Consider the following 72,089-nt stretch of genomic DNA (forward strand, 5'->3'; position numbering starts at 1 on the left):
TCTCACTCCATGCCTTTACAGGATGAAAACAGTCAGCGTTATTACAGCTGAGGAATCGCTCTCACTCTGCTTCTTTCTTCCTTTTCTCTCCCTAACTTTAGCTAATTTCTCCTTCTTTCCTCCTAACCCACTTTTGCTCTCATTAAACTAAGTCTAGTTCACAGTTTGAACATGCTATGACTGTTGGCCAAAGCAGTGCAGAGGCCGCTCTGTGGGATCAAAGCCTATTGGCATCTTCGGCGGATTCCTGCCATCCATCGGTTCCATCTCCTTCAGACAACAAAAGGCGTTTTTGTTGTGCAAGAGCGAGCAAGCGTTTAAAATGTGCAGTCTCTGTGAGGCAAGTGAATCACTCATTGTTGGCTTCTTCAGCAGGACGGCAGGCTGGATCCCAAAGGTGCTGCTCTCACTTTTTCAGCAACTTGACCTTTGCTAACCAACTTTGAGTCAGTGTAGCATTTCTGATTAAACAACTTTGTCACAATCTGTGCAGCAGCTACAAGAAGCAAACTGTCTTTTTTGGAAAATCTTGTAAAATGTATTGTTAGATATTGTATCCCTCTACTTGCATCATTCACAACATGTTAAGAGTCTAAACACATTTGTGAAACTGTTAATGGAGCCATGAAAACTACAAAACTCAGAGGACCAGACTGTACAGAGCTGAGTTTTTTTTTTTTTAGCATGCTGCTTTTCATTATAGCCAAGATGATTGCTGAAACATTAGGAGAGCAGTTAACTAAGCCCGGCCCTTATTTTGCAAAGTCTCCATGGCAACTTAAATCTATGTAGGTGCTGGAAACTACCTCAATTTAGTCCTCTAAGTTTTTTTTCTTCTGTATGGGGAGAAAAAAGAGGAAGAAATGAGAGAAAAAGGATTCAGAGGGACTAATGTCTCTTTAGGTTATCATGAAGGTAGATCAGAGCGGTGTTTTTGTAAAATTGAGTAAAATATTTGATGTGTGTGCGTGCGTGTCAGTGATGGAAAGTAACTACTTACTCAGGTACAATTTTGAGGCAATTGTACTTTACTTAGTATAGTGTAAAGTATTTCCATTTTCTGCTACTATACTTCTACTCCACTACAATTCAGAGGGAAATAGTGTACTTTTTAATCCACTACATTTATTTAATAACTTTATTTACTAGTTACTTCTCAGATTCAGTGATTTACACATTAATGCATCAATAATTATAATCCAATGATATAATATACACAATTCTGATATAAGAAGAGATTTTTTTTACTTATACTTTACTTTAAGTATATTGATGCTAATACTTTTGTATGAAAATTTTGAATGCGTGCATTTTATTTTATTTTTACTTAAAGTAAAGTAATTGAGTAAAGGGTTTGAGTATGTATTCCACCACTGACATGCTCTCAGCTCCCTCACTCACTGTGTGGTTTGTACAGAATGATTAAGGACAAATCCTCCTGTGCATTGTTAGGCAGGATGTTGTCAAGGATTTTTTTATATATATATATATATATATATATATATATATATATATATATATATATATATATATATATATATATATATATTTTGCCCTATATTGACATTTCCAACAACCCTAATCAAGATTCAAGATTTACCCAAATTTATCACCAGATAACAACACTGATATTGGACAATTCTGCAAAACCCTGAAATAAGTTTGCTCCCTACAATATTTGAGCATGGAAAATGGTTGAGGTTAGGAAATAAAAAAACATGTTTCTAATGAGGAATAGCTCTCACTCTGCTTCTTTCTTCCTTTTCTCTCCCTAACTTTTGCTAATTTCTCCTTAATTCGCACCTACCCCTTCTGTTTCTACGTACGTACCTACGTCATCCACAAGCGACAGCAGTCGGCGGGGACGAGGCAGCCGGCAGCTGCCTTCAACCTCCTACCTAACAGTCGGCTCTATCGCCTAGTTTTTATTATACTAATAAAGTGTTTTTAAAAAAAAAACCAAAGATACATTTTTACGTGTAAGTAAGTATTAGCCTCACGCTAATTTATCAAGACTAGGCCTACCGGCTAAACTAACGCTAGCTTCATGGCAACCTCTACACCTGGCGAGTCCCCACTCCCCCTCAGGATTTCCTCGTTGTTTAATAATACAAACAAAGAAATTGCTGACCTCAGGGAAGATGTTCGTCGGCTTTCCGAGGACTTAAAAACCAAAGATGCTTTGTTAACCGCCTGCTTGGACGTGGCTCATAATCAGTCGCTCCGGATCTCATCTCTCTCGGCGGCCTTCCAGGATACCGCGCCATGGGACCCAGCTGCCTGCCCACGCCCATCGTCCTGCTCGACACCGGTTATCAAGCCACCCTGGACTGAGGTGGTTTGCGGCCGAAAGAGAGCCTCGGGTAGGGCTCCATCGCCTCCTGCCCTCAGCCTCTCCAACCGCTTCAATGCCTTGTCGGAGTCGGAGCCGGTGGCGGCCACTGCGGCTCACCGGGCTCGCCCATGGATGTATTAAGAGAACTGGATACAGTGTTCGGCGGGAAGCCCCGTACGTTCCAATGAGAGTGCTCAAAAGCGCATAAAGCAAACATGGAGCTTGGCTCTTCCGCATTGTTGGCCCATAACGCTGGTTGGCTCACGATGGGCATGCGCACTAGCAACAATTTGTTTGCGTTGTCGTAGCAACCGGTAGCAACATGCGCGTTCATGAGCTTCTCTGTCGTGTCTCTTACAAGTGGCGAACTCATGAACTCGCCGTTTTCATTGTCTAAAATATTCACTAACGTTAAACACTGTGTCTTCGTTGTTCCCTATCGTTTACATGCTTAGCTAAATAAACGATAGATGTATTTAGCTAGACAACCAAGGAGATTTAATAATTATGTTGTGCTACTAGCTAGCTACCTACTAACTAGCGCTAGCTAGCTGTTAGCCTGCAGTTTCGTGAACAAAGCTCATCCATGGCTTCAGCTCAAGTTACAAGCTTTACAGCAAACAGCCCTCGGATAATAAGAGAGAACCAAGGCGATGTAATCACTATGTCTGTAGTAACGTTATGTAGGCATATAGCTAGCTATGTATAGATCTTAATACAGCCATGCTAGCTACCCCTGATGTTAGCAACTAGCTAGCTAGCCGATAGCCCGCCAGTTTGGGAAACGCTAATTATGTTACATCCACGTAGCTAACAGGCTTTACAGCAGCTACATACATACATCCCTGGGATGTATCATGACTTCATAAGATAATACCATGGACGTTTAATAGAACACATGGTGAATTACAACCATTAGCTATATCCCGCAGTCCCGCGGCTCTGCTCGCGTCCACTATGCGCGTTCATCATGCCAAATTTAATAATTCTGGATTCGCCTTTAGTGAATGTTAAAAATGTTAAAAACGTAACGTTTTAAACAAGGACCCTTTCAGTGTTCGGGCTGGTAAGTTGATATACCCAGAAACAAATTATCCGCTGAAACACAGACGTTTCTTTCGCCATGCAAAGTCTATGTGAAAAGTCTTTCTGGGCCATGGGGTGCAGTACCACCGTTATCCGCTAAGCCCATGGTGGCTTTTAGACTCGGCGCTCTTCCTGGGGGCTTGGGCTCGCCCCGCTTCAAAGCAGACTGACCAGCCGTCGTCACGGAAGACGATTGCTACCGCGCGGCGAAAGCTTCTGAGGGATGCGGTAGTCAGACGGTCCGGTGGCCTACACTGCCTGGATCGGCCAAATGACAACGTTCCTCAAAAACAATCCCCACAACCGAACGGTAAGCAATCTTCCTCTTCTTTTCCCTGCCCATCTGAAACCGACACTGACTGTTTTGCTCCCGTCACCGGCTATCCACACCCCCCCACTCCTCGTCCGCTCTTCCCCCTAACCACAGTAATTATTGGGGACTCCATCACTAGAGACCTACGGTTTCATAATGCTGTCACACACTGTTTTCCCGGAGCCAAAGTTGCAGACATCCTGGCTAAAATTATGGACCTGATACCCTCATTTCCGACCTCTATCAAACGCATCGTGGTCCATTGTGGACATAACGACATGTCCACTCGGATTCAGGAGTGTGAGCGCACAAGGCGAGACTTTACCACTCTCATTGAGGCTTTAAAAAGCACTGGGAAGTCGGTTTTTATTTCGGGCCCACTTCCATCTCTAGGTCGTGGATCACGCCTCTTTAGTAGACTACTCTCCCTTAACACCTGGCTCCAGCTCACATGCAGCATTCACAAGATAGGTTTTATTGACAACTTCAATCTGTTTTGGGAACGTGGCTCCCTGTTCAGCAGGGATGGGATTCATCCCAATACACGCGGAAGCCAGATGCTACGTGGAAATTTGCACCACGCCGTGCATACCCAGACCTCTGATTGACTGTTTACATCCCGTAAACACTCCCACAAGCACACTGACCAGACACACTCTCCCAAAGTCAATAATCAGAGATACAGCGCTACACGCCCCTCTGTGCTCCCTTCAGAGCAATCACCCATTCATAATCCCATAACCACCGTGTCTGTCCCCCGACTGAGACCGTTTAAACAAAACACTAACAAAAGAGGTGCTATACTAAACAACCTAATTGGAATTAAAACAACCACTGCAACGATAGAACAGAATAGGAAAATCAAATGTGGACTATTAAATATTAGATCTCTGTCATCGAAAGCATTATTGGTAAACGAATTGATATCAGATAACCACATTGATTTATTCTGCCTCACCGAAACCTGGCTGGGCCATGACGAATATGTTAGTTTAAACGAAGCCACTCCTCCCAGTCATAATAATACCCAAATTCCACGAGGCTCAGGCCGAGGAGGGGGAGTTGCAGCCATATTTGACTTGAGCCTGTTAATTAATCCTAAACCTAAACTAAATTATAACTCGTTTGAAAGCCTTGTTCTTAATCTTCAACACCCAACATGGAAAACAGTACAGCCAATTATATTCGTTGTTGTTTACCGAGCACCAGGTCCATATTCTGAGTTTTTATCTGAATTCTCAGAGTTTTTATCATGTGTAGTCCTTCAATCAGACAAAGTACTTATTGTAGGTGATTTTAATATCCATGTGGACGTTGACAGCAATAGCCTTAGTACTGCTTTCAATTCACTGCTAGATTCTATTGGTTTCAGTCAGAGTGTGCATAAGGCCACGCACTGTTTTAACCACACCCTCGACCTTGTGCTAGAATATGGCATCAAAATTGACGATTTAATAGTATTTCCGCAGAATCCTGTATTATCAGACCATTTTTTAATAACTTTCGAATTCCTACTACCAGACTATACGAAATTAAATAAAAGTTTCTACACTAGATGCTTATCTGACAGCGCTATAGCTAAATTTAAGGAAGATATTCCAACAGCACTTAACTCAATGTCATGCCTTAATATAACAGAGGACCGTTATGTTAACTTTAGTCCCTCCCAACTTGATAACTTTGTAGACGCTGCTACGGCCTGCCTACGGACTACTTTAGACTTGGTTGCTCCTCTCAAAAAGAAGATGATGAAGGAAAGGAAACTAGCACCTTGGTATAACTCCCAAACTCGCAAATTAAAACAAATCTCACGAAAACTTGAAAGTAAATGGCGTTCCACCAAACTGGAAGAATCTCGTGTGGATTGGCAAGATAGTCTAAAAAATTATAGGAGGGCCCTCAGAAATGCCAGATCAGACTATTACTCAACACTAATAGAAGAAAATAAGAACAACCCAAGGTTTCTTTTCAGCACTGTAGCCAGGCTGACAGATAGTCACAGCTCTATTGAGCCATCTATTCCTATAGCTCTGAGCAGTGATGACTTCATGACCTTTTTTAATGATAAAATTATAACAATTAGAGAAAAAATTCATCACCTTCTGCCCACAGCTTCTAACGACTCACCATTGGGCGCAGGAGGGCTAGAGAGAACGATAAGACCTGATACTTATTTAGACGGCTTTTATCCTTTAGACCTCCAACAATTAATGTTAAGGGTCTCTTCAGCTAAGCCAACTACCTGTCTCTTAGACCCCATTCCAACAAGGCTACTTAAAGAAGCACTACCCGTGGTCAATACCACATTACTAGATACGATCAATATGTCCTTATTAACGGGTCACGTACCGCAGTCTTTTAAAGTAGCTGTGATAAAACCTATTCTGAAAAAACCCACCCTCGACCCTGAGGTCTTAGCCAACTATAGACCTATATCTAACCTCCCGTTTCTCTCCAAAATCCTTGAGAAGGTAGTCGTTAATCAATTGTGTGACTTTCTGCATAGAAATAGTCTATTTGAAGACTTTCAGTCAGGATTTAGAATGCATCATAGCACAGAGACGGCACTGGTGAAAATCACTAATGACCTTCTAACTGCTGCTGACAAAGGACTTGTCTCCGTACTTGTCTTATTAGATCTTAGTGCTGCATTCGACACTATTGACCATACCATCCTCTTACAGAGACTGGAACATTTAGTTGGCATTAAAGAAATCGCACTAAGCTGGTTTAAGTCCTATTTTTCTGAGCGATCCCAATTTGTTAATATTAACAATAAACCATCCAAATACGCTAAAGTTAGCCATGGCGTTCCTCAAGGCTCAGTGCTTGGACCAATTCTATTCTCTTTATATATGCTTCCTCTAGGCAATATTATTAGGGAACACTCAATTAACTTTCACTGTTACGCAGACGACGCCCAATTATATCTGTCAATTAAGCCAGACGAAAGCGGTCAGTTAGCTAAACTTCAAGCGTGCATTAAAGATATAAAATCCTGGATGAGCCACAATTTTCTGATGTTAAACTCAAACAAAGCGGAAGTTATTGTGCTGGGACCCAAGCACCACGAACTTCATTATCTAAAGATATAATTACTCTGGATGGCATTGCCCTGGCCTCCAGCACTACTGTCAGAAATCTAGGAATCATTTTTGACCAGGATCTATCCTTTAACGCCCACTTAAAACAAACCTCAACAACAGCCTTTTTCCATCTTCGTAACATTGCCAAAATCAGGAACATCCTCTCGCAAAACAATGCTGAAAAACTAGTCCATGCATTCGTTACTTCCCGGCTGGACTACTGTAATTCTTTACTATCAGGCTGCTCAAATAAGTCCCTCAAGACCCTCCAGCTGATCCAGAATGCTGCAGCACGTGTTCTGACAAGAACTAACAAAAGAGATCACATTTCTCCTGTATTAGCTTCTCTCCATTGGCTTCCTGTAAAATCCAGGATTGAATTTAAAATCCTTCTCCTGACCTACAAAGCACTAAATGGTCAAGCACCATCATACATAGAAGAGCTCTTAGTACCTTATTGTCCCACTAGAGCACTGCGCTCCCAGAACTCAGAGCTACTTGTGGTTCCTAGAGTCTCTAAAAGTAGAATGGGAGCCAGAGCCTTCAGCTACCAGGCTCCTCTCCTGTGGAACCAGCTCCCAACTTGGGTTCGGGGGGCTGACACCGTCGCCACATTTAAGAATAAACTGAAAACCATCATCTTTGATAAAGCTTATAGTTAGGGAGTGAGGAGTTGCAGAATAGTAGAGTAGAGTAGAGGGAGGCAGGAAGTACAAGCCCGTTCCGGCAGGGGAGAGTACTAGCCCGGTCCAGGGCCCCTCTCTTTAGCCTGCCTCTCTTAGTTATGCTATTATAACTCTAGACTGCTGTGGGAAGCTCCTTCCAAGGACACAATGAGCCGCTCCCTCTTCTCTCTTTTCACTTGTCTCCTTTTGTGTGCATCTTAGTCCCAGAAATGCCTGTTACTAACCTAGCTCTGGGGAGTTTTCTCCCCGGAGTCCCTTTGCTTCTTCTTCACCCAGAACATCGCCTTGGAATTGGGTGGCACCTACACCGGGGTCCTGGGTGCAGCTGACGCTATGGACTTACTACACCCTGCTACGCTCTGCGATTCCCCGCAGTGTCCGACTGCGTCCTGCCGCGTCCACCCAGGCTGCTGTGCCACACTACACCCCGTAACGCCCTGCTGTACCCTACTATGACATGAACTACTACGACTACCATTATGATCACTGTTTCACTATCTTTATTATGACTATTATTGCCACCATTCACCACTCCCCCAACTGGTGCCGTCAGACACCGCCTACCAAGAGTCTGGGTTCTGTCCGAGGTTTCTTCCTAACAAAAAAGGGAGTTTTTCCTTGCCACTGTCGCAATAGCTACTGCTAATGCTTGCTCTTGAGGCAACCACTGTAATAGTTGGGGCTTCGTAAACTACAGAGTTTGGTCTAGACCTACTCTATCTGTAAAGTGTCTCGAGATAACTCTTGTTATGATTTGATACTATAAATAAAATTGAATTGAATTGAAATTGAATTAATAATAACAATATAACAAATATTTAATTTTATGATCTGGCTAGACCACAAAATATTTTCCCTTACACTTTTAAAGTCTTAAACATGCTGTTTGACAAACTGAACTGCTATGATGAGGACAGCCATTTAGTTCCTTCTCTAATGACAAAATCAGGCCAGGTCAGCTCTACAATGAATTCTCACAAGTCACAACAATGAAGCAGAATGTGCTGTGGGGGTTTTATATTCTTGTCTGGATAGAACTGTACTGTAACAAAATCACCTCTTAAAGCATAACTCTCGCCAAAATGCAACCTAGGGTCTTTTTGTGAATGTACCTGAGTCAAACTTTCGTTTAAAAGCATATTTAGGACGGAAGCGGAACATTTTCTTTTTTTTTATAGAGAGAGAGGGAATGACATGCAGCAAAGGGCCGCAGGTCAGAGTCGAACCCAGGCCCACTGCATCGAGGAGTAAACCTCTACATATGGGCGCCCGCTCTACCAACTGAGCTATCCGGGCGCCCGGAAGCGTCACTTTTAAGATTTACCGTATTCTCGTTTTTCGGTCAAATGGCCTTTTGAATGGGAGTGCTAAGGGCACTTTTATGCTAGCCTCAAAATAGCTATTTTTAAAACACTAAGAAGGCTCGACACAACATGAAACTTTGCTTGAAGTATCGCCAGGGGCTCTACACATGAACACAAGCATTGAGAACATTGTTTGTGTACCCAGAGTTTACTAAAAAGAAAGGTTTTGAGCAACTCACTGTAGCTGTTGTTCTTCCGGTCGCCGTCTATCGAGCCAGTCAAAAATAGTCGAGGGAGGAGAGTAAAGATGGAAAGCTCGTAAACCTTAGTTTCATATAAATGCACGGATAATTCGTTGTTTTGTCGTTAGTGAAACACAATATTGACGTTGTAGTTGAAAAGGAGCCTCATATAGGAATGACATTTCCTCCTATGGAGTCTGTTCAATCGCATTCGGAGATCGCCTATTTTGGACTGGGGAAATGGCGGATAGCGTAAACAACAACTGCTAACGTGAGTTGCTCAAAACCTTTCTTTTTAGTAAACTCTGTGTACACAAATGTTCTCAATGCTTGTGTTCACGTGTAGAGCCCCCGCTTTAACACTGTGTTTCAACTATAAAAACACTTTTTTTCATTTTTAAGGAAAGTACAAATATGAACCTCTCAAAAACCTTTTTCTGGCATCCATGTTTGTGATCAAGTCCATTAGATGGGTCTGTGCATTACAGAGAGAAAACAGGACATCCCACTCCAAAAGTCACATTAAAACCAACATTGTGGCAGAGGTTTCCGAGGCATGTATCGTAAAATTTGAGCAAATAAATCAAAACTATCTTAGTCAAAAGAAAATGTCTTTTCGTGATTTGGGTGAACTGACCCTTTAAGGCAGTGTGCAGTCAGTGTCACATATAAGGATATGCAAAGCAGACATAATTTGAAAGCATAACTGTAATAAGACATAATTAAACCACACACTGCTGAAATCACATGTGCGGCTGTGGTCTGAGTGTACAGTATATTACAGTATCTCATCTCCGGTTGAAGACCATCAATCCTTCACTTTGAAAAAAGATTGGTATGAGGACACGACACCGCCAATAAATTAATGCGGATCAAGTCTTCGTTGTTAACCCCACATTGATCCTTTATATTTAACCACAGCCTCTCCTCCTCCAGAGGAAGGACTCCTTGTCTGACCTGAACCAAGATTTAGATATGACGAGACAGGCGCCAGTGAAATGAGCTAAAGCTGTTTGTGTTGACTTTGAAGCCCCAGCTGCAAGGCCTGCCCTATCATGTAAGGTTCTAGTAAACATAAATCACCAAGCATCACTTCAGGTGGAACATCAAACTCATTTAATCTCCTGAAACAGTCAGCTGTTCTACCACAAGATGACTGGGAGCTAATACCTGTCACCATTAACTATGAGACCTTGGACCCCATTTACATTTGCTTCTGTGAAGATACACGTAAAATGTGAACCTACGCATCAAAGGGTATTATGGGTAACCGTAGATCGCAGAGGTTAACGCACACACACCTCCCAAATTTCTAGCGCATCAAACAAGCTGATTTGTTGATCCACATAAGAAAAATAATACAAGTACAAAAACAAACACATGTCAATAACCCCCGCACGTTTGTGAATGTGTAGCCCAGAAAAGCATGTTTCAGCTGTTGGTTGGCTTTAAAGTAAATGCAACCAAGAAGCATTCAAGACAGAATGAAGTCTGACGGGTCATTGCATTCTAGCCAGATGTTGAAAAGGTGTAAATGGATCCGTCTATTCATTTGTAATCTTTACTCCTCACAAAGTAGCCACTTACAGGTTCTGTCCCTTGTGATAATGGCAGCTGAAGTGACACTTCACACTCAAACTGAAATGAGCCATTTACAGTGTAAATGAGGCAGATCCATGGTTTATGAGTTAAAACAGCGACCATCTCACTTCCTCATTTCCTTTCATCTCTCTCTCCTATCGCTATCTAATAAACAGTGTTATAAACAATAAAAAATAAAAAAATACTATCAATAAATTTCAATTCATACAGAGAATATTTATCTGGGGACAACATGCATAGAGGCATCGACATGGAATAGTTGTTAGATGGTTGAGGCATTGACCTCATGGTGAACATTACACACACTAGTATGTTAGCATTTTCATTGTGACCATGTTAGCATGTTGACATTAGCATTCAGAGTTCTAAGCAACACTGGGACTAAGTACAGAACTGTTGGCATGGGTGTAGACTCTTTTTTTAATCATACCAAACATAACAGCATTTCCACAACCCACTGGATTGGAGTGGGGCTAACACTGCTATGCATGTAGTCTGGGAAAACCATGCAATCAGATTTGTACTCTAGCCAATTTCTGATGTATGTAAGCAGAGGTGTATTCAGTTGTACCTGAATTTTAACTTGTATTACTTTACCAAAAGGGCCATACCGATGAAGTCTCCGCTCCCTACAACGGTATATATAGTGTCTTTTCAAATGCTTTTTTCCATTTGTGGTCATAATTATCTGTTGTATTCGTTTTCACTGCTGGCTTTTCAGTCTCTATGTTACCTTTTCTTCTATCCTTTGTGTTGTTCATTTGTTCATTCCACAGCTAAACTTACATAGCATTTACATTGACGTTATTTACTTAACACATCAATAGGACATATGAGTCTTAGCAGGTACAGTATAGGACAGTCTCTGTAACTTAACATGAACACTGTTCAACATACTTCCATTTGTCAGAATAACACATTATCATGAAAGGACAACACCCTAAAAGCATCACACGTCAAACAATTCCTATTCCCAAAATGGAAAAATCTGTCTCCCACTCCCTTTAATGGAGTAACTTCAAGGCAAGGGGAGTTGCTAACCGAACCTATAGGTATAGGACCTAAAGCACACAATAATTTGTCACCCATAAGGATCCTCTCAAAGACCTCAGCAGACTGTTTGGCCTAAAATTGTGTTTGTGAAAGAGTTGTTCTACATCAGCTTATAAATCCATAGAGACCTTTGAAGATTACAATTTACACATCTCAGTTTAAGTAACTGCATACTTTTGAGGGTCGGGAAGTGTGAAGCAGATGGAGAGAAATGTAGTGTAGATATTAATATCAGTAACCTTTCTGTTCTGTTTGTCCAGGGGTTAAATTGGGCCCTTGGACCCTCCATTATTTTTCTAGGGGATTAATATGAGTGTATCAATATAGAATACCACACAGAACCTATTTAATTGTTAAAATCAATAATGAAACAAGGCAACAAATAATAAAGATGAATCACATTTTATTTTACTGTAGTTGTTGTCGGGTACTAAGGAGCTAACTTATTGCTTAAATTCAACAGAGTATTTCCACCACAAAGAGCCTCTGTTAAACCAGTGGTGATCTTGATGTATTCCCTGACCTTGGCTTAGCAAATGAACTTCACAGCCAGTCGTTTACAGCCCTCCACATGCATTTAATTCTGCAACGGTGGTCATTTTGACTTTGCGGTTCAGTCAATGTAAAGAAAGGCCAACTTAAAGCCTCAGTGGTTCCCATGGACTGGGAAACATTAACCCTTCATGCTCATTAGCCACATGAGCAGTGTCTGAATAGGTGGACAGGTCTCTGGTTGGAGAAGAGGGGGGGGAAAGTACATCAAAATTCACTCAGCTCTTGGCAGAGGCCGTGTCAACTGCTGTGTTGTTGTGTAAAGCAGATAATGTGATTTCCGGGCAAGAGTTCTCTTCACACCTCTCCGCAGCAGCCGCCCACTGCGAGGTAAAACTCCTTAAGATGAACTCCAAGAGGGTGATTTCCTAAAAACACTGGATAAAAGCTCACATTCAATAGAGCACTGATCCATTTAGGATGCGACAGGCACAGTCCAGGCCCATTAAAGTGGCTAAAGACTCAAAAAGTGATAAACACAGGAAGACACTGCAGGTCTATGCTTCTTTCATTTTTTAAAGATGGTGTAAGGAGATGAAATGGGTGGAGAAACTGTGTAGGCCAGTGGAACCGAATTGTAATGACTGACTCAAGCGAGTTGATCTAATTTCCAGACACATTTAAATCAAACATTTATATTGATGTAGTGTCATACAAGAAGTCATGTCTAAGTAGAACCTATTCCACCCTGCCACACCCATTATTATAAACACATTACTTTGCCAAGCTTTGTCAAAACTCTTGGAACTTTCTTTAAAGTTTAGTTGAGATTGCAGAGTTTGCAGAAAAATCAGTGTGTGGCTATGCAATGTTGTTGGAACAGTCATATGAGTTGTTTGGGATGACAGTCTGACAAGCAATGTATTCTGTTAAGGCATTAAGAGAGACTACGCACCCATCCGAGTCCTTTCCAGCTTGGGTCACTGATCTCCATCCACCCCTCCCTGCTGGGTCAACCAGTCCATGCAGTGAGCCATAATGTAACTTCATCTCACTCACTAACATCCTCCAGAGATGCTCGAACTAATCATTTAACCAATCCCATGAGGTCTGTTCTTTTACTGGACAACCAGGAGTAATATGATGTGACTTTATTGCACACATTCATGCTCATATTTACCAACCCAGCCTGTCTGCACTGCTTTAGAGCAGAAGACACCAAAGGGACACCAAAAGAAAAAGATCAAACATTGATGAGTCACTGCTTTTAGGAGTGTTTGAATTTACAAAAGAAGCAGACACACTGACACCACCATTTCATTAATGCAAATGCACAACATGTCATCTAGCAGAGAGTGGTTTCTCTTTTCTTTTACTTTTGTGATTCAGGCTGAAAAGTCTGTTTTGGATAATTATCCCAGTCCAACTTCAAAAGAAAGTCTTAGATGACTAGGAAATGGTGTTTGTGTTTTTAGCAAACTGCCCTCACAGGCTGCACTGACAGATATACTAAACTTTCTCTATCAGATATTATCTATAAAAGCAAAACACATCTGGTCTACTGGCTCAATGGTTTAAGCTTTTTCAGGTGAGATCTCGTGGAATTCAGAGCATGTGGCTATTTGGTTTAGTTGAACATTTACAGGGCTGGACACTAGGCTGAACATGAAGAGTCCAAGGCCTCAGTCTCACAATCCTCAGTGTCCACTTCAATCTTCTACAAACTCACATGATAATCAATTACTCACCAATTGTGTCCCTTTTTCGTGAAGAAAACGTTTTTATAGCATGCCTCCACGGTAAATGGAGAATCCAAAAATGGAGAAAAGTCTTGATGAATTGAAGTTATAAGTGACCCCGTTTAACAACAACATCAAAACATCAGTTTACAAGCTCTCACACAATTAATGCAGTATAATCCAAGTCTGGTTTATCCAGCCGAATGCTCAGTACTTCCAAAACTATAGAATTTTGGCAAAAATCTTACTATTTTAAAACACTTCCGGAAACAGCACACAACAGTGTCATGTTTGCGCAGGCGCGCTACTTGTTCACTTGTCATCTGAGAAGCTTGCACAGGCGTGCTACTCATTTGTGTGTGAGACTGTTTATGTGGAAATGTTCTTTTAGCGAAAATGTGTAAAATGTGTTTGGGAAGTACTGAGCATACGACTTGATAAATGAGACTTGGATTATGCTGCATGAGTTGTGTGAGAGTTTATAAATGAACGTTTTGATATAGTTTTGCTGTTGTTAAACTTTACTTCAATGCATCTCCGCTTTTGGATTTCTGTGTTCACCGTGGAGGCATGCAAGAAAAACTTTGTTTTCTGCAAGAATTCACGGAGTGACTAATTGACATAGAAATTATCAATATGGGGGTGAAGTATTCCTTTAAGGCAAGATAGAGCATCATCATGGAAGCATAAGGCTGGTGATATTTTTTTGTTAGTAAGTTTTTGGTGGAACGTGTACGTTCAAAAGTTGTTTTAGTCCTGCGAGAGAAAACTCAGATTGGACAGATAGTCTAGCTAGCTGTCTGGATTTACCCTGCAGAGATCTGAGGAGCAGTTGATAGTCCTCATAAATCCACCAGAGTTTAAAATTCCAACACAAAGAAAGCGGAAGGTACCGAACATCCGGCTGAAAATAGTGACATCTGGCAGAATTTCCCAGAAGTGGAACGTCGTGGATATAGACTAGTGTGTGTTGTACTAAAAGGATGGAGTTTCACTGCCATTCTGAAGTGCAGCAAAGAGAGGTTGTCAAGAAAGAGACTCAAATCCTGGTTCAGGTCAAAGAAAGTCTGTCAGTTATTTCAAAATTAAAATTATATTTGGCCCGCTGACTATTTTAAAATGCAGTTCCAATTGTGAGCAGTTACAGCTAGTTTTACACACCCTTTTTTAACAACAAGAATCTATGTGATTATATGTACAGTGCAAACCATCTAAATCTTTCATCCTTAAATCTTCGGGATGATGGTGCCCAAGTTGGAGAGACGTCTGTCCAACAATGCATTAAGCTTACTGGGCAGGCTCTGGCCAAGCTGGGTGTGTTATTACAGAACAGCCAGAACAACAGAGCTTGAATCAGCAGAATACCAAAGAGGATGAATGAACATGTTTTCATCTGCGGTCATGCTTCAGTTGGAGAAGAGCTGAGGTATCAAGACTGTCTCATCTCATGTGATGGAAGACTGCATGGCACAGCAGAAATCTGCTGTAACAGATACTGCTGTAGCAAAGGGAGACGTTCAAGAGACAACAGATATCCATCCAGCCTGTCATCCAACTATGTGGGATGGACTTACAGTAGGTTGTCACAGGTGTCGTTGTCTTAACGTAAAATATCTGAATAATACTTTAAAACCTAAACCAGACAGATCATCAATCATGATTCAGCAGTGGCTTATAATCTATATATATATATACATTCTTTATTTTATACAGCTAGATAAATGTATACATAGTATACAATACAAAAGACAACTGATTAAAACAAATAACATTACCATGATGTGAAAGAAAGAAAAACTAACTGTACAATGCCATCTTTTGAATGGTAGGTCCTCTGAACCAAATCTGACTGGAAATTAAAGCAACGCTATGTAACTTTTAGCTGCAGCTGTAGTTCCAATGAGACAACCTGTAGGGGGACCGAAGTGGGAAAAGTTGCATAGTGTTGCTTTAAGAGTGTAATACATTTTTTTGTTGAAGGACATGTTGTCATTTGGTCTATCAGTTTAAAGGACCACCTTCAAATACAAATCTGCGATATTTGATGCATTCCACGTGTTGTTTAATGAAGAGTGTTGAAATTGGAAGTGTTGAAAGTTATAATAGCATAGATGATGGAATTATTTTCTTTTAGTACATTTCTGTCTTTTTTATTAATGAACATTGTAAACATGTCAAATGGTCCAGACAGACGCCCTTGCACTTCAAATCTTAGGGCGTGACAGCAAAACTGGACTTTTACCAAGTATTTTTAAGACTGCTGTGAGCATGCATATTTTCATCACAGATGTGTTGAAAATGCAGCAACATTTATCCAATAGAATAAAATCAGTCCCTTCAAAACAACAAACTGGAATGCCATGATATACAACAATAGGTGTTTGATTGTGTTTTAGGGAGGATTGTTCCTTTAATTTCACCATGGATGTGTTTCATAGAGAAGAACATCCTTTTTTCTGAAACAGTTCACTAAAGAGAATAAGAGAATAAGAAACACCTGAGCGAATGATCAAACCATATACATTTTGGTGGTTGGGGCAGCATAATGATAGGCTGGCATGTTGCAATATGTCATTAAGGGCAAGAGGTGATGAAGCAGCTATGCAGCAGCAGGACAAAAGACTGTGAAAGTTGAGGCGATGCCACAAGCCAACATGCATTGTATTCATGGAGCTTTGAGGAGGGCAACCGCATTACCTGAAAACAGCGTATTCATTTAACAATATTAATGCCTAGATTATTGTTATGTCTTGTTTCTTTGTCTTAAACCACTAATACGTTTTCTTTCTTCATGCCTTTTGCATAGCCAATGTCTGCAATTGGGAACGTTTTATTTAATTGATTGTATGTTTTAGTCTTTTTGTATTTCTTACTACTGCTATGTATTATGTTGTTTGCTGATTTTTAACTGTGTAAATGCTGCTTAGGTCCTGCCATTGTCTTATATCTTTCTAACTGGAAAGCACTTTGTGTTTTACTAGAAAAGGATTCTATGAATAAACCACTATTATTATTATTATTATTATTGCTAATCTAATCAATTACTGTAAGGAATATAACCTAGTGAACATAGATACTCAGTAGAGAAGTGGCATATGCTACATCTACAGTTTGAGAAATCTAGATCAATACCTTCTTCAAAACTGACAACAACCTCCTTTTTTCATGAAGGCGCAAACTTCAAACCTCAATCGTTTGATCTCTTAGTCTTAGGAAATAGTAAAAAAGAAATGTCCATCACAATTTCCTAGAACCCAAGATGACATCCTCAGATTGCTTTGGCAAGCTGCCAGAGTGCTGGTGTTACACCGTAAACCGCAGCGCTGTGAAGGAAGGTCTGGCAAAGCCAGACTACACCATAAGTAACGAGAGACAAAGTAAACAAACTTGTAGTGCTGTAGTCTTCATGTAACGGGCAGACAGTGTGTTGTTACTGGTATTAAACCGTAATGAGCACAGCAGCATTTAACTGGACCCGGGTGGCATTTGCGTTCACATGCTGTTTAATGTGCTGAGCAGCTAATTAGCTATCTAGTCTGCACACACTGACGTTAGCAGTGCTCTTTCCCCCGAAAATTTTTTGTTTTGTGGCTTGTTCAATAAGCTAAGGTGCAGGACAAGACATGTGTTCATGGTTGTAAGTTAGATAAGAAGAAGACTTTTGCAGGACAGCTAATGTAGTTGTTGATCAGAGTCTGAAGATCTTGTGTTGTGTAACAGGTTGCTGTCTGGCTCAGTGTGACCGTCTGCCATGCCCATGATTGAACACTGACATTAAAGTGCCGATATTATGAAAAAATCACTTTTTCTGGGATTTGGGGTGTTATGTTGTGTCTCTGGTGCTTCCACACACATACAAACTTTGAAAAAAATCCATCCATGCTGTTTAGAGTGAGATACAGTTTCTGAATGTGTCCTGCCTTCAGTCTCTGGGTGAGCTGTTCAAAATCGGCACGGCTTGTGACGTCACAAGCCGAAACAAGCAGGCTAACTGCAACTATTAGCTCGTAGCGTTAGCATGCTAACGCTAATGCTAACGCTAGCATGCTACCTCGTTCTCAATAGCAAAGCACTGCTACAACACACACAAGTTCACCATAATCTACAAAAGAACTACTTACATGTGTGCCCTCATTTAGAAGTCTCCCAGCTAATCCTGCCTTGTAACTGACCGAAGTTGTAGAAACAGCCTCTCTTTTACTGTCTGTGGAGCTAGCTAGCTGACATGATCTACATCTGAGCTACTGGGCATGTGCAGTGCAATCAAAGATAGTACAGAAGAAGAAGAAGAAAAGAGGTCTCACTCTGTAGCTAAAACAGAGACCAGCTGAAAAGAGGATCTGCAGCAGTGAGAGAGAGCGGTGCAGTACAACAAAAATATGGTGTTTTTTGAAAATTAAACCATGTAAACCTATTCTGGTACAACCTTAAAATACTATTATGAACCTGAAAATGAGCATAATATGTCTGCTTTAATGCTTTATGCAAGATTTAATTGGCTCTATCGAAATGTCTCCATCTTGGATTCCAAACAGGATTCCATTGAATTAATGCAAAACTAGGAGGGCGCCATCATAAAACTAAAAATAATTAATAGGCTATTCATTTGTCCCTTTTGGTTTTAGTTTTTTCTCATAGGAAAACACAGGACTAGTGATGTATTTAGCAGATCTGCTACATATACATATATATATATATATATATATGTTGTAGCAGACAAAAGAAGTTCCATCAGAGACGTGTCTCAAAGTACTAAGGCTTTTTGAAAGGTTATAATTCTTTGGCAACAGAACAAACAGGAGCATTACTCGGTTTAGTTTACACAAAACAGACACAGACACATTATGATTGCACCATATAAACAGCCTACATTCACTGGATATAATATGCTAACATCTTAGCTTTAAACTTATTTTCCTCTTATAAAAATTTTTACTTTTTTTGGTCACGAGTAAAATTCAGGAGTTCTTTGATATTGATCAAATTCATAAAGATTGTATCAGGTGCGTAATATATTGACTGTTTTTTCATTTTGTAAGGATATGAAGCTTGTAAAGCTATGATCTAACTCTGACTGGTAGTGTGATTGGCTGCTGGCTTTGATTATTCTACATCAGACAACAGCCAAAGCACTGATTCAAGACAAATTACAAAAAAAGATGCAGAAACTGCATGGACCAATCAGGTCTTGAATGGTGCATGAATGTTACAGTACTGTCTTTCACATTTTGATTAGTTCTTCAGTGAAAAGAGAACAATGTCAATTCACAGGTGAGATATCTGCTTGTGATAACGCACAGTGTGAGTGGTGAGGTTATATCTCACCATGCTTTGTCTGTCTGTCTGGACTTCTCTCTGCTTTTGCAATTTCATCCCACGCAGGTAACTTTACCAAGAAATTATGTTTGTGTGCAGATGTGTGTGTCTCTGCATCTTTCTCCTCTGTTACTCTCTGTATATGCTCAGGCATTGTGTCATCTTTCCTGGTAGAGGTAGACTAACCACAAGTCAAAACTGAGGCAGATGGTTTGACAGTTTACAAGAAGACAGCTTTCATTCTTTTCTCTTATCTAAACTGATATCTGTCTTTTCATACAATAGAGGGAGACCCTCTCTGTCTCCATTGGCTTTCTTCAGTGTAGCAGACGCCCCTTCAGACACAGTCAGGCTGCATTTGAGAGTATTTCCACCCAACACAGCCGTGGGATCATTATCATGCTGATTTGGGCAAATCGTCACTTTGGCTGACAAAAATAAGTCCTTTGGTTGTGTCTCTTCTGCTTTAACATGGCTTCAGATTGCAGAGGTCCAGTTCCTGAGGCTTCCTCCTTCCAGAGCAGTGGTCTCTAGGTAGATTTAGACCATTCTCGGCCATGCAGCGCACTGGCCGCCTTTTAAAGCCCCTTCCACAGGACTTGGAGCAGTGAGACCAGGCCCCTACATCCCACATGGGACATGGATCACCACATGCTCTCACTGCTACAGGCCTGTCAGCACTGTCACAGTCCACTGCAGGACGCCCCTCCATGCTCTGGCACTGCACCAGCCTCTTCTGCAGACCATTCCCACAAGTCACTGTGCACGAATCCCAACTTCCTGTCACCCAATGACTGACCGGCCTCTTACCCATAATCTGCGTCTTAGCTTCTACCCTATTACTGTCCGCCAAGACACTATTATGCGCGGTGTGGCTTTTCTCCTCTTTCCGCAGAGTCTTCTGCTCCTTGCTCTCCTTGGCGATGTAGAAGGAGTAGCGCACCCTGGGAGGAGTCATCTTCCCTACCGAGAGCACCTCTACAGTCAGAGGTTCCTGCAGGGGTCTGGTGGCCTGAAGAATCTCCACGGATGTGGAGGTGCCGCTGTAGCGCAGTAAGCTGCCCTTCACTAGCAAGTCGCGCTCCACGGCTGACACCACGTAGTTGCCGTTCAGCAGGTACTTGCCGTGCCGATTCTTCACTGCTAAGTAGTTTTCATCGCTGACCATTCCTCGGTAGCCACGCTGACGGACGTCAATGTTGGAAGCTCCAACAGGCAGCATCACCACAAAGTTGTAGCCATGACTGAAAAGAAAGTGTGGCGATGTAGAGCATTAATAATGCTGAATGGCCAATGGTTATTCTTTCAAGATGATGGATGTAATGTAACTTGTAAACTTAAAAGCACTTCATGTATTCATAAACATCATCAATGTAAAGGATTCCAGAGAGTGAGTAGATCACAGTGTGTCACTATACTGGTATATTGGTTGCCTCTATTTGCAGATGCTCTTTTGTGCAAGTTCTGACCAGTTCTCACCAATTTCTCACGAAATGGTAAATCTTATTGTTTATCACTTCGTCTTTAAACAGTATCACGTTGTCTAATAAAGTAAACATAGACGATTTCCCACCAAATCAAAGAAGGTTTGGTGGCAAACAATCACGTGTCAAGGCTGAAAGATATTCTACATGAATGTCTCCACTTAAAGGAACACTGTGATATTTTGGGAAACAGTTGTTTGCCTTCTTACCCTGAGTCAAATGAGAACATCAATTCGATTTCTATGCTTGTAGTAGAGAGATTGGGCCAGGACATGGTTAGCCTAACTTAGTACAAAGACTGTTAAAAAAATACACATCTTATTTTCTTGTTAACTTGTTGACTCCAGCCACCAATACATTTAAAAGAGATGCTCCTTTCAACCACAATGTTTTGAATTCGTAAATGTGTTAAATACACAAGTTACATTGTGGAAATTTTGAAAGAGCTTAAAGGCCTCATTAACTTTGTGAGGCTAGCTGTTTCCCTCTGTTTACAGTTTTTAAACTACGCTAGGCTATGTCTTGGATTGTTATATCATCCAGTTTCCAGACCCAGATACAGTCTGCCTAAAATTTCCTTAAACCATTTCTCTTTAGTGTTTAGAATAACTCCACAAGATCCAGATTACTTATTTCCATGAATATATTGGGAACCACTGCACACTTCATGTCAAATGCCTACCTCTAGGCTATTCCTAAAGCTTCATTGATAGTTCTGCATTAAGAGGCTACGGTGGTTATGTGCTTAGGCTCTTTGGGTGCAGCGGCTACAAAAATACCACGTTGGGAAAACTGTGATTTGTGAGCATGGGCTGCTTGTATTTTCTCTTAGATGTTTCTGATGCCATTAGAGATTGAAAAAGCTCAGTTATCTTCTCCTTCCTTACACTAACACACTTCACCAAAGACATTTACACTACAAACCTCTTGACATCAACGTTGACATTCTGATGTGTCCCGGCAGTTTAGATGTAATACTATGTAGTGATGCAGTATGTGCTGATACTTACATAGGTTTGGTGAACATTCCTGAGACCTTCTTGCAGCCCTGGTTGTCGCCACCACACACACCACACTTGTCAAACTTCCTGTTAGAGTCCAGCTTGCCATCGCAGCCTGCCTTGATGCATTTTCCTTGAACACATACAGCTGAGGTGTCAGGAGAGCAGGGCGTCCCATCCACAACCTGCAGGGTTTGAGACATTACATCAAGCTGATCTTAAGGTGGATAATATGAGCAGGAACAACAGAGGGAAAGAAAGAGCAAGACAGAAAGTGTTGCCACATATACGATCTTCCATAATTACATACTTTATTCTTCTTTCTAAACAAACATAATGAACCAAAGAGCTACATAAATAGAAAGTCGCAAAGAAGCACCAGAGGGAGTGTAGTGTATCCTTTAGTGTAAACGAGATGTTGGCCTGTATTGCTGTTACAAGCTTTTTTTCTTTTCTGGTTGCATACATAGTTGCTGACAAGCCACAGCTGTGAAGTGATACTGTCCCTGCATGTTTCCCTTCCTCGACGCTCCATCCATCCTGCTGCAGCAGCAGCAGCAGCAGCCACTCTCTCTACTGCCACCAACATATCACCTTTCAATGCTTTGTTGTGGATAGAACTAGCCGTTACTTCTTGCATTTTGAATAAGGGCCGAATCATACCGAGCAGTTACACGGCAAACCTTTGTGAACAGAGAGCTGCTAAATATTATATCTAAATGTTTCAACTACACCTCCCATGAGGTTTTGACGCATGATGAGGTGTTCAATGACACAGAGTTCAGATTATATTAGCAATTACAGGAGTTGATACCCATTTATCTCAGAATATTGACAGAATTCCCCAAAGTCACGTCTTAGCGTTTTAGACAGATCTGAGTGCAGCAGGACTTTGGTTTTTATTCATAGCATGTACCATCTACAGGCTAAAACAACAGCTAGCAATTATTAGGCTCAAATCATCCTCCAGCGAAAGCAATCAATATGTAATTTGGCTAGTTGTAGTTTCTCTACTTTATTAACACAGGTTGTCTAGTAAATATATTGTATTGTCTTGTAGTAATTCCATTTTTTCGTGATTAGAAAAAGAGTTAATTATAGAAGATACAATTGGATGGTGTGGTTACAATCAGGAGGAGTGGTTAAGTGAATATACCAAATCCTAAAAGCTACATACCTTTGGAGCGAGGACATAGAAGTACCCAGTTCCATTGGCGCGGCAGATAAGCTTGCATTTGTCTTTGGGAGAGATGCCCGAATATTTAGGAACCCAAACCACAGAGGAACCTAGTCTGTTGGTGTTCAGGTTTAAGCCATTAAATGCCTCACACTGCTCCTCACGGAAACTCTTACCTGGAGATGTAAAAAGAACCTCAGATTAGTTGACAACTACTGCAATACTCTTGACCTTATAGAATGTGATTGCAGTTTTGCAATTGACTGTTCACTAAGCCCCTAATGGATTTCACTTCTGTGCATTTTATGATGATAATCGTGGCAGATTTGCTACTTGAAATTCTCAGTCAACAATGGGTCCTTGAACTTAGACAGAGGTAGACAACAGCAACTTCTAATTTCTAGCCAGATTTTATCAGCTGTAGCTAGTGAGCTAATTAAGCTAATGGTAACTCCATGGCCTGGTTACAAAACGTGTCTTCCTGTGTAAAAATACTCAAACAGAGACTAGTGTACCTGTTTCAGGACAAGAGTTGAAGTTACAGGAGCGATATTTGATGCGAAGGCCATAGCAGTATTTGCCTCCATTCTCAGGAACAGGGTTGTCACACTCCCTCTTTGCCAGCTGAACTCCTCCATCACAACTTCGGGAACAGTCTCCAAATGCTCCCCACTTCCCCCACCGGCCATCCACCTGGGACAAAAGAAACACAAACACAATGGTACATCAACATGTAATAAAAAAGATCAAGCAGGACAGGGTTTCTTTCCGCACTCTCTCACCTTGATGTGCATGGTGTTGTTCTTATCAGTGCAGGCTCCTCGGTAGCAGACCTTGCCGTTGCCACAGCTGGTGCCGTCCGCCCAGGGGAAGTGTCGGGTTTGGCATACCAACTGGCCGCGGGCCTTCCCGGTGCACCACAGCTTGGAGCAGGGCTGCATGTACGGGCAGGGCTTGGATCCGGGGCCGAAAGCAAGCTCACACTGGCGGTGCAGGCTGTAGCTGGAACCAGGCAGGTTGTCTGAGAGAGACAGCTGCCTTTGAGGTTGGTCCAACAGACAGTCTCCTACAGAAACAAACAAACAACATTGCAAACAATCAGACCGCAGCTGCATTCACTCACAAAAATTCACTTTAAACACAGAAAACTTAAAGCTCCACTAATTGATATTTTTGTATTTACAATGGGGAAAATTACTACGTGTAATATCTAAGATGTTGCTTGACAAACCCACAGAGATTCCTCATCAACTCTGCAGTTTCCCTCAGCTCGACGGAGTTCATCTTTCAGCTCATTGTTTTGGTTTTAAAGTGCTCATATTATGCTCATTTACAGGTTCATACTTGTATTTAGAGGTTATATCAGAATAGGTTTACATGGTTTAATTTTCAAAAAACACCATATTTTTGTTGAACTACACATTGCTGCAGCTCCTCTTTTCACCCTGTGTGTTGATCTGTTTTAGCTACAGAGTGAGGCATCTCACTTCTATTCCATCTTTGTTGGGAGTCGCACATGCATAGTACCTAGGTAAGGACTACTACCCAGTCAGAAGCAGAGTATGAGGGCGTTATAACGTGTTACAAAGTGACGCACGTTCGTCACGGAAGGCTGGACTACAATACCTATAACGTGCACAAAAAAAGATATATAACACAATAAAGGAAAGGAAAAAAGCCAAAAAGCATAATATGAGCACTTTAAGGCTTGCAACTTTACTGTTGTCATCATAGACAGTTAAAGAAATGGACAATGTGATGCCGTAGATTTCCATGGAGACCAGTGAAGTCTATATGAAGCACTTTTCCAGCGTTACTGCGCAGCCTCCAACTGAGCTTGACGACGTAAATGTGACATGAGCAACCTGTCTGAAAGTTGTAAGTCTTCTGGTAGCTGTGCCAAGAGAAATCTCAATCATTCCCAATCTTGCAGAGACGGAGAGCGTAGGTATATGTAAGGAGATAACATAGGCACAGGCTAATTATTGCTAACTAAAATGCTAGTTAACATTAGTAATTAAACTTAAACAGCTAATGTAAGTCGAAACTGCCTGCGAGCTTCTCCTGTACTGTACGGTAATTCCTCTACTATGCGACAGTAAGTCGCGTGGTTATGACACAATCGTTAGCCTAATATTAAAAAAAACGTCTGCTACGGAGCCATAATGTGAGATACAAGGTAATGGAGCCTTTTATACATTGTCGTGTTTCTTTAGAAATAAACAATGGACAAATAGAGTCTTTAAACGCTTCAGATGTAAAGTTATTCGCTGTCAAAGTGGCGCCAAAATGAATGGCAGTCAATGGAATGCTAACGGCGGGTGATGGCTTGTTAGCAACAAAATGGCGCCATAGGAGGTACGCTTTGTGGACGCTCGCTTACCCCCTTGGTTGTCATTCAGTCTCAGCGCTCTCATCAACCTTGTTTCAAGTGGCAGCAGGCAGCTGTTTTCAGTGCAAAGCTAATGAAGCCATTTAACACTACCCGCCAGCACCAAACAGCAGGCAGACAAAGTTAGCGACAAGAAGTTGATGGAGACCAAAACATAGAGCAGCTAAAGGAAAAATCAATATCAGACGTATGTTTATAGTGGACAGGAACATGAATGCTGCTGTTACTCTGTCTAGGCAACTGTTTGCTAACACATTCGCCATATCAACCTATTGAGGTGTTAATATGTCAATGTTTTTTTTTTATAGCTTGTTGCACTGCAACCATATGGCCAATAAATCAACCAATGAAGCTTTAGGGACAAAAATCTAATTAAAACAATGAAATCAATACCATGGCATTTTGTGATAATTTGACTGATGTGATGAAAATAGTACTTTTTATTTGCTAAATTTGTGGTTAACCAAATATTTCTACACTAGACCCACGTAGACTCCTTGTTAGTGAAGTCAGAATTAATAGAAACTGTGATTCATCAGTCCATGAAACTGAAAACAATATATCAATCAACTATAAGAGTAAAACAAACTTTGGTCATCTTTAAGTAAGAGGAACATATGTACTGTATCTATCATCTTTCTCGTATCAAATGTCCCTGAGAAAGAATGATACTGTTTAAAACTGTTATGCATTGCAAGAGTGCTCTGGTAAGTTCATGTAAGGCAATGACTAAATGTTGTACAAAGCGTCATAAAACTATGGATTAAAGCATTCCAATAATGTTTATGAAAGAGCTTAAAACTGTTAGTACGGTTATGTTCAATAACTGTGTCTTCAGTCTGTACAAAAGCAGACTGCAAGCTGTCTATATGAGACAGTGCAGGTACCAGATAATGTTAAGATTGGCTCATGAAGAAAAGACAGTAGTGTTAGCTTTGGAGTGTTGAACTTGGTAAAGACTAATTTGCTTATTACAGTAAGTGGGCTGGTTGCGAGGAGGTAATACATTGGTGTGCTAATTCTGTCTATTACACAGAATCCACTCACAGGCACTTACAGGAGTTTACACACAGACAGAAAAAGACTTAGCATAAGGGAGCTACTGAGAAGAAACAGCCAAACGATATTATTTAACTTATGAATGGTATATTGAATGTGGATACTAAAAGTGGCTAATGTATGTCATCATCGGCATATGAAATAAAATCTCAAGGAAAGATACTTCCTCGTATACACAGTTTCTTCACTGGGTAATGTTTATTGCACTCTTATTTCAAGTGTAATTTTGCCATGAAGTGTTTCACATTTCTGCATTTCTTGTAGATACATTGTAGTCTATTGAGGCTAGTGAGGATCTAGTATGTGCTAGTTCTACAAAATAATCATCTTTCTGGCTTAAAAATCTGACATTTAACCTACTTTTATATGCTCTCATCCACCACTGTAGTATATACTTTATATCTGGATGTGACAACATCAAAATATAACAAAATGTCCTCAGATATTACATAAAGAACATTTTCTACCATTTTTTAGCTCTGATTAGCATATAACAAGGAACTCTGTTAGTCTGGCATCCTCAAGCACTTAACTTCCCAAAGCCTTGCTTAAAGCTATGAGGACTCAGCTGGGTGCTGCATCCCTTCCAGCTTGTTGTTAAAACAGGATTTCTAGCCAAAGATCCAGAATTCTGATCCCATGTAAGGTAATTTAGCATTGGTTTTAATGTGCTATGGGGTGGATTATTCAATCATTTCACCATTAACTTGTCTTTTATGACATGACATGACAACTACAGGTGTCCACCAACCAAACGTTTTCTTAAAGCTGCATTCATTTTTTCTAGTTCCATCAACCTTCTGTTTTGCACCTAATCAACTCCCAGGAAGGAAATCTGCTAAATTTTCTACGTTTGCCAGCTAATCACTAAATTTGTCGTTTCATGTTTGGTACAGTAAGTGTATCAGAGCTTTTTTTATTTATTTATTTTTTTAGCAAAAACAGCTGTCTACTGTGGCTGGAAACAAAGTTGTTGAGAGTGCTGTGACTGAACCAAAACATTGAAGTTGTGGGCCAGAAAACCGAAACAATGAGCTGAAAGAAGCTAAAACGCTTTGCAGAGCTGAGGGAAACTGCAGAGTCTGGTGATACGTCTCTTTGGGTTCATCACTACAAGTGATCACTTTTACATTAGGCTACACATTTATTTACAGAGTTATTTACTGTGAAGTGTGTTTAAAAGTGTTGAAGTGTGTTGACCCTCGATATATAACTACTTTGACTTTTCTATTCCAAGATCCCATTTTGCGAGGATTAGGTACAAAAAAACACTCAAGAATAAACACTCGCTTAACAAAGAAAAAAAAATATTTTATCCAAATAGATACAATAGATTTTTTTTTTTTTTGAAAGTTGAAACTGATATTGAAATTACAAATGTAACCATGACGAACTAGAGCCAAGGTCTGTTATTGTGGGCGCAATTAGATTACAACCAGCTGAAAGCATGAAGCCTGGACAGAATTAGTGGTCCATCTGAGTCCAGAAACATATACAGGAAGTGTTTACTAACCATGACCTCTGTCCAGGAACTCAGTAATGATGGCTGCGCTGCACACAGACCAGGGCCTGCTCCTGTCGATCTGAATCAGTGTGGGAGACATCATGTGGTTGTCCTTTAGTTTCCCAAATACCTCCTCACACGCCTTCACATTGTCGTGGGGCATGTTGAAGACGTGGCCTGAGGGATGAGGGTAGCGTGGGAAGAGAGACAGAAGGTTATGCCTTTGTTAGCGTTAAGTAGTTCCAATATTTTAAAACACAATAAGCAGTTAGTAAGAGTTACTGGGCATAATTCTGTATCTGTGATGATGAAAATATTACCAAAAAAGAGAAACTTTTTTCCAGACATCACAGCACACATGTATGTATAAGGCAAAGCAAACTAAACTTGGACTGATTTGAAAGCTGATGTCATAGCAGACAGGAATGCAGTTAAGCATGGGAATATACAGCGTGGCTTACATGTACGTCCATGTTCTAAACCAGGCCTGACAGGGGAATTTAGTTCCCAAGGAAATCATTTAATTCCCTAAATATGGACATGCAGAACATTCCAAAAAAACAAAACATAGATGTGTTTCCGCGTATTCAATCATGAGACAGGACCATTTCGAGGGGAAATTGTGTAATGAGGACAGTGTAAACCAATGCCTCTCTTGGGGCCTCAGGAGTTACTTGTGCATCTGGTTTCAGGCATGAGTCTTGCTTCTTTTACATTCTCAACCACTGATTATTGAAAATGTGAAAATATGTAATTTGTATTATTCATAGGATTTGCCTTAACTAGACAGTTTTAGGAGTTTGTCAAACTAAAGTACATGCAGTTCATATATCACCCATTAAATGTCATTGAAAAAGCAGGATTAGCAGTGCTCCTTTTTTATGTTCACCTTTGACAGGTAATTTTAAGCTGCAAAAAGGAGATTACATACATAATATCAGCCTAAATCACAGATAAATATAAAGAAATTGCATCGTGGTAGATTAACCCTATTTGTCAAAACTACACCATCCACAGGAAGTGATAACTCAAAACTTCAGTATAAAGTCAGAATTCAGGCATTCTGGTTCACGAAATACCTTCTCTGTGGCCTAGCTGGGAAACAACAGCACACACTTACCATGAAACAGCTAACATTATGCCAATCAATATTGGTTCATTTTAGCTAGCTATTTAGCAATGCTAAAATCCTTGATGCGAATTGGAAATAAAAAGAGTGGGTCAGCATTCTTAGATTCGTATTAATCTCATATCTGTGGGTTAAGTAGGAAGCTGGAGCAAGGATGTGGTTAGTGTCTCTAACACAAAGAATCCAAACCTGGCAACCTCACTGTGACTACAAGACTTTGGGAAGCTGCGCACAGTTACAATATGTAGCAGTTAAATGCCAGGAAATATTTACAGCATGTGACATTTTTCTTTCTGCACAGGTTTAGCAAAAACGTGCAAATTAGTGTATCCCTTTCTTACAGTCCTTATGCTAAGCTAGGCAAACCATGCCCTGAGTCTTGTCTTGCTCTGTACATGCACAATCATGAGATTGGTATAAATCTTCTCATCTCATTTTCGGAAACAAAGCAAATAAGTATTTCACAAAAGGTTCAACTATTCCTATGCCATTTCCACGGCAACTAGCACAATCCACGTTTAATATCGAAGATCATATATGTGAGTGTATGAGTGTATGCTCAAACACAACTAACGCTCATACCACACACTTATAGTGGATTTGACATTTTCGCCTGAAATGCAAAGAGTCTCCTAAAGAGCAATGAGTGAGGGCTCTGTCCAGAGAAAACTGGGATGGCCAGTGTTATTTCCTTTGCTTCCTTCATCCTTTTTCATGCTTACATTCTCCTTTTCACAAAAGCATCCCAGACAAGCTGGAATGTTAAAGATAAGTGTACATGTGTTAGTATAATGTTATGTGAAATAATTCTAGGGTGACTGAACTTCAGATTTTTCTGTTATCTCTCACTTTCAATTTGCAGCTGCCAGTGTACAAAGTTATGCTGTGCAGCTGTAATGTCGAACATGCATAGATCTCAACCTTGGCCCAGAGACCTGCTGGTTTTGATTGTGCCAATCTAATGAGGGACTGATTTACAAACAGAACATCAGGTAAATGCAATTAAATCACTGCTATGATTGAAACCCAGCAGTGCACTGGGACTAGGACAGCCATATAGATAATCATGAAAGTTGCAAAGCCCTCTGGCCAGGCTAGTTTCTGCACTGATTATGCGCGTCTTAAACCTGACTGCAAAATTCCTTTGACATTTTAGGCTTAGGTTATATGCAACTCTTGTGCATTAGCATAAATCTAACATGCATAATGTGAGTGTGCAATCCCTGATGATGAATGTTTCTCACAGCAAATACAAACAACTTTCTTACCAAGTTCATGGGCAGCTGTGAAAGCGGAGGGCAAGCCATCATCTTCAATGACGGAGCAGCTCCTCTTCGGGTCACACATGGTTCCAACATCAGCCATACCCAGTGTATCACAGGTTGTGGCCCCGCAAAGATCCTGGTGACACAGAGACATGTTAATTGTAACACGCCTTTTATTTCATTCTCATAAAAATCTTGGAAAATCATATTGAACTTGAGCCATGTTCCAAACATGTTTCTGTGGCTGTGCCTTGAGCTACAGGATGAAGAGACCATGAAGAGCACTAATACAAAGCACATGGGTTTGTTTATTGTTTCTCTGTTCTGGCTTTTGAATATGTTGAAGCAGAGGGTCAGGGGAGATAGCCCACCACACATTTCCTCTTGGTGTTTAGTTAAAGAGGTAAAAAGAGAGTTTGGAAGGACAAGATGAGTTCCACCTGCAGCACACAGCTCAGGGTGAGTAAAACCATGACAAAAACTCCATGATAGTCTTATCTTTACCAGTGTACCACTTAATCTCTCACTATCTCTTCTTTTCTCTATATTGTACCTCAATTTCTGCTAATTGGCTATATCTGGCTGTATCTGGCAGTCTGCGGTGAAAGCCGTTCTTTTTATTGTTACAGACATTCATGATCCCCAGAGGATGAATCCTAATGACTTTGTTGATCCCCTGATTTTACCTTTAGCGCCACCATTAGGATGATAATTTGTTTTTCTGGTTAAAATGTCTTGACAACTGTTGCATGGATTGCCATGACATGTGTTACAGGAATTCACATTTCCCTAAAGTGTTGATCTCCTGAATCTTGCGCCATCATCAGGTGCTTTGGTTTATAATCAAATACTGCAGGTGACTAAAACTTATTTTGTCTCTGATTCAATATTTCTCGGCAGAACTGATGTTATTATGTTATATACAAATGACTTCCCTGTGCTTTGGTAGTGTTCAGAGTAAACACTAAAGTGGAGGATGAACTTATTAACCCAGTGTTACACTGAGGCCCAGTGATGCCAGAAGCACCCTCTGCCAGCCATGTGTATTCCACACCACTTGCTCTCCGTAACCTATTACAAGACTTTTTCCATCTCAGCAGTTGCACTCATTGTGCCATACAAGGACAACAACATCGGACCTGGACTTTCCTACATATAATTGCCCTCGGTAAATAAGGGATCTTTCCCCAGTGTTGGGGTGACTTTTAAATCGTTTTGTCCTTGAAGTGTTTTTGTATGTTGCTATGGAGTGAAGGAGAGAGGACATGTTTCAGATGGCCAGCCAGAGCCAAACTGGACCTAATGGAAAGCAGGCACCAATAACCAGGCATCAGAGTGGGCGAGACAGAGAGAAGTTAGTGACTGTGGAGAAAGATTTACTAGGCAATGGTGGCAGCTCTGGTGGCCACATGGGATTATCTGGCAGCTGTGACCAGCAGAATGCTTTAGATAGTGTCAATTTACATCATCTTGAATGAATGAAGAAGGAATTTGGATTCTAATTGGATTCTTAAAAAATGGTCTGATCATCATGAAGGTGCCTTTATAGGCAGATAGTGACCCAGTTCTTATTCTGTAGAAGCCGACAGAGGTGAGGTCTTTCATGGAAAGATTTGGCTCAGTTGCTCTTTTCCAGTGACTCATTGAACTAGAAGAAATGGGACTAGCAGGGCTGTGCGGTTGACAGGCTGCACCAACACACAAGTTAATAGATGAATAACTGAACGGGTACACAGAGCACAGACCTGTGTGAAGTGACAGTTAATATTTCTTGTTGTAAAGTTAATACAATTAACTTCACTGAGTAGTTTTGTGTCTCTGAGAGTATGGGAGTTCTGGTTCACCTGCAAAAAAGACTGAAAGAGTGTCCCTTACAGTCTTTTACATGTCTGTGCCCAGGGGCCCATTTTTGTCTCATAATTCACCCATGCACAAGTTGTGTTTGAGTGCAACATTACAATCCTTACACCACCAATGTGATGCATTACAGCTGGGTTTGGTGCAGCTCACTCCTCCCCTGCTTACCTGTTTGGTGAACAGTATGGCAGTGTCCCAGTATTCTGGGTGCTTGTCGCTGTGTTTATTCAACTTCTTCTGCCAGGAGCAGAAGTTGCGCAGAGTCAGGGCTGCATTACTGGAAACCTTGGGTCCCTTGTCAGCTTCATTTATAACCATGAAACCCACCACCACTATGTTTATGGAGTTGAGAATGCTGGGGTGCTTGTAAAGCCTGGCTGCTACTGACATCAGGGTCAGGAGGTAATGCTTTAGGTCATCCCCGTGAAATGTAGCCATAGATTCATCTGCCACCACCAGCACCTCCACAAACCTGGGGATGGAGGCAAACCTCTTGGACCTCCCCAAGGTTTTCAACACAGTTTCAGTAATGCCATCAATCGCCAGTTCACTGATGTGCTTGTATTTCTCCAGGGAAATGTTGAAATTGGTGTCAGGTGCAACTCCACACCTGCTGGTGAAGTTGCCGCCTGAGTGCGTAGCGCGTCTCCGGCGGCGGATGACATGCGTCCTGTCGAAAGAGTTTCCATATCCAGACGCGGCTGCTGCGTCTTCAGTTCTGGTCTGGCTGATGAAATACTCCATGCCGTTATAGGAAAAACCCCCATGGAGACCTTTACACAGGCTGAGCGCGGCGTAGGAGTCCGGTTCGGCGTTGACATCCCCGGAGTAGAAGCATTCCCGTAAGTCAGCTGTTGCAGAGGCGTTAGATGCTGAGGAGCCGCTTTCAGGCGTCAGGCTGCCCGGTTCAAAAAAACTGGAATCCGGCGTAAGATGGAGGTAAAGTTCCTGGTTGAATGCACTTAGTCTAAAAACTATCAGTCTTTCAGTCATCTGCTCCGCGCGCCGGTGCAGATGCTTTTCATGCTTTTGATGATCCACGCGAACAGGTATGCAGAAATCTACCTCCATGCAATATGTTAGTTTCAAATAAAGTAGAAACTTTGTGAAAATAATCAAAGAACTAAGCATAGCCATATTTGCTCCTGCTCAGGAAATTCTACTCAGTAATTCGGCTTCGGTGTTTGCATTCAATAAAGAAGTTGTGCGCAATTGCACAGAGCGCCGCTTGTGTCTTCAGAAAACTAAGCACCCGCACTGCCTTCCAGCTTGTTTGCCCATCTTGCACCGTTTCCACTCTGGCCACCAACTTATCTGAGCTGCTGAGCTTTAAAGTCGTGCATATACACCAATGATCACTGTTAACTGAAATCTGGGTACGTGCGCAAGAGAGAGCTCATTGGTCATGCGTCTCGGTTTGTGGTGCAGACCGCAGCCACTTGTAACTCTCCAAATATTATTGTTGCTGTACAGCATGTGTGACAGGAGCTGGAGCATCATCCCCCCTCCCACCGCCCAGACTCACTGCAAGGCGGACAGACAGGGAGCAAACACACAGCCCATGGTTTCATTTAGAGGTTTTTGACATTCATTTCAAACTAATGCGCCAGCACCATAACCTTCTCTAACTGCAAACCTGATGATGTAACATAATTATCCACAATGTCTCCGACAATCTCCATTGTCACTTCCCTTCCCTTCTACATTTTTTATTTATTTTTAACACATTAAATGAATACAGAAAACACCAACATACATGAGAGGAATTAGGGCTACGTTCACTTGAACACATTTATTTTTCTGTATATCATCATGCATAAGAACAAGTTTAAAGACACGTGCAAAGCGAAATGCAGGCAAAGAACGACACCTGTTTGCACTTGAAGTTAACTGGAGCGTCAGTGCGTCTAAGCGCCTGAACAAATGTGTTGTACTCTGGCGCCACCTGACGGCAAATGGGTTAAACTGCACCTCCATGATTACTTTTATTGTTTAAAGAGCTGGCATTCTCCTGGCACATAGTCTTAATGAAGTGCTTTACATGTTGCCTGGCGGAACATGTTTTTAGTCTTGGAATACAGCAAAAGCCTTTTAGAAAAGCCCTCTATAGCATCATGAATAAAATGCTCCAATTAGCAGCCGTCATAACCATGAATACAAAAAAGGTTTCAACTAAATACATAAATAAAAATGCAATAAATGCAATTTTAAAATTGGACATACTGGGTTGTTTAAACAGGTTTATTTGAGTCGTTGCTCCTTTTTCATTGAACCTCTGTTTGCTTGATCTTGATATTCAGAATTATTAAAAAAGTTTATCTGCAGAATATATATGGTGCAAAACCGCATAATTAAATAGCATTCTTCTTCCTATAGCTTTACTAATTAAACATGATTAAACATTGCTCAGTGTTTGCTCAGCCGTTCTCTGTCCAGCGGTGGTCTTTGTGCAGGGATAAAGCAGATCAGCCTATGGGGGGCTCCGGGCTCTGTGGGGTCCTGCCTCTCACACACTGCTCCGAAATAACTCAAGTAGCGGACTTCCAGCTATGTGTAGTATATATGCCCTCCTGCTGCCATATAGCACGCTGGGTTAATAATAGGAGCACGGTTGTCAAGCTATTTCAGAAGGGGGGAGTGTCGGTCTATTCTCATTGGATCCGTTTTATCCGCGAGTATCTCATAAAGTGCGGGTGGGAGGAGAATTTCCAGCAACGGAGGATATCAAAAATAAACCCCCTCATGTCCAGGGAAGAGCAGAAAGTATAAATACCCCCGATATGTCCAGACTGCAGCGGTGCTGGAGAGTGGTACAAGACTTAGCTTGGTGAGGCTATCAGAAACGACAATTCAGACAAACTGAAATTAAATACCAGACATAACTTTGACCAAGACTGCCTTCACAGCGCTGGGAAATCACTTTCATTTGAACAGATCTCTGATTTAAGGAAATAACTATTCGATTAGAGAAGACGCGCCATTACCAGAGATAAAGGACATACATTGTAATAAAATCTTTATTGTTACTACTCTTGAGCGCAAATTTCATTGCAGAAGATGTGTTCCACTGTGTGTTTGGTCGTTTTACTCCTGTGCGTAATAAACGCAGCACTTTCCACTCCATTTGAATCTGAGGATATTGTACCTGTTCGGATAAATGGAAGAATCAGCGGTCGCTTTTGGAAAAGAAGCGAGGATCAGCCGAGATTTATCCTCAGTGCATTTGGCAAGGACTTGACTCTAAACCTTATTCCAGATACCAGCTTTATCGCGCCTTCCTTCACCATACAGCGCATCAAAGCCAGAGATGTTGGCGCTTTACGCAGCTCTTCAGGTGCCCAACTTGTCGCTGATCTCCAGAAATGTATGAACCAGACAGAGGAGAAAGAAGGACAGCTTAGGAGCTGCTTTTACTCGGGGAATGTAGATGACGATCAAAGCTCGGTTGTGGCTGTCAGTTTGTGCTCGGGCATCTTTGGCTCCTTCATAACGGAGGGGAAAGAGTATTTAATTGAGCCCAAACTTCGCGGCGGCCTGGGGCCAGACTCTGCCGAGCAGCTGCATGTCATCAAGAGGAGGACATTCAGCAAAAACCACGGTGTTCCCCTCCTGTTTGAACACGCGGCGGCTGAGAGTCGAGCGGAGAAGCACAATGGGGAAAGTTTTACGCACGGCGACAGTGACGCACAGAGGGAACCTCGCCGGAGACGCTTTGTCTCCGCGCCACGGTTCATAGAGACCCTGGTGGTAGCAGACTCAACCATGACCCACTTCTATGGAGATGAAATAAAGGTCAGACACGATTAACTCATTATTTCCTGCACACACTGTTGATAGGAACCTAAACAAACCTTAAGTTTAATCCGCAGATTGTCCCATAAACAAAACGTCGAAGACGTCATCTTTTCCCTTTATTTCCCCATCCTGCTTGTAAGAACTCATGGCCTAGATATATAGTGGTAGGGGTTTGTTTTTCTGTGCTGCTTCATGAAACATGTTTTGGCAATGATGAGGCATGGGGAGGAAATCGGTGGGCTCCCTGTTTTCCACAGGCTGAGGAAGAGGTCATGCAACAGAATTGTAAGCAATGCTGAAGCACATTCCTAAAGACTTGGTCACGATTTGGCAGCAGAGCCTTAGCATCACCCAGGGAAGATTCACAAGGCTTACAATATCTATTCTGTTCTGGCTTTACTCTTACTTCATGCATTCATTTAAAGAACCCTCTCCTGCTGTACATCATACAAAACAGCTATTATGTAAATTGAAAAATCGTTGGATGGTGATACTATATGACAAAAAACTCCTGAAAGTAAGACAGTCATAGTATGACAATCCATGATCCTGCCACAACCTGGAGCAGCCAAGTTCTAGTCTGTTTGTACTTAACAAGTTCCTCAGCTGCCAGACCCTCTGCCTCATCCCACAGTAAGTAAGTTAAGGGAGTATGGAAAGGCTTCTAGGCACCAGGGTCAAGTGGACAAAGGTTAGGCTGATAAGTCGGGCTTGTGTTGGCGTTTCGTTACAAATCAGATTCCAATTTCATTACCCTGGTCTTCTATGAGCAGGGGTGGTTTTAGTGATTTAGAGGTCCCAGGCAAGAATCAACATGGCTCATGTAGCACATGTGGAAAACTTTATGTGGGAGTATCATCCCACCCTAGAAAATGTGAGTTCAGCAAGGCTGATGGAAGACTTTGCTATACACATCATGGCACAGTCTCCCACATTCGTTGTGATTTACCAGCTCTCCACTAAAACACAACCCTATGACAGCACTGTGGAAACCCCTGCCCATCACTACCTCCCCTGACACAATCATGAATAGTGGACAAAAACTATTTGGAGGCTGCGCTCTCAAATGGGAAATTTTCACTGAATTCTTCACTTAGAAGAAGAAGACAGTATGGTCTCAAATAAGGCTTCTGTTTTCCTGAACCTGGTTGCAAGCTTAAGATGCAAATACTTGTGAGTGTGTCTGACACATTTTTGCAATTTCAAAGCTCATGTGCAATCCTGGTGATGTGCAGCAATACTGTACATTATGAGCAGGAGAAATACAGGTAGTGTCACACTACAGTAAAGTGTGTTTATATCAAACTTGGTTACCTTTATTTTTGTTTATATATAGTATATATATACATATAGTGACAGTGATCAGTTTGTGATTTTGAAGAGCCTCGACCAATTACAGTCTGGTGTGTGCTTGAGCTGGACTGCTAAATGAAGCATACCAGTTGATTTCAGCTTAAAGCAGATAATATGGTATTGTCCAAGGACTAAAAAAATGAAAAATGAATATTGGCTGATGAAGTGTTATCAGGTTTTGTAAGTCTCAAATATCACTAATGGCTACAAAAATCTAATATTGTTAGGCTGTAGCCTGTGCAGGCAGAGACACAAACATTATATCATGCAAAACCTGTGCTGCATGACCTTCACCCATTTGGTTTTAACCATTCTATCTTTTATCCATCCTCCACTGTATCTTAAATATTAATTAAATGTTGTGTCCTGTCTCTCCTCCTCCACAGCACTACACTCTGACCCTGATGTCGATGGCTGCCCAGCTTTACAAGCACCCCAGCATAAAGAACTCAGTAAACATGGTGGTGGTGAAGTTGTTGGTGGTGGAGGATGAGGAGGTTGGCCCGGAGGTCTCCAGCAACGGAGGTGTGGCTCTGAGGAACTTCTGCTCCTGGCAGCAGCTCTTCAATCCACCAAGCCAGAGGCATCCAGGGCACTATGACACTGCCATGCTCTTCACCAGAGAGGTGAGGGCCAAGTACATAGCTGGTTTAGCTTCTTTACACAGCTGCAGAATAGTAATTGAGGTCTCTGCAAAAACATACCATCATCTACATATAATGTTTTAAACATTTGATGAGATACATTTTCTAGAATTTGAGCATGAAAGTTAATTTTTCACCTTGGAAACAGTAGTTTGACAAAAAAAATATCAACTCAAGGTCCACTTACTAGCTTTCCAAAGCTTTCATCTCCGATTCCTAGTCTTCTTCAGTGGATGGAGTTTGCTCAGTTATCACAGAGACTACATTGGTGAAACAACAAAGACCCAAGAGATTTAATGAACATCGGAAACAGACAACATAGGCTGTCTGTGAACACCAAAACTAGTCACAGCATCGACTGAGAAGGGTCAAAAGTCATCAACCAGGAGTCAGTGGATGGTCGGGGAAAGTTCAAGAAGGCCATTCACATCTGTATGACAACTGACCAAACTTCATCCACTGAGACAGACTGTGAGATGTGGTTGAACTTTTCAGAAAAAGCTGAAAAATGGATCTTAAGTTAAGTCAAATTTACTAGAACGTTTATTTAAATTTAAAACAGCAGTGGTGAAAAAAATAAATCCTTGTGGAACACCACATTTCATAATGAAAGGAGCACTATTATCAAAGGTTTCATTGGAAAGTTTGAGCTACAGTAAATACTCAATGTTTACAATATTTGGTCATAAAACTATAATTTAAAGATGCACTAATAATATTTTTATATACTGTAACTAATGGGTGAAATGCCTGTGTGTAATGTGAATGGTATCACTCATAGTGATGAACCTACTAAGAATTATCACCCAACTCAGCAGTTCCCCTAAGCACTATAAGGCGTTTTTCCATCTTCAGCATTTTGTTTTGTTTTCTGGCCTGCAATGTTATTGTTTTGTTTCATTCTCACCGCTCTTATCAACTTCATTATCAGCAGCAGTTTTCAGCAAAAAAACATTGATAAACTGACTGTACTCTACCTACTCAGCACCAAACAGCAGGCAGACAGTTAAATACTAACTGGTGAACATAGGAGCATTAGCAGCTAAAGAGCCAGATGGTTCCCCTGGGAGTTGGTGGAGACTAAAACAAAAGTAAAAGGAGAACAAGTATTGGACGTGCATTCTTCAGGCGGCAAAAAGAGCTCACACATTCAGAGCATGGTTTAGACTCTTTGGTGTGTGAAACAACTCAAACAATGTTGTGTGAGTGCTTTACAGTGTCATTAGAATAGATTGTCCACTTACACATAGTCTGGTATATTTTGTTCTCCATTCAGAAGACAATAACCCAGCAAGGATGAGTCACGAATTAAGCCTTGGTGGAATTCAGTCCCAGGCCAGCTGCAGTACAAAATGTGGTTTCTGAGAAGCAGTCTCAGCCACACATTTACTTGAAAGCAAAGTTTCTTACAGTAACACAGGTGCCTTTTAGGGCCAGTTACGTTTATAGTGGTGATCCAGCTGAAAAAGAGACTTTTGCTTGGGATTATTATTATTATCATATTTTGCTCTTTTAGCAACCAGGGAGCACATGTGTGAGATCAGTGAAAAAAAAATGAAACAAGGTGAGGTAAAGGAAAGCCTTTCTAGCCCTTTGGGTGAATTAAGGATGCTGAAAGGATGGAATAGTTGTAATCTTTTCCAAGCAGGGGGAATGTCAACAGAGAGCAAACTGTGCTTTATGGATGCTTCGACAGGAAATAAGTTCACAAGTCCTTAGGGTTTGAGTTGTGATTGGCTTGTTCTGCTGTACTTGGCTGCCTTCTTCCATCTGGTATGTGCATGTTGACAAGGTGTTAGCAGACAATACATTAGGCGAGTAACTTCTCTATTATTAAATTTCTACAGCCAAGTGCCCTGGTTGCAGCTTGATTTGATGACAGGCTTGGCATTTATCTGCCAACTGAATGACGTTAGCATGTAAATCTGACCCTGGATCAGAGAAATGATGAATAGAACATATGTTTTGTGCTGGATTTGTCAAAGCTGCTTTGCAAAACCCAGTTTTGTTTGTTTTTCCATTTCAGCGGAAATATTCTTTGAAATGTAGAGGACGGAAGGCTCCTCGTGGATGAGCTAACTTTAGTGTGGCCACAAATCAGCCCTGACATGATTAAGACACTTTAAATGGTCAGCTTGAGTGCGTGGCTGGGTCTGGGTCAGTCACAGTCTGAAGGCTGCTGCCACTACTGTCTGTTGTGAAACTGTAGTGGAAACATTTTTGTGGTCTTATACTGTATGTGTGTGTGTTTATCCATCTGTCTGCACTATCTGCAGTATCTGCAAATGTCATATAATAGCTTGTGCTTTGACCCATACATCTTACTTTGTCTGTGTGTCTGCATACATGAGTGACAGATGCTATTGTGGAACAAGGTGTACAAACACATGCTGAGCTGGGTTCAAACGGCAGCTCCAAGTCCAGATGTGTTTTGAATCACAGAGGCTTCTGCCTTGTGGTATTTTGGGTCTGAGGCGAGGCCATGGATGCTTCCGTCTCCGTCCTACACAGCCAGGCATCTTCTCGAGCAGGGAAAGATTTCTGATACACCACACTGTTAATTTTCCCAGATCACAGCTCTCGACAGCTGCATGCTGAGGATATTTATTAGCTTTGTTTTATGACTGGAAATACTGAGCAGCATGTTTTTGATTAGTTTCTTAAAAAGTGGCAGAAAAACAACTTACACAAATAGACAGTGAAGGCTCGCCATCCTATGTGATTAATATAACAGTCAGCCAGGGCTGCCCATATGCTTAATATATTTTGTATTTGATAGGATAATGTCTTTAACTCTGTGATAGTCCACTCTGCCAGCTGGTTCTCAGCAAATGTTCCCTACTTTTGAAGGGAAATAGACCTTATGTAGGTTTAGAATAACGGATCGAGCCAATATTGCGTAATACTACACTTATTGTTCATGACAAGACCTTAACCTGAACTGCTTTGAATGAAATACATTTTTAGTTGAATTGGATGCAATACAAGTATGCATTTTGGTTTCAGTGGAGAGTTTAAGTGTTCCGTCACACTGAAGCTGTTTGGCAGCAGTGACAAGACCAAAAAGTGGCTCATGGTACACAGCTCTTGTTTTAGTGGCATATGTCGATTCTTTTTGGTGAGTCACTGTTGATTTTGGTTTGCCGCTGTGGTTCCCTGGCTTATGGCACTTATATCACTCATGTTCCACTGGCAGATACCACTCTCCACCAGTACATACTGATTCTTATTGGCATACTGTATGCCACTGGTAATTATCATGTGCTGCTCTGTGTGTGACTTTGTATTAGTGTTATACAGGGATTCCAAGTAGTAAGTATGTCAGTAGTATCTTGCTGCCATTCGAATGGCACATACCACCCCCACTGCCCCAGATGTAACAATGGTGCCCTCGCAAAATAGATAGCGTAGATAGCGGAAGGCGAAGGACGGATGTCAGGCTTTATCCCATTAATAGGCTCGAGGCTTGTTAACCTTAATAAGATATAATACAGTTCGGGTGAATACAATTGCTCATAATTTTAGATTTAGAATTAGGTTTTTGAACGTCTGCTTTTGTATACTTTAATAATTATTATTTTCAAGTCTTACATCATCATCCTGACCTTGGTGTGCCAATTTCAGTGTTTTCTGTGTTTGGTTGTGTTGCAGGACATCTGTGGACAGAAGAGCTGCGACACGTTGGGTGTGGCCGATGTTGGGACGATGTGCGATCCCAAGAGAAGCTGCTCAGTTATCGAGGATAACGGCCTGCAAGCTGCTTTCACAGCTGCACATGAGCTCGGTTAGCTCACATTTGTTGTCATATGGGTGGGCTGGTGTGGGTGTAGGATTTATGAAAAAAGTTTGTAATGTAATAGGCAAGTTCAATTCTTTTTTACTCATTCATAACCACTTGTCTGTGCATCTGTGAACCTATATTTCACATCATTATCATTGCATTCTTTCCCACTGCAGGTCATGTGTTGAGTATGCCTCACGATGACTCCAAGACCTGTGAGAGGCTGTTTGGAGATCTGGGAGGACATTACCTGATGGCTCCTCTGTTTGTCAGCCTCAACAAGACAGCGCCTTGGTCTCCCTGCAGTGCTCTCTACATCACAGAGTTCTTTGACAATGGACATGGTAGGGAATACTTTAGGTTGTCGCACCAATCTGTCAAAAATTACACACTGAGGCCACATTTCCACCTGGTATTAAAATCCAATCTGATAGATCCGATCACAAGCGGACACCTCTTAGTACGTGTTTTCCCACCTGGATCTCACTTCCCCGCTTCATATGCAAATACAGTATGTACATAATATCCTGTTCCTGAGACATCACCGACAGTACGATAATAACCTCCAAAACACAAGATTCACTCTCAGTGGTTTCTGGGACATCATAAATACTTTGAATGAGTAGGTAATTCCGCTCACAGTTGAGTAGGCAGTCCTGAATGTGGCCCAGAACACATTGCTAAAAGAATGTGGTCATATGTGGCCTAGACCACCTTCGAATGTGGTCTGAGTGATCGGATCTCAATGTGTCCTCATTGCGTCCTGGCTGCATTCCCACCTATACTTAGAGATGTGCACTTGTGATTGGATCACTCAGATCAGATTTTAATACCAGGTGGAAATGGGTTTGAGTAAATCAAAAAGTAAGCAGCCCTGTAGAGACCTTCTGCCAACATGGACGTCTGCCAACACACTGTGGCTCTGTTATTAGCGCTGGTTCAAAGATGAATAAAACACACTGTTTTTCTCTCACGCTCTAACTATGGCTTTCCTGCTTTAACATGTTGCTCACCTCAAATTATGGGTTGTAGGGATAGTTTATCTTGCACTAGATTTCCACATCTTCTCTCTCCACATCCTCTTCTCTTCACTCTCTCCTTTTCTGTTTCTTTCTCTTGTCTCGCCTGCCTCTCCCCATCTCACGTTGTGCATCATGTATTGTTTGTATTCTTGCTAGACCTATCAGTGAACCTTCTTTTCCACTGAGTCATACAATGAACTTCTTCCTGTTCTTCACCTCCTCAGCCAAAAGCAACAGCTGGTGTCAGCAAAATATGTTCTTTATCAGTTTGAAAAAAAAAACTTGTGTGGCTGAGAATGTTCATTCTGAAAAGAGGACGTCATTGACAACTCTAGACAAAAAGCGTATTGAATGTAATAAGGAATCATTAGAGTACAATTAATAAATTCTGATTTGGAATAGCTGTCAAATGCCCTGATTCAGAACACCAGCCTGCCTATAAAAGTGCACTGCATTATTAATTTATATAGTCGGGACACAGCTTGCCCTGAATATTTTCCCACTGTTGTCATGCCACACACAAAGAGCAACACATTTACAATTGTCACTGTGCCACAAAGTCCATAATCTCCATAAACCACAAAATAATCATTCTCATACAGTGTTGCTTTATGTTGTAACCGCAGGGGACTGCCTGCTGGATGTCCCAGAGAGTACCATACCGTTACCAAGAGAGTTGCCAGGCACTAAGTACAGCCTGGACCAGCAGTGCCAGCAGATGTTTGGAGAGGAGTTTGTCCAATGCCCCAACTCCTCAGATAGTGATATTTGTAGCCAGCTGTGGTGTCAGGAGGATGGGACGCTGCAGTGTTCCACCAAGAACGGCAGCTTGCCCTGGGCTGATGGCACCCCCTGTAGCCTCAATGGAACATGCCTCCATGGAGCGTGCATGTCGACTCAGGATGTGATGCAGCCGCTGGTAAGACTGCTTCTTTATTCTTACAAATGAAAAGTTGAATTAATTAACAATAAAACACAGCCTTGTTCAATTCAATACACTCAGGAGTTTGCTGCTACAGCTTTTAATTGGTCTTGTATGACCAGTAGTTTATGGTGGCTAATGTTAGCAATCTTAGCTGTGTAAAAGACATCAGTGAGTCAGTTTGCTGAGTTTGTAACTTTTCTCTTCTTGTGCTGTTATGCTCTGTTTTGAACTGCCCTGCTGTTTCAATGAGTCACTTCCTTTAAAGTGCACTTCTCAATTACTCAGAAAAAGAGTAATCAAGTTTGTAGTCATAAAACACGTATGTCAGCAAATCTAAGACAATCTCCCTTAGCCAATGTCCATTGTTTTTTGGTTTCACATTGGGTTTTTGATATACTCAGAAAATATGACTAAAGTACAGCATGCCTGGAGTTTTACGGTTCTGCAAAACAAAAATCCTGTTACATATCTTGAATTAAATGCTCAGAAAAAAATGTAAATTTGAAAATCTAAAATTCTATGACAAGTGGGCAAACCCAGCTGAAGATTGTGTGATACACTTACAATACGTTGTTTGATGCAGACCTTCTTTTTTATCAAAAACCCAATACAAAATTTCCATTGGAAATCTGCTGTGTAAGGAAAAACTTCCAGGTTATCCTGTTAAGGGAAGTCATCAATACAAAACTCTACAGAGTAAATACAGTGTCTTAGGTAGTTGAGATATGGCACTTTTTCAACATCGCAGTTGTAAGAAGTTTTAAGTATGTTAGTCTTTTTCAGGGGTTAAGTAGTCCACTACACATTGTTGTATTTATTTGTCTATATTAGTGTGTGTGTGTATGTAAGGGTACTTGAAAGTGCTCTGTGCGTGTGTGTGTGTGTGTGTGTGTGTGCGTGTGTGTGTGTGTGTGTGTGTGTGTGTGTGTGTGTGTGTGTGCGCGCGCGCGTGTGTGTGCGTGTGTGTGCATACGTGGGTGTGTTATGGGGGGAATGGAAGGGGGGAATTGCATATTGTTAATTTGTATTTACATCTTTTTTTAGGATTGTTTTGTGTACCTGCACCTTGACCACCCGATTTTCCCTATTTGGGATAATAAAGTTTACTTTAGTAGGAATACATTTGTAAAAGTATGGATTACGGCATTGTTGGAATTTGGTGAATCCATTTGCTTCATGATGCCTGTTTATATTTCCTTGAAGAACATTTATACATCTCAATGTTTCATTTTAGCTTACTTGCCTAGATATCTTCTCCGTGTGTTATGATCACACATCTGTTTATGAATCCAGACGTGCTGGCAGTTGTGATGTTAGCTGGTCCAAACTCATAAAACTTCTGGAAAGGACACTCACGCTAGCAAACACACACACATATGCACACACACACTTTCAATTGTGCCTTACAAAGCTGCAGCATGGCAGGTTCCACTAGTGGTGAGTGACACATGTGGCAGGAATGTGGGTAGAGGCAGACAGCAGGCGCGTGCCGAACTTCAACACAGATTTAGCCTGGAGTCACGGCACGCCAACACACTGTGCAGCCTCAAACCCAGAAGCCCAGACTGTGGTTTAGGCTACACAGCTGAGATTGCCTTTGGCACTGAGCTCCAACCAACTATTCTGACTGCTCTTTTCCCCCCTCTTTTCTTGCTGTGTTTTACCACAGGTGGTTGTGGACGGCGGCTGGAGCTTGTGGGGGCCGTGGCAGCAGTGCTCCAGAACATGTGGAGGAGGGGTGGAGTTCTCCTATAGGGAGTGCACTGACCCTGTGCCTCAGAACGGAGGGAAGTACTGTGAAGGACAGCGGGTTCAGTACCAGTCCTGCAACACACAGCCCTGTGACAACAGCGACGGTAAGAAATAACACTATGCCGGTTTGTGAGGGGAGCAGAGCACATAAACGCTTTCTCTCCCAGTTCAGTCTATGCAGTCCACTTGACTCAACTTTGAATTTTTATCTTTCATATTTATTCCTTTCACTCTTATTCCATTATTCTCTTTATTGCACACTAGCTTTTTTCGCACAGCCTCAAGAGTATGCCACCCTGCATTTTACTGCAAATACTGTACTGTATGAGCATGTGACAAAATATACCTTCTGAATTGAAATTTAATTGAATTACATGATACATGTATAAGAAACTGCTCAGTATTTCAATAAAATCATATGTGGCAGGTAATCTTTCAATTAACTAGATGATGAATTAGTTTCATTTTCTCTCAATTGACAAATCAATTAATCGACTAATCGTTTTAGCTCTCTTGATATACAGTGCACTGCAGGTAATCCATCAAAACGTGTAATCCAAATTTCTACTAATATAGAAATATGAATATTGACGTATTGAGCATATTTGACTGTATGACTATTTTTACATAAATATATTTTTGTAGGGATGACTAGATTTTCAAGAGTTGACCTCAGTGTAATGAACGCAAGTTTTACTCCGGCTTTTACCTTAGGAAAGAGTTTCAGAGAGGAGCAGTGTGAGAAGTACAACAGCCCCAACTACCTGGACTACAACGGGAATATAAAACAGTGGATCCCAAAGTACGCTGGTGTTTCTCCCAGAGACAGATGTAAGCTGTTCTGCAGGGCCAGGGGCAGCAGTGAATTTAAGGTGTTTGAATCCAAGGTACAGTATCTGCACAGCCATTTTGCCAACACATTCACATTTACAGTTCAGCTAACATGTCCCAATATTGATCTGATGCTTTCCAATGAAAATGAACATTTGTAAAAACTCAGTCTGAAATAGAAGTTTGTATTATATTTGGATAAAGAACACAATTGCACCCTTCAGCACATACTCTTGAGTTTTTTTTGGTATTGCAATAACAAATAATCTTACATGACACATGGGAAATCTGGAGGTTTTCTGAAATAATGTTAACATTAACTCTAAGTCCACTTGCTATCTCTTCTCACAGTTAACCTAAAGTTTAGATTCTTTGTCAAAAGTCATTCTCTCTGCATCTTAATATAGAATAGGAGCTACATCTTAGATAAGCAATCATTAAACAAATCTACAAGATGCAAAGAATCAACAACACCTACTTGTTGCGTCGCTGCAGGTGATTGACGGGACGACCTGTGGCCCTGACACCACATCGGTGTGTGTCCAAGGCCAGTGTGTGAAGGCAGGCTGCGACCAGGTGATTGGATCCAACAAGAGGGTGGATAAATGTGGAGTGTGTGGAGGAAGTGGGCTCACCTGTAGAAAGATTACAGGCTCCTACAACAAAGCAACGTAAGTGCTCCAAAAAGTCCCTAAGATAATAGCTTCTTGACCTCAGTTAGATGACTAAATTCATACCACTTTCATAGCTGTCCATTCAATAAAGGCCCAGTAGGGATCTCTGGTACAACTTAACCTACTTCCAGGATGCATGGAGAAGGGGAAAAGTCAGAAGAAGTGTAACTCCAGCAACACTTGTAGTATACAGAACTACTTTTTTGTTTAGACCCATCCGTTTTGGCTTGTGGCCTTCATCAGAATCACCCTCATTAGATATAAGCCTACAGCCAGCAGCCGGTGAGCTTTGATAGCACAAAGACTGTAAATTAGGAAAGCCTGGCTCCGTTTGTAAGCGTGTTTCCCAAAATGTCAAACTATTGCATTAAGTAGTGAGCTTTACAGGTGTTGGTTAGGCATATTTCTGAGCATTTGAGAGGTAAGGAAGCAAAGTCTGTAAGCATATTACCCAAATTGTTGAACTTTTTCTTTAAATTAAGAAAACTAAGTGCATTATCTAAATCCAGTTCTTTGTTTTCTCTAACAGCTATGGATACAGCGACATTGTCACAATTCCCGTCGGCGCTACTAACATTGACATCAAACAGCGGAGCCACAGAGGGATCAAACATGATGGGAACTACCTGGCTATAAAGAGAGAGAGTGGGGGTTACATCCTCAACGGTAACTTCTCTGTATCCACAGTGGAGCAGGACATTCCTGTGCTGGGTGCTGTGCTCAAGTACAGCGGCTCCTCCACCACGCTGGAGAGGATCCAGAGCTTCAGGCAGCTGAAGGAGGCCATCACCATCCAACTCCTTGCCACTGCGGGGGATGCCAACCCTCCTAAGGTCAAATATACATTTTTCATCCCTAGAGATGTGACCTTCAACAAATCCAAAGAGAGGAAGGGCTCATCCCTGTCTCTGCATATGATCCATCCATTTGGTGTACCTGACTGGGTGCTGGGGGAGTGGTCTGAGTGCTCCAAGAGCTGTGGCTCCGGATGGTCCAGGAGAAATGTTGAATGCAGAGACAGTGCGGGCTTCCTCTCCAGCCAGTGCGACAAAGACCTGAAGCCCGTAGACATAAGGGCTTGCGGGGATCTGCCGTGCCCCATATGGCAGATGGGACCTTGGTCTGTGTGCTCACGAACTTGTGGCCAGGGGGAGCGCCGCCGCAGCGTCTTCTGCATAGACTACACTGGGAAGACTGTTGAGCCAGAGAAGTGCGATCTGAACAAAATCCCAGAGCCAGTCTCTGGAGAATGTCTCAACCAAGAGTGCTTATTAGAAACAGGAGTATAGTGAACTTTCTCTTTCTGATCTGACTGCACTTATCTACCATGGATGGATTACTGATTGGGCACACTGGGCACAGGCCCAGGGGCCAAAGGGGTCAGGGGGCAGAGACACAAAACAACCACAAAGAGACACAAACCGACCACAGAGAGAGACATAACAACCACAAAGAAACACAAAGCGACCACAAAGAGACACAAAATGACCACAAAGAGACACAAACCATCCACAAAGAGACACAAAACAACCACAGAGAGATACACACCAACCACAAAGCGACACAAAGCAAACACCAAGAGACACACATGACTACAAAGACACACAAAACAACTACAAAAAGATGCAAAACGATTACAAACAACATCTCTACGTCGTTTTTGTGTTTTTGAGATTGTGAGAGTTCTGGTCCAACTGTAAAATGTGGTTCAAGTGTGTCGTATTGTTTGTATTTGTTTTCTCTCTCTTTCAGTCTGGAGTTCTTGCTTTTACAGTATTTAGGAGGGGTTGGGGGCCTTTTACACGTCTGTGCCCAGGGGCCCATTGCCTCATAATCCGTTAATGTTACCAACTGATCGCATCAAGTCACATCAGGGGCATTAGCCTGAATATTGTTTTGTTATCTTTTGTTGACATTTAACAACCACTATTGAGATTTGAAACAAAGGAAATCTACCTCAGGATGTACATGTGATGCTATGTATAGATGCTAGATGAAGGTGCTGTGTGTGTGTGTGTGTGTGTGTGTGTGTGTGTGTGTGTGTGTGTGTGTGTGTGTGTGTGTGTTTATGTGTGTGTGTGTGTGTGTGTGTATTCTCCAGAAAGAGAAGTTTTCTTGTCCCTCTTTAAACAGAAACTTAACTTTTTGGATGAAGTCTGGTATAATCTGCAGTATGTTCTAAGTTACCTATCATTTAAAGTGAGGCTGGACAATGTTCTAGCAGCAAACAATGGCATGAAACCTGCTGTCGAACACCAGCACAGTGTAAATATACCTCCAATTGTCCTTCACAGAACTTAAACACCTATAAAGCTTTGATCATACCATTTACCTATTATTGAGGTAGGATCGATGCATTGGAATTTAAGCCTCTGGGAAATAAGCTCATGTTTGATTGCTTCTCTTTTCTACACACATACAAAAATGTTTTGTGTTAAATGATTGTGATGAAGATGTTTTTCAGTGACACTAACTCTGACAATATTTAGGACTTTAAAATGTGGTAGTTATAGCCTACATCAGAACCGATTGTTTCAATGCAGATCTAGACTTATAGAATTTACAGAAATTGAGTTTGAGTTTACACGGCATGTAAAATGAATTAGCATAGATAATGACCCATGACAGAGAATTTCCATCTGCCCTGTAGTTTAATTTTAGCCTTTTCCCAGGTGCATTATAATGCAGTTGAGAGGAGCAGTGGTACAAACAATCTGAAATGCCACAAATATGTCTTCAGAGGTGTTATTACTAAGTTAAGTGATAAGCATACTATCTATCGTCTATATGAAAAATAACATTAATTTTATTCGTTTCCAGACTTTTATTTGTTAATGCATCATATGCAAACGTTCACAGTTGTTTTCAGACTCTTGTATGTATATTTGATTTCTTCATTCCTGTTGTTAATTTACACTGTTATAAAACAAAAGAGATGGCACATTGGGCCTATATCCCTTCAGTGAAGGACCATACTATTTTATTATTACGGCTTCCTTTTTAAGCTATTTATTTTTTGTAAAATGTTTACCTTGGACATGTAATTAATATGGCAGATACTGCTGTCTTTGAGATTTTTGTCTATAAAAATGGTCAAATAAACACATTTATGTCAATACATTATTCTCTTTTACAGCCAAAAGGACACTTTGTGCTAGCCTTTTCCTTGTCTCTGTTGTGCACAAAAGCTTTATTACTTGAGGATCCTTGTTTCCAGGCTGGTAGGTACAACCAAATATCAGGAGGAGCCATACTTCAAAATGACCAATAAATTCCAAACAAATGTTCAGTTTTCCATGTTTTCCAGAGCACTCTTTTAGACCATTGTGGGCCACTAAAACCCACCACTGAAGGCCAGACTAATGGAATTTGTTTAAGTGGGTCAGCAGCTTTTAAAAGCAGGGCGGGGGAGATTTTATTGCATGGTTTACAAACTGAAACCCCTTAAGATGTTCAGTAAAATACTCCCACATTGGAATAATTTCTCTGTTCAGACATCTGAAATGAAGACAGCCATGTAAAAACATACTCAGCAGCAGTGGTTAGGGAGGAACTTCTTCTATCCTATTCTTAATGAATGTCTTATTCCATTCACAGCTGGTTGAGCTTAGTAGATGTGAAAGCCATAATGGATCACCAAACCAATAGGCCCATAATATCATATATATACGGAACAGTATACATCATATAGCCTACAGTTTGGGTTACTAGCAACATTCTAAAATATTTATAATATTCAACATATTCAACTTTTTTATATTATATTCGACTCTGTTTTCAGTCTATCAAGTTTTATCAAGATGAAGAAAGGCATTCGATGTCTGACACTACAAATGTATCATACAATATGGTAAATGGTAGATATAAGTAATTAAATATATAAATGACTATAAAGAAGAAATAAGAGAAAAAGAAAAAAAATATGACTATTTCTACAGCAACAACAAACATACTCATATTACACAAGATACAAGACAACAGAATATGCAGTACTAGTTAGTTAGAAAAGTAGGGTTTAGGGCAATATGAACACATTGCATGTTCTAGTGTGCCAAATAATTGAAGTGTAAATTATATTTTTAAAAATTCAGAATACATTAAAAAAATGAAGTTAAAACCACAAAACACATTTGCACATGTTATGATTAGGTTAACAGGGCTACAAAAGGCCATATATGCCTCATGTAAATTAATATAAACAGTGGAAATAGGTAAGTTGTGTTGTACATGTTGCTAAATGTCAGACTTCCTGTTGGGTTACTGTACAGAACCGTGAGAGATGCGCGTTGCATTGTGGGGATATAAATACAGCGCAGGACAGCTGGGAGCACAAAGGAATTATAACAGCACCTCAAACAACTTTTAACTTCATCCTGGTGTGATGTGAATTAATGTGAGCGTTTATTCAACTGTGAGTTTTGGCGGCTGGCAGGCTGACAACTGCCTGAGAAGCGCAGGGAATGTGAGTAATCGGAGGGAAGCGGCAGGGCGCACCGCTGTCTCCGACTATCGCTGCTTTTTGTCAGCTGAGCTGTTTGCATCCCGAGGCCCAGCCGATATAACGGGCCTCATCAGAGAAGGTAAATTCCCTTCATACAGTCTGTCTGATAACCGTAACCCCGCTGTGTGTACTTTAATACGGTTACCTTGTTGTCTAAGTATTGATACGGGCAAAGGAACCAACTAATAGTACTGTGTTGGTTCGGCTAGCGCTAGCTTCGTAGTTAGCTAATGTGCAGCAGCTGCTATCCAGGGTTATCCAAACCGGAAACGTGGCTAATTCGGCTTCAAAATAAATGGGGTAAATTGTATGAATTGTTTTTTCTATTTGCTTATAGTAGTTTGTTTTGTGTGTGGTGATGGTTGTGTATATGTATCAATAAATTGGAAAGGTAAAATATAAATACAATTATAATATTGTACACGAACAGATCTACTTTTACAGAACAATAGGGGTCAACAACAACAACAAATAATGGGTAAAACATTTAATTTAGGATACCGCACAAATGGTTAGCAATTTGCACTATAATGTTTGAACACGACTCTTTATTATATTTTATTTGGTATTTAAATAACATACCATGCTAAAAAGCATTGCCTAGTAGACATGTCATTTATTTTGGTAGTTAAAATCGGATGTGCTTTTCATCTCATGGGTGATTTGACATATTATCTTCTTGACACTGTTAGCTAGTGTTTGCTAAACTGTGATTGTTGTTGCAAACATGTTTGTTCAGCATCTTTTTCACGAGACAACTATCCCCCTGCCTTGTACACATAGAGCCTTTCTGCTTTTTGTGTGCACATTGATCATCAGCCCTCGGTAATCTGTTTCAGTCCAACGCTTGTAAACACTTGCTTACGTGATGTAAACAGAGTAAAAGTACCAGGTTGAAGGCTACGCCTCCTCTGCCCTATCGCCATCATGAATATTTTTGTGATGGATTGGAGTAGTTTGTAACTGTTGTCGCTGACTCTTAGTTACGTAATCATCCATCAATCAGTTGATAAGTGTATAAAATATGTATTAAGTCATAACAAGTGACCCAGTGATGTCTTCAAATTAGCTTATTTTGTCTGACCCAAAGAACAAAACAAAGCAAAGGTGTTCAGTGTACAATGAAGTGAAACAAAAACAATCAACAGATCCTCACATTTCAGAAGCTAATAAAATAAGGTTCTCATTTTTCTTCATGAATTCAACATCAAAATAGTCAATGAATGAATTTCTGGATGTAGCCATTATGTATGTATGTATGTGTGTGTGTGTGTGTGTGTGTGTGTGTGTGTGTGTGTATATATATATATATATATATATATATATATATATATATATATATATATATATATATATATATATATTAATAATTTTTATTTTTTTATTTATTTGAGCCACACCACATGGCCTTTTAAGATTCTCTTTAATTAGGTATTAGACCAAGGTTTAGACACTTACATTGGAGAAAAAGATATAGCAAAATGTATTTGTTTTTTGTAGAATAATGTTATGTATCCTCTCTTAAAGAAGTGCAGACAGTGCAAGTATAATCTTTTTAATCGGGTCGTATTTGATTTGTATGCATCATTGCTCTCTCAAGTTAATGTACTCTTAATTCCTTTTTGTCAGGAAGAACTTAATGGTAATCATGTAGCTAAATAATTCTCCTACAGGAGACATTTTAGCCTTTAGAAAACCCCATGGTGGAATTTAAGCTCTTTTCTCTTCACCCTGTTTGCTGGTACAGGCTAGGCACTCTCCTGTTGCACCTCCACAGCCCAGGTCTATAATTCACTTTGCCTTTACTGGGCCAACATAGCCCACGAGTATTTTCCTGTGGTCTGTGTGTGTGTGTAGAGGGGAGCGCGCTCTCCCTGCGAGAGCCCCTTCACTTGAGCTTTTGTTTGATGGAAAATCTCATGCCTCAGAGAATCCACATGTCTCGCAGACAGCTGCTGAGCATCCTGTAGTGCACTGGTCTCCACATGGGTCTGGCTCGCATCGCTGCGCATCTGCTTTGATTGTTGTTACATAACTTGGCATCTTGTCCTCAGTGCTCCTACCCTGCTTTCACGCCCCTTGCCTTCCCCAGAGAGTACCTTAGTATGTTTCTCTACCTACGTCCACTGCCTTCCACAATGTGCTTGGCTTTTTTGATCCTGTCTTGGTCCTGTCTCTACTGTGGGATTGGTGTTTTGCAGAGTGGTATTTGACATCTCATTTTGTCTTTGTACTTATTGCTTTCTTATAGAGTGGTTTAGTGAAAGTCCACTGGGACATGTGTTATTTCACACCTGATTCTTTAACTGCTAAGCCTGGGTTTTGTTTAGTATAGGTAATCATTAGAAACATTGACAGTGCTATATACAAACAATACTGATGTAAAGTACTCTGTTTTTTTCCCCCTCCCATCTCTCTGCAGGACGTATTTCCTGTACCCAGTCATAAACTGACCATCATGGGGGTCAAAACCTTCACCCACAGCTCAACCTCCCACAGCCAGGAGATGCTGGAGAAGCTTAACGCTTTACGCAATGAGGGTCACTTATGTGATGTCACCATTCGGGTCCAAGACAAGCTCTTCCTGGCCCACAAAGTGGTCCTGGCCTGCTGCAGTGAATTCTTCCGCTCCAAACTGGTGGGCCGGCTAGAGGAGGACAAGTTTGTGTTGGACCTTCATCACGTGACCGTTAGTGGCTTCGCTCCTCTGTTGGAATATGCCTACACATCTACCCTTTCTATTAGCACAGAAAATATAATAGACGTGCTAGCAGCTGCAAGTTACATGCAGATGTTTGCTGTTGCTAGCACATGTTCGGAGTTTATGAAGTCTAGTATTCTGTGGAGCCCGAGTAACAACAGCAACAGTAACAACAACAACATTACAGCAGATAAACCACATGAATCAGCACCAGAGAGCGCCTCATCAAACTGTGCCCTGACGCCGTTGGATGGCAGTGTGTCACCTGTTTCGTCTGACTGCAGCGTGATGGAGAGAAACGTTCCTATATGCCGTGAATCACGACGGAAACGCAAAAGCTTTGTAACAATGGCATCGCCAGAGAGTCCGCTCAAATGCACTACACAGATGGTCACCACCTCGCCGCAGATCCCCAACCCGTCCCCTTCATTCTCAGACAGCACAGCCCAGCCTGTGGAGTCCTCCCTGGCCTTCCCATGGACTTTCCCGTTCGGTATCGACCGGAGGTTCCACTCAGACAAATCAAAGCTTCCAGAGAGCCCTCGTTGTTTAGAGCAGGGCACCCCAGGGACCTCCGAGGTGATAGTCGGCCGGCGGCTCAGTGACTTCCTAACGTGTGAAAGCTCCAAGGCGGTGTCGTCACCAGTGCCGGCAGAGGAGGAAGATGTGAGGGTGAAGGTGGAGCGTCTCAGTGATGAGGAGGTCCAAGAGGCATCCTCGCAGCCGGTCAGTGCCTCCCAGAGCTCGCTGAGTGACCAGCAGACGGTGCCAGGGAGTGAACAGGTCCAGGAGGAGCTCCTCATCAGTCCACAGTCCTCCTCTATAGGTGGGGCTATTCTCCTTACCTTAATGATCCACAGCATTTAGAATTGACCACTAAACCTTGCCCCCGAACAGTGATTTTCCAATCATAGCTTAGCAGCATTAACAAGGTACAGCAGGTCTGTCAGTCTTTACGGGGCATTCACACCAAAGAAAGCGCTCCGGCGATTTTCCGTGGGGTGAGTGTCAATGAAACGGCCCATTTGTATGACTTCCTGTTGTGTTCTTAAACCCCCCACAGAGCACAGTAGACTTTATATTTCACAATTACTGTTTTCCGTCAGATCGTTTATAGATTTTGACGTTTTCGACCGCTCTATGGTGTTTTAAGCCCCCAACGTCTCCTTCCAGGCAGCGCTGCAACCATTGACTTCAAGGCACCTAACCCTAACCCTGCCAGTGCATTGGGGACAGACTCACTGTCACACCAGTAGTCCCCTTGTGCCCGTGCCCCTCGCAGCGGCTATCCCGGTCGTTGTGTTTTTAACCATAACCATAACCATTGCCTAATCGGCTTCAAGGCAGCGCTGCGACCGTTGACTTCAAGGCACCTAACCATAACCCTAACTATAACCATAACCATAACCATTGCCTAATCCTAGTGCTCCAGGCAGCGCTGCCTGGAAGGAGACGCTGGGGGCTTAAAACACCGATAAACTTTTCGACCGCACTTGAATGCAGCTTTATTTCACAGGAGAGAGAAAGAAAAGAGACGAGAGAGACATAGTGAGTGCTTTGTTGCAGGAAATATTCAGCTATTACACAAACTCCCAGGCAGTTCAGTGCTTGTGTTTCATTTTTTTTTTACCCTCCTAGCATTTTAAAACTTTCCTGTGGCAGCGATAAAGGCAGTGATGTTTGCTGTTAGCTGTACGGGATTCTCACACCACCTCAAACCATAGCTCAAAACACACCGACAAATCGTCGGTTACATGATTGGCCACCGCAGCGTGACGTGGGGTTGCGTTCCTCCAAAAGTTGAGTCGGTCGCAGGCCCGCTGCGTCCCCCCTGCGGCAACCCCCGACACAGTCTAAATGCACTTGTTTGCCAAACCTTCTGGTTATTCCTCATCCTCAAATTGATTGCTCTTATTAAAGTGAAGCATACTGTTAAAAATGTGAACATTAAAGATTCTTAGTAAACACTGTGTTGGTTGTCCAAGTATGTTGTTCTATAGTAAGCATCCAAACCATCCAAGAGTTATGTTAATAATATTGAATAACATTGATTACATTTTCATAAATAATACTAGGGCTAACTAGTTCTACCCTGCAAAGCAAGAACAATGCTGTTGCTTTATTTCCATGTGTTCAGCATGGATCATTGACTAGTAAGGTTGCTGACTCTTTGCTTGGGACACCATTTACCTTTGCTAGCCCCACACCATGTCTGTAGCAATCTAGTGCATATGTAAGACTCTACAGGTTTCTCGTTTAAAAATTTAAAACATTAAAAGAAAATCAGCTGGAGACAGTTTTTTTTTTTCCAGCTTGTGGAGTTTTAGCATTAGCTAGCTTTAGCTGATGAAGTCTGCTCAAGACAATTGTCAATTCAGCCGATAAATTCACGGCCATCGGCTAGAAATGAGATGTATTGGCTTAAAGGTGCAGTTAAAGTGTTAGTGATATTGTAGTCTTGCTTTGCCAGACTTTCCTCCACAGAGCTGCAGAGGAGGGTCTGCTAGTCCACACAGCATTCCAGGATGGGAGAAAAACGTGCTCTGGTTTATTGGCATTCCTTTAAACCAATCACAATCGTCATGGGCAGCGCCAAACGCCAGACAGAGCCCTGGTGCCGCTGCAAAATAGCCCCGGGAAGGAACTTGTTTTAGTCGTGCAACAGAAATCTCAGAATGAACAGATAGTTTAGAAGTGGAACGTCGTGGATATAGACTAGTGATATTGTATCTATCATTGCTATAATAGAGGCTGCGTCCTGACCCAGTTAACACTGACACTTTGTAAAACTTCCGTCAAACCTGCCTCACCCAGCCCTCAGAGCTGCTTACCCACTTACAAGAGTTTTATTTGTATTGGTTTCTGTGGAAAGTTTTGTCTGGTGGCCCAAATGCAGTTTAAAAAGCTCTTTTGCCCCACCATAATTAAAAAGAAAATGGAAACACAATTTTTTCCTAAATTGTTGAATAGCACAGTGAATTGGAATCTAGCAGCATCAATCCTTAAATACGGGATTAGCCCTCAAAGACCTACAGTCTAACCTCATCCAACATGCTCAGATTTTCAGTAGACAGCTACCATATGAGTAACATTTCTTTCTAACTCTTTCTAGGGTCGATGGATGAGGGAGTGTCTGAGGGCTTGCCATCAATGCAGAGCACCTCTAACACTGGAGGACACGCAGAAGATGATGAAAGGTATCGTGATTTGTTTCAACTTGCAACAAGGCAAGTCATAAGCTGTAAAGAATATCTAGACATAAACTGGATGTATACTGGATGTCTGAGCAACACCTGTTTAGATAATACATTTAGATGTCATGTTGAAATTATTGACTATAATATAAAGAATGCTGGTTGCATATCGTAGCCTCAAGCAACATGAGTGATACATTTTATGTGAAAGCTAACGTCTAACGCTAAGCGTCTAACTGGAAATCGTTGAACGTCCTGCAGTCTGACGCATATCACTATCATCGCTAACAACTCAGTAAATAAATGTTCCAAACACAATTTTTTAAATGACATAATGCGTGGACCCTTTTTATTTTTTATATGCAGGGAGACAAGCATATTACTCTGGAAGTTACTTCATTGCCATGTCATAGTAGATGTTTTTCCAGTATTCGAGATATATTTCACTTTCATTGAATAATGAAGCTGTCCGTATATGAATATCACTTTGATGTTTCCCCTCTTTGTGTTTCAGGTTAGAAGGTATTCAGTATCCATACCACCTCTATATCAGTCCCTCAGCCAGGCCTGGCACCAATGGCCCTGACAGGCCCTTCCAGTGTCCAACCTGCGGAGTCAGATTCACACGCATTCAAAACCTGAAGCAGCATATGCTCATACACTCCGGTATGTGAATTGGGGAAAATTAAAATTTTGGGAAACTTTGGAATTTAACATTATGTTTTTTAGTTTAAGTTAGAAACAAAAGTCTAAAACTAAAGTCTTTTCCGTGCGGTAACAGGCATTTGTGACACAATCTCCGGCATGCGCCTTCTTGAATGTTCAGTACAGCCCAAACACTTTCATATGCCAAAGAAAAAACCAAGAAGTCTACGTAACTCTTAGCAGACTTTTCAAGATAGTGTAGGACCATACGCCTACAGTTGCGGAATAAACTATTGCCATACTTGGCTGTAACCAGACAAGAATGGTCAGGGAGAAAGGCAACATGGATTGGTAGATAGATTAATTAACTAACAATTGAGTAAGCCTACATCACAACAAAATGTGAGGAAAATATGTGTAAGTATGGGAATGCATGCTTTAATGCATTCCTTTTAAATGGCAGTGAAAGTAGTACTGGTGGACTACCATTGAAATAGTACATATCATTCATAATAAAATGAGTCAAAGTTACTGAGCAGTTTGTTTTACAAAAGACAATAGATATATCTTACTCTGCTGTATAAAAAAATGTGGTGAGAGTTCAGATTTAAATGTAAACATTTAGTGTGTAAAAAGGTTTAAGGTGAATCATTTTAAATCCCTCATTGAATCTATGTTGCTAGGTAGTTTGTGGAAGAAACCATTTCTAGGAGCTACAATTCAAAGATTGATAGTCAAAGAACTAAAACTCAAATTTGACCAGATGGATCACATATTTTGCTCTTTAGCTAAATGACCATCTACATGTTTTATTCCTTTTCTTAGCAAGTGGAAAATTGCCTATTGATTTGATAAGAGATTCTTTAGACTTGGAGCTTAAGAGAGAAGTTTTTATGTGAAGACTTGGAGCTTAATCGGGCGTCGGGCCGTCTGGCGAGGTCAGTGACTCGAGTCTGTTCGGTGTGTTCCGTGCCGTCGGCCGTCCGAGGAGCCGTCGGCCTTCATTTGGGCCGACCTGACATGTTCAGTCGGAGACAGGGCAGTCGGGACTCACCCGGAAATGGGGAGCGGATGAGCCGCTCAAAATCTGACAAATCTTTTAAACTGACCTTTGTCAATCTGAAATGAAGACCGATTCTACAACTGCATGGCTTATTTCTCGCTTAAAATGTTTTCATAAACACGTTTCGGTGAACTATTTTAGTTCAATATGAGATCGTATTCTGAACAAGCCGCCATGACAGTCTGGCTGTGAATTTCCGGAGAAAAAAGAACCACGTGATGCGTTCGTCCAATCAGCTGCCGGTTTTCATTTTCTGGGAAATAATCAGACTGTTAATGGAAACAATACAGAGCAGCGCCGCCTGCTGCTATGGAGACGTATTACGTTTCGCTCAAGTCGGCATCGCCTCAGTGTGTTCTGAGGCATTTTTTGGACCTCGGGGACCCGACTGATCAGTCTGACTGGCTTTTCTGCCGACGGTCGGACCATCTGGTTGGTGTGTCAGGGCCTTTACAAATATCTGTATGTATACGTTTCAGAACTGGATTTAAAACTGACCAGGGGGCTGTTTCACAAAAGCAGAATTTATAAATCCAGGATAACCGATAAAGCAAGGCTTGACCTAGTCTAATCTGTGCAGCCTGGCTTGTTGCGTTTAATGAAGGCCAAGCCAGGCAGAGGAGGAGTGACTAGGTCAAGCCAGGCTGAAGTAATTTGGATAGATGCGCGTTCACGGCTTTCCTTAACAGACCGCAAGGTCGATAACAGATTTACTGATGCTAAAATGGAGAATATGCATTGTACATACTTTATACAGAGTGAGCAGCAGCTTCTTGTGGAAGGATGATAACGTGAAACACATTATTTGTAAAAAAGAAACACGGCCGCTGTAATGAAACAGCGAGAGAAGGCGTCGCAGACGATCGCAGACCGACTGAATGTAGCCTAAAAATATACACACTGCTCTGAATTGAACCCGTCATAATCATACCATTCAAGGATTAGGCTACTGATCATTTGCACATATTAACCGTTGCACTCTTTGCCTTAAAAGTAAGCAGAAGATAATGTTCCTCAGGAAATTAACCATGAAGATCAATTTTCTACAACGCTAGAATATGATGCGTAAATATCTTTCACTCTTTCTCCCTCTCTCTCTCTCTCTCTCATGGGCTAAAATATAAATTTCCTAAGTCATATTAACTTCCACTGCTCGCTTTTAATGCAGAGTGTACAACTGTTTATTTTTGCAAATGACAGTGACTCATTGAATGGTTTCAGTTTAGAGCAGTAGTTCGTAAATGTATATTTTTAGACTATCATTCAGTCGGTCCGCTATTATCTGCCACGCTTTTTCTCGTGTGTTTTTTTTATATTTTTTTTCCTTCTTTACATATTATATGCTTTGCTCCCTCGTATATATGGACATAGAAAAGAAAGTCACTGAAGAAATTGGACTCTAAAATCTAGAAACTATAAAGATAATTAAGTGATAAATATAATGCACACTGTAAACATGAATGTAACGGAGTATATTCATCAGTTATTTCCCCCCAGCAAAATATAAGGTCAAAAACCATTGAGGTGTCCTCTCCCTGTTGTTAACATGGATGTACAGTAGTCTACAATATATAGTTATTACTTCAGTGAACTAAGACTGTAATTTGGGAGGATTGTACAATTAGGATATGTTCTTAAAATTGTACAATCCTCCCAAAAATAATGGTTGTTAAAGAATACAAAAAAATGATCAACTAAAATAATTTGAGGTGCATTGGTCCACTATAGAAACACACATGTACAACACTTTATATATTGCCCTTAGTAACAGACTTCATTTTAAACACATTTGGCAACTTTATCAGCCTTTTCTAATTATCTCAACAACTGCAGTAATATATTCATCAAACTTCTAACAACAATATGAACAGCAGTCTTCATACAGCAATATAACAGTAGCAATGACTGTCACATGAATAATTATAAAATAAATAATGGTCACAACTTTAAATAATAACTTAACAGTACTTAAATGAACAGCAACATGCACCTGTTGTATTTTAATGCATGCTGATAACAATAAGGTAAAACCACTGCTGAGTGAACAGAAAAGGCTCCAGGATTAATAAATCCTGGCTGTTAGCCTGGTCGGGACCAGGCTAGCTGTACAGAATAAATCTCCATGGTAACTTAGGTGCCTCTGCTTTTGTGAAACTGAGTCAAGGCTAAATTGAGCCAGGATAACTGGGAAATCCCGGCTTAATCCCTTATCTTGGTTTTGTGAAATAGCGCTCTGGAATCCACCAAAGTCTACATAGAGAGTTGTTGTTGTTATTATCAGAAGTGCAGATGCTAATGGAAATCTAAATAAAAGGATACATGATAGTGGGTTGCTGTACTTTCCTACAACTTGTTAACAGATTAGTGATGAATGAATGAGGCTTTTTGTTCTGGGCATTCTGGGAAACAGCGATTTGGAAAACAGTTGGGGCTAAATTTGTGGTAAGATGTTGTCATTAACCCCCTCCTTTAACTTACCTCACCCAACACATGTGACGCTAATGTACAAATCAGCTGAACTTTGTTTATTTATTTCCCCCCCAGGCATTAAGCCTTTCCAGTGTGACCGCTGTGGGAAAAAGTTCACACGGGCCTACTCCCTAAAGATGCATCGGCTGAAGCACGAAGGTAAACGCTGTTTCCGGTGCCAGATTTGTAGCGCCACATTCACGTCCTTCGGTGAATATAAGCACCACATGAGGGTCTCCCGACACATAATCCGCAAGCCGCGGATTTACGAGTGCAAAACGTGCGGGGCCATGTTCACCAACTCTGGCAATTTAATTGTACACCTGAGGAGTCTGAACCATGAGGCATCCGAACTAGCAAACTACTTCCAGAGCAGGTGAGGAGTCCGGGGGTGCTGACCCCCATCATTTACTCAGATCTCACCTGGATCAAAAAATTACTTCAGTTTAGATTCTAATACCTGAGGTTCATTTGATCTTTTTTCCTTTTATGAGTTTGGTTGTGTACAATTGTTTTTGAGATGATTACAATTGATTTGAATGCTCAGATCAAGTGTACCTGAAGTATTCGATTGTATTTGACTGAGAGAAACAGTTGCACCTTTTTAAAAAGTGCTTAAACGTTGGACCTGACAAAACAAAACATCATTTTGTTTGTATTCGAATTGATTTTCCTTAACCAAATAGAGCGGGTTGTTTGTTTTTATCAGCAGCTCAGCCCGCAAAGCCTTGTGAAAGTCAGAACACAGTGTCTTTATAAAGTGGACGAGTGTTTTTATTTCCCAGACTTTTCCACTTCTTAATCAACTCAAGCCCTCACAGGTCGGCAGGACTCAAACGGGCCATTGACTCCTCAAAAGTTTTATAGTAGAAGGTCTACGCCTGAGATCATAACAGTGTGGAAAATTCTCTGGCAATCCAGTCAGACTCTTAACTCCCATCCACAGTCTTCACATAAAAAGATATGTTAACTACGTTGTATCTTTTTTCCAAGTTGCTGATTTGCAGACCAGTTTGTGAGATTCAGCTGTCATCTGTGCTACATATGACAGTTACACCCGACCTTAACTATTTATTCTGGATACTGAGCTCTAATTTCCACTGTGCTTGATAGTAGTGGTAAATGATGTTAAGCTGCATGACTGGGGATTCTGATAAATCTAGTTTACAACGATGCTCACACTTTGCACTCACACATTTTTAAAGAGCCCCTGTCATAGGAATTTAAATGGAATTGTGTAGATATAGTCACGTGGGACCAAGCTAGAGTGGGAATACATTAGTGTATAGATCAAAATTCATCAAAGAGTTGAAGCGACACTCATCTCAGTGTTGACTTTAAAGGTTTGTATATCCATATACATTTTTCTAATTGGGCATTATTTGAAGCATTTGTATAGACACATCCTCTGGTGCACAACATATTATGGCAACATATTAAGGAAATATCCACCCTATATCTAATTACACTTAAGCTATCACAAAAAGTTGGTGCCTTAGTTAATTCTGTTTGACAAATAAACTGTACCCACAAGTATGCGTCAAATGCAAATAATATGTACAGAAGGTTGGAAAGAACATGCATGTAATTATTATTTCAATTAAAATTGAGATCTGAATAAAAAGTAACTAAGATTTTGATCTTGTTTTTTTTGACTCAAAAGAAATGAAGTAAAGATGAGCCTCCACTTTTATTCTTTCTTCTTTAGCACCAAAGACAATAATCTTAGTTTTGTCTTTTATTTAATAGAAGATTCTGGTTTATCCAGCCATTTATTTGGTCAATGCATTGATGCAGCAAGTCTATTGGAGCAAAGTCAGTCGGTGAAAGTTTTACATAAAGCACAGTATCATCCGCATAATTATAAGCGATGTAATTGTTTTTTTATAATTCTGCCCAAAGAGAGCATTTAGAAGTTAAAAAGCAGAGGTCCAAGAATGGAGCTTTGAGGAACTCCACATCACGCTAGAAGATGCCAGATAGAAGCGAACTGTTAACTATTTTCAGCAAATCTGCTGACAAGCAGTTAAAAACATTTTTCAAGTTTGTTGGCAGAGCATCAAGGCAGCAGGTTAATGGCTTAAGATGTTGCACTTTAACCTCTGCCTGGTTAAACGGTTGTCTTGATGTTAACAATCATTACTTACTGGTGGAGGCAATTATTCCTGAAAAGACATTGAACATGCATGTATCTTTGTGAAAAATTAGCTAATATAACATATTTTAAATTGTCAACATGTACAGTTTAAATAAAAAAAAAATTGTGTCAAGATAGTAAATGGAAATACATTGAACTCCTCTGATTCTCTTTGTCTTTGCAGTGATTTCCTCGTGCCCGACTACCTGAGCCAGGTACAGGAGGAGGAGGAGGCGCTGGGAGTCCAGTATGAGCTGGAGGAGTCCGAACATCACCCCGTCTACCCGGGCAGCACCTCCACCACCACTGCAGCATCGTCCTCCTCCTCAGTCCAGATGCCCGTCATCTCCCAGGTCTCCTCCTCTACCCAGAATTGTGAGAATTCCTCCGGCTTCCTTTCACCCGAGCCCCTGGACCCCCTGGAAGCCCCAGCCTCCCTCAAGATGGACGCCGATGAGACGGCCGCCATGACAGAGGACACCAAGTTGGACAACAGTGTAGACGGCAGTTCCCCAGAGGTGTTTGAAGAAGAGCAGCAGCAGCATGCCCAGGGCAAGGAGCTGGCTTCCATTACCATAGAGTGATTCAAGCCTTCTACTTTCCCACCATGTCTTATTTTGCAGTCATGTCATATGGGAATATCTGTTGAAATGCCTTCGCGGCTTAAAGGGATAACTTGGACATGTGCACATGTTGAAACCTCATCATGTGAAGCCATCAAGACGCCATGATTGAAGTTTTTCCACACGCAACACATGCACTTATTTGAATTCATGTTTTACAACAAGCTAAATCCAGCAAAGTAAGTTAGAATTTTCTTTGTTGTCTTTGAAATGATTTTCCCCAAACTTGACTGAAGCAATTTTGTTGTTGGTGACATGAGGTTTCATAAAATCTGAGTTCAGTCCACCTCCGAACCTGACTTTCAAAGTAGTATTTTTTTAGCGATGCACCAATCCCATTCTGATATTGGGCCGATTCTGACTCAAATACCTGGATCAGGTATCGGTGACAATAGGGCCGATCTATTCAATTCAAATATACAATATACATTATATACTGCATATGTATGTTGCTGCATATAAAAAAAAGGTTTACACTTGAATTGTAAGTCCTGTTAATTTAGTTTATTAAGTTTTTCTTACCAAGTTGAAAGAAAATGTTAAAGTCGAGCCTGATGTTGCCATACATATAAAAGAATGATCCCAGTCTCTTCCACACAGTGAGGCATACAGCTTATTAATTTAACACTGGTATCGGAATCAGGACTGAAAAAGTTGGATCGGTGCATCCCTAGTATTTCTCAAATGAAGCAAGTGAACAGTATTTTTTAAGAGTCGTTTTTAGGAAGGTTTCTTTTTCCCATATGACGTGAGTGCAGCTCCAGCTAAAGTCATTTCTGTCTTAGCCAGTTTAAGGTCTGTTAAATCCAAGCCTTGCCCTACTTTTGGAAAGTGCCTGAGAGTTCCCATTTGAGCAAAGCAACATGTAGAGGAAAAAGAGGTCTTGACTTTGCCGACAGTGACAAATCAAGTCTTTGCAAACTGAGCTAAAGAAAAAAACATTGTATTTCATTTGTAGTGATATTGCTAGTTTGTATGGGCAGAGACTGTGTTATTCCTTCAGTGCCGTCGCTATAGGCAAACTGTTTAATGTCAATATTATCTATATTGCAATAGCTTGTACTGTAGTTTTACTATTTGAATGCTGTGTATGTTGGGTGTTGTGAAATATGATATGTCAGGTGTGTGTGTATGTGCATTTCTTTTTTTTAATCTATATAAACAAAGTACATTTCATTTTTAAATGTTTAAAACTTGAAATTATATTGACTGAGTATTCCCTTAAGACATTTGTGCAGTATATATTATTTTCTGACACATTGCAAGTTCTTTTTTTAACACTGTTGTAAAATCAAATATTGCATCTCCAAAAAACTAAATGCTAATAGTTTAGTAAAACTTGGATCAGCACTGATGCATCTTTTGTTTCAAAATAAACCAAATAAATGACCGAATAAGACAAAAATTTATGTAAAACACAAATTTCTAATTTGGATTTTCTCACAACTGCAGTGTTACATTCCCACTGTTGATAATATGCCATTTCATCCCAGTTTAACTTAGGCCTGCTTGTGAAATTGCAATTTTGTTTCAAAATATTTTTGTGCTCAGAATATCGATATCTCACATGGCTTTTAATTTTTGGTCATCCTGATTTACCAACAGGTACACTGCTAATATTCTAGGATATTGCATGACTGTTGAACTGATGTTTCACTTAGGTACGACATGATTGTCTTTTTTAAAGTTATATCCTCGTTTGACTTTGTGAGGGATAAACCAAGAATATTATGTTGTGTGTGTGTGTGTGTGTGTGTGTCTGTGTGGATTAACCACCAGAATTCAGTTGTTTTTTTCTTTACCTAAGTTATCACAAAGGGAAAAACTACATTGTGAAAAATTCCCTGACTAAAATTTCAAAAATAACTATGTCTGCAGCCAGGGAAGCAGGAAGTGATGCAAACAGATTATGATTGCTATCTGTGATGGCCCGTTTACAGTCAGAACAGATTACCAGGTTGTTGGGTGGCATGTGATCATATTGCTTTAAAAGCAATAAGAGCATAATAGCTAATAAGTGAATGTGAATACTGTGAGTTAAATCATTGTAAATGATAAATAAATTGCAAGAGCTTGTTCTTAAATTGATAGCACAGTTCGGCAGTTGACGTTACTAATTTCATTAACTTTTTTTTTAATGCTGATTTTGGGTCAAACTTCCAATTCTTGGTATCTGTGTTGTGCCAACATGGTTGTAATTGTCTACTTGTGCCTGTATTTTGAGAAGATAATGATGCCCATGGTAATAATCCATGAGTTGAATGCTACTGACTGTGTACGTTGTTTATTGTTTATTTTCTGTCACCCCCTGAAAGTAATACAAACAGCCGACATTAAGGATTATCACAGCAGGATGTTACACCTCATATATACAGGGTTGATTGTAAATGTAAAGATGAATATTGCTGTGATGAGGAAATCAGTATTACCCTGTCCTTATCATTGAAATTCACTGAGAGCTGTCTTAATAAGAGCGTCACCCTGCGCCATCCGATCAGTCACTTTTTCAAAGTTGTGCCATTTGCCCTTTTTATCTGGGTACAAATCATGCTTTTTCCTACAGGACCAAATGTTCTCTATCTCATTGGGGATTTGCCATGGCAATCAGTAATTGCACATAATAAAAGAGAGATAATCATTCGAAATGGTCCATGCTGTTTAGCAAAGGGGTCCTGCTGTTTCGCCCCTTACACTGTATGATGTGCATTTGAGAGGCTAGCCTTAGTAAATGGACCTATTAACTCTAGTTGCACAATATCAACATTTTAAAAATGTTTTCTATTCTCCATTTGTATGTCATGCTTTTCATCTGTTGTGTTCAGTGTCTATTCAAACAACTTTTATAATGAAATGCTGCTGTTTGTTGAAACGCAAAAGTGCCCAAAATATTTTTGTGAACCAATAGTGTGCAATAAATAGACCGGTGTGGTTTTAAAAGATTTCATTTTGTCTTTGGAATGGTGAATTATATATATATATATATATATATATATATATATATATATATATATATATATATATATATATAAAAAAGAATGTATAATTTAGCTTAATTCAAATGTGACTGAAGGTGAATCAAATAGGCAAGGACCCCATTTGATCTGTGAAACAAGGAACAAAGCTTCGATATCAAACAAATGGTTCTATTCAGCTCCTTTCTGTTTGTTTCTAATGTTGCATGTTCATATCGTTCTGTGAAGTGGAGAGCATGTCTTCAGTTGCCGATGCATTCTGTCAAGGCCTTATTTGTCTGACTTTTCATCCAGCTTTGATCTGTTGTTCAGCATGCCCTCTTGTTTTCTGTGCGTTATCCCTTTTAAGTGCAATGTTTTAAAATATGATTATATACAGGACATGCCTTCTCAATGTACACTTGATGTTGTATATGTTTTCCAGTCCTTATAGTTTATTTAAAAGTAGGAAAATATAAGAAAAAAAACATGGTAGCTCTTCATAATGACATATATTTTTGGTGACTTTTGTATTATGGTTGCTGTTTCATGGCATCTTTGGATATTCTTGTTAAATGTGAATAGAACAGCTTAGTTTGGTAGTATGGGGGGCCTTGGTAGTCTTCAGTTTGTGACTGTCTGCAGTGTGTGTATATATATATATAAATATACAGTATATATACACTCATACTATGTTGCATATTCTTTATACTGTAGGCTTCTTGATTACAACCTGCTTTGAGACAGATGTTGTATTTTGTGTCTTTGATACTGTATTTAAACTGTAGTTTGGAGAAACTGTACAAAAACATCCCAGATAGTAATGCAACGTGCACATTGTATAGGGAGAAATGACGTTTGTGGTGTTGAGTGTTTTAACTGGATCATATTCCACAGTTGGCTGTTAAAAACTGACAAGACCACTCTGTATTTTAGAGTTTATGGTTGTTTTGAATATTTGCTAGTGTTCTGGCTTTGCAGTCCTGTTATTAAAAAGAGTCGTTTTTGTAAAAGTATAAAATGTAAATAAATAAAAAAAAAAACTATGTCCGAATAAGTCTATAACTTGTCTGAAGTTGTTTGTTTGAGCACACATTCTTTTTTGGTAATACGTGACGCTCTGCATCATCACAAAGCAAAGGCTGTGTTTTTAACTGTCCAAAAGAAGCAAACGAGAAAATAAACTAACATTTTCTGAGTTGCTGTGATTAAATTATTCCACTAGCCTCTACTTAGCAAAGTAACTTTGTATTTTATTTAAAAGAGCTGCTGGGCCCCTTTAACTGTCACTAATAGGACTTTCTCTTTACACTTTTTCTATGCTGGTATACCAAGAGCCATATTTGGCAACTTTATTCAAGCCAGTAATGGTGTAATTGAAAGTCTTAAAACTCGATTTTGACATGGGGGCCATCCTCAAGATAGGGCCTTATCATGTTGGTTCATACTTTGCTTTTTCAAATGACTCATCTTAGTTCAGTGCAAAAATGCTTTCTAACGCTAATATGGAGCTTCAGTTACAGCTAGAGTTACACAACTGAAGTGTGTATCTTCTAAACTTAGTCTTTTCCGATTGAATGTGATTGCATGATCGGCTTCTTTGACCCCTAAGCCACCAGGACACACTAGAAACCCTAAATTTGACTATTTTCTGCAGGAGTTTGGATCAACCAGAACTCTCACAGTTGTTCTGGGGAAGTTTACTGGCTCCTATAAGGAGTTAAAGTAGTCAAACACCATTGTTATGCTTATGAGCATTCAATGTTTTGAAGTTCTACACTCCGTGCAGTCACTGGCCCAACATGAAGTCACTCACAGAGTACAGAGTGTAGAAAGGACTCACATCTTGTTTGCTCCTCATTATTTCTCATCCTGGAGTGAGACGTGTACATTCAAAAGTTGTTTTAGTTGTGCAACAGAAAACTCAGATTGGACAGATAGTCTAGCTAGCTGTCTGGATTTCCCCTGCAGAGATCTGAGGAACAGTTAAACATAGTCTTCATAAATCAACCGGAGTTTAAAATGCCAACACAAAGAAAGAGGAAGGTAACGGACATCCGGGCTAAAAGAAGGACATACGGCAGAATTTGCGGTGGCACCGGAGCAATCCCAGAAGTGGACCGTCGTGGATATCTAAGCTTAGATGACTTTGTTATCATACTGTTACAAAAGGTCAAGAATGAACCTCCACACTCAAATTGTTAACAGTGTTTTCTCCACTGTCTGTGGGAGGAGTTTTGCTGCCTGTGATTCAGAGATGCACAATTGTTACAACATCGCATTACCTGTCAATTTAAAAATTGTTTTCAACTTTAGAACTTTGCACAATAAGGCATAACAATCTCAGCAGTCTACAGCACCCAAGAATGCAAATGTTGGATGGCACCGTCGTCTCTCAAAAGCATCAACAGCACCAAATATGTTTTACCGCTAATCATGTGCTGTCACAGTGAACAGCCTCCGAGCCAGTCATCTGCTTCTTCTTCATCTGCACATTTGTTGATGAAATGTGAGTTCTTTCTTTGTCTGATTTGATGACAACTGCTGCCAGAGCCAACTACTGTGTTTTTTTCCATTTATAACAAAAAAACCCACAGTTATTGTCTCCATAAACATAGAAGGCATCACTCCCTGAGGATTTTCCTGACAAAGATTTATACCATTTAGAATCAGTTTAGAACAGAAAAAAGCAATTAAGAACTGACTGCATGGGATTGATATTTATAACTCAGTGGTAAAGAGTAGAAAAAGAAACATTACATAATTACTTAAAACTTTGAATATCAGTTTGTAGGTACCTGTGGCTCTTACAGCAGGACATGAACATTTGGCAGAAAAAAAGGCAAAAAGTAAATCTGTGTTTTGTAATCAACTTTATTTATATTACTGAAGTCTTTTGGTTAAGAGGAAGAATAAATTGGTGGACGACACTGTGTTTTTGGGTTGATAATGGGTAAGATCAAGCTTATCTATTCCGTTTTACAGTGCCAGATTTGTGTTGAATTTGGCCTCTGGTAGACTCTCGACCCATCAGAGAAAATTCTCTACCCCAACTTGTTTTTTCAATTGCTTACAATTTAGGGAACAGAAATTATTATTTTTTTAGAAAAATACAAAATGTAATATTCCTAGAGCCCTTGTTGTCTTCTCTGTGTCTAAAAGGCTAAAACAAAGCTACAGTTTATCTGTTGGAAAAAGACAGGTGGATGAATAGGAGTTAGTGGTTGATGAAACCCATCATTCACTCCCCCCTTCACCCTGCATGCATTGCCTCCATTAAAACCCCATTGCGTAATGCTGGGCTCTTACTATGTTCCTTGTAAACTTTTACTGCAGAGCCAAAAATGTGTTTGCAGATGCATTTATGACTTGTTTACATTTTGGGCTTATCTGTTGGACGTGCATGGCCGGAGGGGGATTTTAGAAAAACTGGATACAGCAGTTTGTGAGGAGAGTGATAATGCTGCGGTGAGCCTTGCTGCCAGGAAAAATAAAACACACTGCATGACTAATACACATGTCATACATTCCCAATCAATGGAGGGGTTGGATTCAATGGAATATTCCACAAATCACATCCTTGCCAGATTCATTAGGCTTTTGTATCCACAGAAAATAATAGTTAAACATTCAAACTCTGTATTTCGAGAAGTGACCCCAGGACCTGGGTAATGTTACTGGCCATTCCTGTGGCTGATGTCTTGCAGTTATGCAAGAAGTGAATACATTTGTTCTGTTATTTTCCAAGATTCAGGAACAGCGATGACAGGCGTCTGAAAAGTATTGACCTCGCTGATTTGTCCCTTTTCCACAGCTCAGCTCATGTCTGTCCACCAGTAGCTCCACTTTACCAAATACCTGCTAATAGAAGCAATAAGAAAATCAATTCATCCAATTCCAGTATTATGTCAATTTTATTTGATTTCTAATGAGGTTCTCAGACCTTCTTTTGCTGTTTGATTCTTTCCACTATGGCTAAGAATTGAATCTGCTCTCTAGTGTTGGAAGAGGCTCATTTTAGCCAGACATGGAAGATCCAGCCTTCATTCCAGTGTAAATTCCTTCGAATCACGTGATGTCCCGCAGTGCGTGGATGGAGGAAGGAAGAGAAGGTAAACATGAGGGCTGTCCAGAGGGCCTGTAGAAATTAACCAACAGCTCATACCTTGCCGTACGGCTCCACCTTGCATTTATGACTTTTAAGAACTGATAACCACACACTTCTGTTTTCAACATCCTAATAATGATGCCGCTGGATTATCTATCCCCAGGGGGAAATTCACATGTTACAGCAGGAGTACACAGACGCAAAGAATAGTGCAAACATCAAACACAAGTACTTACAAAAAAGTGATATGCCCTTTTAAGTGAATGTGTAAATTGCAGGAAAGTGTGCAAAATGTATGTAATTATACCTTAGAAGTTCAAAAGTTAAAGCGAGGATGAGTGATACAGTTTTATGGCCATCGGCAGGAATGGTGCATGGCTGAAGACACTCATCTTCTCAACCAGCATGTCATGGAGGGGGTGGGAGACATTGTTCAGGATGCTAACCAACTCTTCTCCATCACCGCTTCCAGAGAGTCCATCTGAACTCCTCCTCGTGTCACTGAGCCTATCTAACTAGCTTTTTGTGCTCCTTCCCCAGCGCACAACAGCATAAAAGATAGAGTGGGCTCTGGCCCTTCTTGTAGATGGCCTCTGTGTTTAGGTGCAGGGGTCAGCGGAGGTTTAGTCCAGCGGAAGTCCACAATCAGATCCTTGGTTTGCTAATGTTCAGAGTAAACAGGAAGGGGGAGGGGACAGTCCCCTGGGCCCCTGTAGTGCTCATCACTGTTCCTCAGTCTTACAAACTGTGGCCTGCTGGTCAGGTAATCCGTTATTCAGGATACAAGTGGAGTGTTCA

General features: G+C 40.8%; 3 protein-coding genes across 8 annotated transcripts; 2 read left to right on the forward strand and 1 right to left on the reverse strand.

Moving 5' to 3' along the window:
* Positions 1 to 18,623: 18,623 nt before the first annotated feature.
* LOC116039024 (A disintegrin and metalloproteinase with thrombospondin motifs 15) lies at positions 18,624 to 33,568 on the reverse strand. The gene is made up of 8 exons (XM_031283778.2): positions 32,291 to 33,568; positions 30,269 to 30,401; positions 27,881 to 28,048; positions 23,699 to 23,982; positions 23,432 to 23,609; positions 22,917 to 23,092; positions 21,749 to 21,924; positions 18,624 to 20,498 (listed from the first exon to the last, which is right to left on the reverse strand). The coding sequence occupies exons 1-8, from the start codon at positions 33,257 to 33,259 to the stop codon at positions 19,721 to 19,723; spliced, it is 2,862 nt and encodes a 953-aa protein (XP_031139638.1). The 5' UTR covers positions 33,260 to 33,568; the 3' UTR covers positions 18,624 to 19,720.
* A 1,033-nt stretch (positions 33,569 to 34,601) lies between these two features.
* On the forward strand, positions 34,602 to 50,017 carry LOC116038985 (A disintegrin and metalloproteinase with thrombospondin motifs 8). The gene is made up of 9 exons (XM_031283721.2): positions 34,602 to 35,914; positions 37,657 to 37,896; positions 41,566 to 41,698; positions 41,872 to 42,039; positions 43,344 to 43,636; positions 45,312 to 45,498; positions 46,109 to 46,281; positions 46,721 to 46,896; positions 47,429 to 50,017. Exons 1-9 carry the CDS (start codon positions 35,180 to 35,182, stop codon positions 48,186 to 48,188), a joined length of 2,865 nt encoding a protein of 954 aa, XP_031139581.1. The 5' UTR covers positions 34,602 to 35,179; the 3' UTR covers positions 48,189 to 50,017.
* Positions 50,018 to 51,165: 1,148 nt separating this feature from the next.
* zbtb44 (zinc finger and BTB domain containing 44) lies at positions 51,166 to 67,222 on the forward strand. Of its 6 annotated transcripts, none has more exons than XM_031283627.2 (6): positions 51,168 to 51,479; positions 53,823 to 54,927; positions 57,214 to 57,328; positions 57,810 to 57,961; positions 61,548 to 61,848; positions 63,794 to 67,222. In XM_031283627.2, exons 2-6 carry the CDS (start codon positions 53,859 to 53,861, stop codon positions 64,191 to 64,193), a joined length of 2,037 nt encoding a protein of 678 aa, XP_031139487.1. In that variant the 5' UTR covers positions 51,168 to 51,479; positions 53,823 to 53,858; the 3' UTR covers positions 64,194 to 67,222. The 6 variants fall into 6 exon arrangements, with proteins under 6 accessions (XP_031139491.1, XP_031139492.1, XP_031139487.1 ...); XM_031283629.2 differs by having other exon boundaries at positions 57,214 to 57,298; XM_031283630.2 differs by having other exon boundaries at positions 61,548 to 61,631; positions 63,794 to 64,075.
* Positions 67,223 to 72,089: the final 4,867 nt, after the last annotated feature.

The sequence above is a fragment of the Sander lucioperca genome, chromosome 5 (assembly GCF_008315115.2).
Source record: "Sander lucioperca isolate FBNREF2018 chromosome 5, SLUC_FBN_1.2, whole genome shotgun sequence".
Lineage (NCBI taxonomy): Eukaryota > Metazoa > Chordata > Actinopteri > Perciformes > Percidae > Sander > Sander lucioperca.

Bases quoted from the DNA above. Each gene is read 5' to 3' on its own strand.
- LOC116039024 (XM_031283778.2), bottom strand. From the start codon at position 33,259: ATGGCTATGCTTAGTTCTTTGATTATTTTCACAAAGTTTCTACTTTAT. The intron at 30,402-32,290 runs GTAAGCAGGGGA...CTGTGTCACCAG, and splicing joins CCATACTGTTCACCAAACAG to GATCTTTGCGGGGCCACAAC. The intron at 21,925-22,916 runs GTATGTAGCTTT...CAAACCCTGCAG, and splicing joins TCTATGTCCTCGCTCCAAAG to GTTGTGGATGGGACGCCCTG.
- LOC116038985 (XM_031283721.2), top strand. From the start codon at position 35,180: ATGTGTTCCACTGTGTGTTTGGTCGTTTTACTCCTGTGCGTAATAAAC. The intron at 42,040-43,343 runs GTAGGGAATACT...TTGTAACCGCAG, and splicing joins GTTCTTTGACAATGGACATG to GGGACTGCCTGCTGGATGTC. The intron at 46,282-46,720 runs GTACAGTATCTG...GCGTCGCTGCAG, and splicing joins TTAAGGTGTTTGAATCCAAG to GTGATTGACGGGACGACCTG.
- zbtb44 (XM_031283627.2), top strand. From the start codon at position 53,859: ATGGGGGTCAAAACCTTCACCCACAGCTCAACCTCCCACAGCCAGGAG. The intron at 57,962-61,547 runs GTATGTGAATTG...TTTCCCCCCCAG, and splicing joins GCATATGCTCATACACTCCG to GCATTAAGCCTTTCCAGTGT. The intron at 61,849-63,793 runs GTGAGGAGTCCG...TTGTCTTTGCAG, and splicing joins GCAAACTACTTCCAGAGCAG to TGATTTCCTCGTGCCCGACT.